Consider the following 72089-nt stretch of genomic DNA (forward strand, 5'->3'; position numbering starts at 1 on the left):
GAAAGCTTAAAGCACGAACCATCAACCCATAAGGTACCATTACACTCTGGAAGAGGAGTGTCCCTAAGGTCTATCCTCCCTTTCGTTTCTTCCTCATTCCTAAGGAAGCAATCATGCTGTTCAACAACATCTGTCTCAACTGAAATCGGCAACAACGTGGCTGGATTCAAAGTGTTGCATCTCTTTGTATGCACATGACTCGCTAACAGTGTTAATTCGTAACCCGCCAACCGAGCACTAGTTAAGTGCTGTGTCTTGGTGCGATTCAACAAGGTATCCACTGCATGTGGAACCATCACAATCAATGTATTATCCATCACCAAACCAGCAGACTGTCGAATCAAAACAGCCGCTGATGCTGTAGCTCTCAAACAACTCGGCAAAGCTCTAGCTACCGGATCCAAAGTCGACAAAAAATAAGCACATGGGCGTTGCTTATCGCCGAACTGTTGAGTCAAAACTGACAATGCACATCCCTCTCTCTCGTGGACATACAATGTAAAAGGCTTACTGTAGTCGGGAGTACCCAACACAGGAGCCGAACACAACGCATCACGTAGTTCTGAAAAGCTCTTCTGGCATTCGTCAGTCCAAGGAATAGGATTTGGAGTATCCTTAACAGTAAGAGCTATCAAAGGTTTCACAAGCAATGAAAAATTAGGGATCCACTGTCTACAGTACGACGTAATACCCAGAAAAGCACATACTTCTCTCTGTGTCGTAGGCACACTAATTTTCGCAATTCTGAATTCTTTCTGGGGTGAGTTTCCTTCCTTCCTTCGATAAGAGGTGACCTAAGTAGGTAACTTCTTGTCGACAATATTGCAACTTCGAAAGAGACACCTTATGATGGAAATCAGACAAATGAAGTAACAACGACAAAGTAGCCTCTTTACAAATCTCTTCATTGTCGGCAGCAACTAATAGATCGTCAACATACTGAATAAGAGCAGCACCATCAGGTAAAACAATCGAATCAAGTTGTGTTTTCAAAGTCTGACTATAGATCGATGGACTCTCACAGTAGCCTTGAGGAGCGCGCTTAAACCGGAAACTTCGGCCTCCTAAAGAGAAGCCGAAAATATCTCTACTTTCCACGGCAATCTGGATGCTGAAGAAAGCATTCTTCAAGTCAATCACCGAAAAACCACGTGGCTGTAACTGGAATCAAAGTCAGTAAAGCGGTGATATCAGGCACAATAGGAAATTGCGGAACTACAATCTTATTCACCTCGCGAAGATCGATCACAAACCTATATACAGGAGGCTGTGAAGAATCAGTTCTTTTCAGAACAGGCAAAACCGGAATATTGTACACATTACCTCTCGTTTCCTCAATCACACCTTTCTCAATCAGATCATAGATGATCGCCAAGAGTGCTCTTTCACCATCACTGGAAATCCGATATTGTGGAATACGTGGCAATCTAGCATTCGCCTTCAACGTCACAACATATGTTGGAATCTCCAAGAGACCCACATCATTAGGACCAGTAGCCCAAAGAGAATCAGGGAGAGAAGACAATTCAGCTGGAAGTTTATCTTTAGATAAATACATCGGAGAGATCACTCTCTTACACAATGTAAGCTGTACTCCTGAAGGAGAACAATATAATGTCGCATACAATCTCTTCAACAAGTCCAATCCCAACAAGTTCTCACCACATACTGTCGTCAGAATAAGGGGTGCTTCGAATTCACAAGGTCCAACAGAAATAGACAACGGACTAGAAATCAGATTTGTAACCGGGGCGCCAGAAAAACCTACTGAAACATTCGTTAAGCCAGACAAAGGTGCTCCAGGGAGTTTAGAGTGCATAATAGAACTCTTCGCAGCACCAGTATCCAACAGAAAAGGCTCTGACACACCTGATGCAATCACTTTAACATAAGGTCCACTCTGATCTACTGGAACTGAAACAACTCCCTCTCTTTGTCTATGGCTGTCCTAGCAATCATTACCATCCATATCCTCACCTTCGACATAGTAATCGTCCGTATAGTACTGAGCCGTCCTACCAGACGCATCATTCTGCTGATCAAAGCTATTCATAGAATTCTGTGGAGGCAAAGGATGCGCATTCTGACCACGACCTCTACCTCTAGGAGCTTGCTGAACACCTCGAACTCTCACACCAGAAGCACCATTCGTGCGCTGTAACAGCACCGGACAACTACTCTTGAAATGACCCTCTTCTTTGCAATACGCACACTGATTAGGGCCTCCAGGGAAACGCTGTTGTGAAGACTCGAACCTTTGCGAGTTTCTCTGATATTGCTGAGGTTACTGATAATCGCGCTGATTATTACGAGGCGGATACGCATGCTGCAAAGGAACCTTAGTCTTATTCTCTTTAGTCTTCTTGTTGGCTCTATCTTTCTCGTCCTTATCTCTATTTTTGTAGTACTGTGCAGTAGCCAAAATCTGCGCTGACGAAGAAACAGCCCAAGCACTCTTAGAATCCTTCAACTTATTGCACAAATCTGGCAGCAAATTATGCAGAAACTTGTCAACGAACAACCGTTGACCACCTTCCGTACTCATATCCTGACCACTATGGTCGATAAACGTCTCTTCGAACCTAGTGAAAAAGTCAGACACACTTTCGTCTTTCTTCTGCTTACACGCAGACAACTTGTCCCAATTGACACGCATAGCAGGCATCAAAGTCTTCATATAATTAATAATCCTAACAGGGAGGTCAGCAACTACATCCTCTGGTTTAGCACCACCAACTTGTCTAGCATCTGCGGCCCTAATAATATTCCATGTATCACCCAATTCCTGTGCATGATCCATATGACGAATCAATCCCCGTAAAGGCTGTGGAACTACATTTCCAAACAACATGTCTATATCAGCCAAATTCATAGTGCATGAATCTGCAGTCTGAGATAATTCCTTATACTACCCTGCAGGATTCTTACGTGGATCAGGCAAAGTCTGCTTAAGGGCTAAAACTTCAGCACGCTTCCATGGAACATGTACCCAAACACGCTGAAAATAAGGCGGAACAACTGGATTAGCATTTGGATCTCCCGCTCTCCAAACTGGGGGAACCTCTCGCATCGGGTATTGTCGCGCCTTTCTCCTAACTGAAGAATCAGGCTCAAACAGTCGCTGAGAAGGAGATTCACTCCTAAACGACAACAACGTCGCAACTGCTTTCTCAACCTCAATACCCACTAGAGTTCCCTTCGAGAACTCAGACCGAATACGGAACAACTCAGGTGGAGCTTGTTTTAACTCACCATCTTCCCATTCTTCACGAAGGAAAGAACACATCACCTCAAAAACATATCTCTGTGTCGGTGCTCCCCATTGACGGAAAACATCCATAACACACTCGAGACTATAGTGCAAAGGGTAAGTAATCAATTTGCGCGCTTAGTGATCCAACACTGTCTGCTCATCGGGACCAGGCAATTGGCTACGCAATTGCTTACGCTCTGCAACAGGAGACATACCCAATGACCCAAAAAGAGGAGAAAAGAGACCAGCAACAATATTGGTCATTCTCTGTCGAACAGAAGGAGAAGTTGACAAAAGAAAAGGAGACAAAGCAGAATGAGAGGAAACCAAAGTCGGAACAGTAACAGAAGGAGCAGGCAATACAGGCGTAGGAGTAGCAGACGAAGGAGGTAGAGAAGGCAGCGGCCCTTGAGGAGGCTGTGCTAAAGGAACAGGAGCCAACAGAAGAGGAGCTGGCTGTTGAGGAACCACAGGTGGCAAAGCAACCGGAGGTTGCGCTACTATAGGTTGCGAAGGTGCGGTAGCACTCTGCACATAAGGGGGTGGCGAACTCAATAGGTGCAACATTAAAGGATCTTTCACAAGATCTTTCTTTTCTTCCTGCTGTTGAGGTGGTAGAGCTGGATAGCACTTATCTATCACCATTTTACGTTGCCTAAGCAACTGTTCGCTTTCTTGTTCTTCTTCGTTGTCCCTAAACTGTATAGCAGCTTGCACCATTGACATACCTCGTTCTCGTTTATTTCGCTTCGCTAACTTAATTTCTTTCTGTTTGGCTTCCTTTCGCCATAAGCGGAAAGAGTCAAACATCGCCGGCCGGACTTTCTTCTTGAACAATTTAACTTCGAGATTGTCTAAAATCTCAGTTTCAAAGCTACCATGTCGGGGCCACTGTAGGACACCGTCTTTCCTGGTATACTTAATCCATACTTCATTATACGCGATAGGACCCACACCATGTTTTACATAGAGCTCATAGGTCGGAGTTCCAATCGGAGGAACCGGACACGAGTCCTCCAATCGGGAATCCCTATTACAACCACAACAAAATATCTTTCCAAGTCTGCTAAGACCAGGCATCTTCGCTCACTAGTCTAGCTTCAAACTTCAAGGGAATATCAAAAACGATAGTCTCGCGAATACACGAGTCCCTCGGCTTTGGGGCCTGCAGGTACCAAATCAAAGAATCCCAAGGGGATACCAAAACAAAACTAAGGACTGGGAGACGCTCCACTCATACTTAACTGAAATGTCGATGGCGTCGCCAGAAGACCCGTCTATCGTCTCGCTTTACAAATCGTCTAACGGCTCCAAGACAGGGCGACAGTCAGGGCAGCAGTCCTTCGTAGCCATCGGAAAGCGGGGAACCTCGCAGTAAAGACTTTCGAACCACGACGACATACAGGGGTCGATGAAGTGGCAGGCCTTCCTCCAGAATTTTCACACGAAGCTCCTCACGATCTTCAGGCTTGGACCGGTACCGCTGAAGTCGCCCCACTTTGGGCGCCAACTCAAGAACCGGGTTTTAGAACCCAGCGGCGCCAGGGGAAATGCCCAATGTCTTCGGATTCACCTGTCTTAGAATACAGAGACACAGGATACTTCTCGGTGATGTCAAAGACCAAATTTATTGGCTGCAACCAGGAACAGAGGTCTATGAAGCACAACACAGGTGGTTCGCTAGAGACTGCACAAATTCATAGAGCGGAGCATCGTCTTTTATGCTAAAAATCACATTCCTGGCTAGCATCGGTTACATACAAACTGACCAATCAGATGATGACATTTCAAACATATCGCATGACGACAAACCCACTTTCCGTTGTCCAGCCCACCAGAAATGACAAGGCAAAATCCAACATTCCTGCTCGGACAGGCCCGACGAACCCATAATAAAAGACTTCAACCCAAATCAGTAATTAAACCACAAAGGAAGGAACAGAAACAGATGAGAGGCAAGATAGAAGGGTGTGTGCATGTACCATAAACTCAGCAATGTCCTGCTCTTTGATCTCTATCTGACCAGCTGCCTAACAAGGAACTGGCTCAACGAGGTCAGCCTCAGGCAAGGGAGTCAGTTCGTTCAGGTCACACAAAAGTCAGCTAAAGGTGTACGTGTCCCAAGGACTCGTCCGGCCATAGTCATCGGCCTATGTGAGGGCAACCACAAAATGGCTGCCGTACACAAAATGGAACCCGAAGGTTCGAACGAAATCCATGAATACGTAGTGTTCCCATTGATCGATTATGACGAAAACACTTGTTCATGCCGCACTCGTCATTTGCGGTCCGCTGATACCAAAATCGTCTTTATCCGATGACCTTTATTGAACGGGTTCAGAATCACAGAACCTCAGAGGGGAGAGGTCACCAGCTATACCGCTCAGTCTAGGAAAAAATTGCAGGCTGGTAAGAACAAGCTTTTAGCGGATTTAGTTAAGGCAGAAGAACAGCACTGTCACGATTTAATGCATGGGAAGAAAGGCAAGGAGAGCCAAACTAGTATCTGCCTCATTAAAGCGGAATTACAAAAACAGTTGGCCGAGAAAGCGGCAACAGAATATTGGACGTATAGGAGGAAACTATATGAGACGGGGGAGAAGGCAGAGAAGGCACTGGCGCTGAGAATTAGACAAGATAACACCAAAAATGTAATAACTAATATCCATGCGAGCGGACGGGATTTTGTGGAGCCCCAAGACATCCTTTCGGTATTTGCAGAATTCTATCAAACCCTGTATAAGGAAGAAATAGGGGGTGAGCGTCCGCATGGCAGATATCCGGACACAGGGCCCAAATTGGGATCGTCTGAGATACAAAATCTAGAGCGGGATGTAACGGCCGGTGAGATTCGGAAGGCTCTACTTGATATGGCTGTCGGTAAAGCCGCACGGCCAGATAGCATACCTTTGGAGCTGTACAAGTGCCTATCGGTGGAGGTGGCTCCGATGCTGCTAGATTTATTTAACATAGACTGATCACAGTGTTTTTAAATAGGTGAACGAAACGAATGCCCCCGCGATCCGCTTTTGGTGCGCGAGGTAAAACGGAAATACAGGCAGAGCACCACTTTCAAAATGCAGGTATGACTCCTCTAATGTGAAAGAATGTTAGATGACAACAGTCAAATCGACCGATTTGACGGCGATTTGTTTATAATTTACAGATCGAAAGAAGACCATAGAACACTGGAGCACCATCTCCATTACGCAAAAGCGGAGTGCGCTGACGACACAGCAATACTTTAACAGGTATGCTCAATGAGTCCTCTCCCCCTAAAGAAAACAACAAAATGACGAATTGCACTTTAGGCTCGAGATATACTAAGACACCTCTATAAATTTCAGGTCGTCCTTATAAAGACTGAAAGAGCACCTTCCTACAAAGAGGATAAAATATAATCCAGGAGAATTCGAACTAACAAAAAAGGTATGTCTGGGGAGAGTAGGCGAGACAGTGTTGAACACAGACATCTTATACAAATAGTGATAAATTTATCTTTCACTTTGGGTGTAGGACCAAGACCGACAAAAGGATAATAAGGCCTAACCTGTAGACCGGCGGCTGCTGGAAAAACAGGTATAAATAGCGATATGTTAGATAAGATGGAGACAATAAATCATTAAAAAAGAAATTAAAATAAATCTGTTATTTTTGTACATATTTTCAGATACTTACTAAAAGACAGAGCCCTGATGAGAACCTAGGAATTCAAGTCAACTGGTTCAAAACGCGTAGGCATAAAAAACGCGACATCAATTGATTTATAGACCAATGAATTTAGATATGGTTATATTTTTTGAATACATTTTGATTGTTTGCATTTGATATGTACTGAATTAAGACTGATACTGAGTGTCACTTTGTCAAATTTAGGCAAGGATCTGTGTACATTAATCAGAATAAGTAAATATTGTACAGTGTGTATATATATGTGAATAATGTGTTGTATTTATGTATAAATGTCTTAAATGTTTTGTGTTCCTTTTTACACATAAAAATCTTTTCTTGAAAATTGAAAAATACAAATTAAAAGGGTGAGAAATACCCAACAGACCCAAGAGTAAAATTGGTTTGTTTTTCTTCCTTCAATAGAAGGATTGAAAAAAGTGTGGTTGGTACTTTCTCGTTTTTCCTAGATTTATTTAACGGCATCATCTGTACGGGTAAAATCCCGGAATCATGGAAAGACACTAATATAGTGGTCTTCCATAAAAAGGGAAAGCCAAGAGAATGCCCTGGGTCCTACATGCCAATATCTCTTATAAACTCGGATAATAAGCTATATGCGGGGAGGGTCATTGGTGGGCTCATCTCCCCCTTGCAGCATGGGTTTATCCCTGGACGAGGGACAACGGAACATATTAGAAGAGCAATTACGTTGTTCGAGGCTCATGCTGCGGGGGGGAGGGGGGGTGCTATGATCCTCCTCGACGCGGAAAAAGCGTTTGACCGCTTCAGATGGCAGTATTTGTGGGATGTCCTTGCTGGTAGAGGGTTCGGCCCAAAAATTCTGATGGCTATAAAGGCGATGTATTGCGATCCAGTGGCCAGAATTCAGATGATGGGTCAAAGTTCAGAAAAGATCACTATAAGCAGGGGTACCCACCAGGGGTACCCCTGCTCGCCCATCTTGTTCGCATTGTACATCGACCCGCTGGTTAGGCAAATACTGGGGAATCATGAAATCAAGCCAGTGATTACCAGCGGATTTGAGAGTAAAATCTTAGCATATGCTGACGATTTGGCAGTGATCACACCTGAGCCTGCTGAGACTATGCAAACCCTGGTGGAAGTTACTAGGGAATTTGGATGCCACTCTGGATATCGTCTCAATGAGGCAAAAAAACCCAGGTAATCTGTTCAAAGGATATTGTGAAAGTTGATCAAAGCTATGTCGATTCAGCGACAGATCTTGGGGTAATAATTGTCATGACCTGACAGAAAGACGACGGACAAGGCGACAGGACAGTAGGGACAGCAGACACTAGGACCCTGTGGGTCGTGAGGGAGGTGACCAGGTCACCGGACACCACATCCGGTCAGGGGACAGGAAGAGGACAGATTCGACCAGGGCGACCAAGAAAAAGAACGTGCATGTGACTAGCTGTATACAATATTGAAATAAAGAATCGTGATTGCACCTACCTGTGTCCGTGAGTGATTGTGCTGCGCAGTGCCAACCTCGTAGACACGACATCTGGCGACGAAGGGTGTGAAGGGAACCGACGTGCATTTTGGCGCCATCGACATCGGAAGAACCAGGTGCCCACCCTGGATGTGCCCAAAAGAAGAAGAGTGAAGAAGAAGAGCGAAAAGAAGCGACATCGGAGCCCACCCGACCGCCTCTGACGAACTATCCGGCAAAACTGGGGTAAGCGCGAAGGAACGCGCGAAATCTCAAAATAGGCGCGAGCTCTCACGAGAGTCTCGGCGGCCATTTTGAGATCAGGCGGCTAGGCCAATCAGAGGCGAGAACGGGGAAGCGGCCATTTTGGGGCCAGGCAAGCGAGATTTCGAACGCGAAATCTCGCGAGAAGAGCGGCGGCCATTTTAGGAAAAAGGACAAAAGCGGAAAAGGCATAGAAATAAGGAGAGTGGCCATCAAGGAGTCAGGCAATAAGGAAAAAGGAGCAGAAAACAATAAAGGAAAGAGAAGAAAAGCATAGAAAGGCTAAAAACGAAAAGAAAAGAACAGAAACAGAAGACAAAGAAGAAATAAACAAAGAAAGAGAAAAGAAGATAATAAAGAGACCAATAAGAAAAAGGAAAGTAGAGAGAGCAAAAATAGAAGACAAAGAAGAAATACACAAAGAAAGAGAGAAGAAAACAATAAAAGAGACACATAAGAAAAAAGGAAAGTAGAAAGATTACAATAAAACAAAGCAAAAGGAGAAGAAAGCAAAGAGAAGACAAGAGACAAAAGAGAAAGGAAGATAAAGCAAGAGAACAAAAGAAGAAGAAGAAAAAGAGGAAATAAAAGAGGAACGAACAGATAAAGAAAGAAGGAAAAATGGCAGATCCAAAGCCTAACGCACAATACAGGAGACCACTACCGTTTAACCTATCGGAGCCACAAATAGGAATAAGGTGGGAAAAGTGGATCAGACGATTCGAAAGATATGTAGACGACACAGATGTAGCAGCTGGAAAGAAACTGGGACTACTATTGAATTTGGCAGGGGACGACGTAGAAGAACTTCTGGTGACACTGCCGACTGATGAAACAAAAACATATGACCAACTAAAGAAATGTCTAACAGCCAAATTCGACCCGCAACGAAACATTAATTTCGAACGGTATACTTTTACCATCGCATGTCAACAAGTCGGCGAAACACTAGACGACTTCGCCACACGGCTGAGGAAATTGGTGACACATTGTGAATTTGATAAATTTGATAACGAGCAAGCAATCAGGCTACGGATCATAGAAGGCTGTCGTGACACAGGATTCAGAGCAAGGATACTTAAGGAACCAACGTCATTGGAGAACATCCTGTCACTAGCGAGAGCAGAGGCGAGAGCAGCGGAACATGCCAAGGAAATGGAAAGAGGAAAGAGCGTTGAAACAGAAAACGCACATTTTACGACAAGCAGATATCGCACAGACCAACGAAGAAATGACTGGAGGGAACAAAAAGAGAGGAGACGACCTGAAAGAACATGCTACAAGTGCGGAATGGAATTTCCACACAGAGGTCAATGCCCCGCCTTTGGCCAGACGTGCAGAAGATGTGGTGGAAGAAATCACTACGCCAGTATGTGCCAAAGTGCCCCATTAAGAGACGACAATGTGAGAACAGGAAGACCACAGGAATCGACGACAAGACATGTCAGGTATGTTGACAACGAAAGGAGGAGTTAATCACGAGTGTCAGGTGAAGAAGAGGAAACAGAGAAAGTAGAAAGACTATATCACATGTCGGAGGTGCACAGCGAGCAGAGCAAGGAAGAAGAAACAGGAGAAACAACACAGCCAGCAGACAGAAGCACCCGAGGAAAGACAGACCATGCAAAGATAAGAGTAGGAGTGTATGAAACAGACTTTGTACTGGACAGTGGTGCAACTTGCAATGTCATGTGTGCATCGGAGTATGAGAAAATGGAAGTAAAGCCGACCCTGAGAGCGTCCAAGGTAAAGATCTTTACCTGGGGGGCAAGGAAAGAAGTAACCAACTTGGGGAAGTTCACAGAGGAGCTGAGATACAATGACAAGATAAACACGGAGGACATTCATGTTCTACAAGGTGATGTACCAGGGCCATGCCTGATGAGCAGCAGCACCGCCCAAACGATGGGCCTTATAACAATGACATATAAAAAAGACAACAGCTCTGTTGAGAGCAAGCAAAGAGAAGACTCAGGTAACAAAGAAAGAGGAAGAGAACAAAAAAGAACAATGGAGAGAACAAATACAACAGAAGGCGGCTGTAGAAAGAGAGGAGCAAGAAACAAAACGGAGATAAAAGAACAACGATCAAAGCGACGAGAGACCGGCAAAAAGAGAGCAGAAGAAGGACAATGGAAGGACAGAAAGAAGAGCAAGAGGAGAGAACAACGACAAAGAGAAAGAGCGACTGGCAAACTGAGAAAAGACGGAGAACAACTGAAGAGCAGAAAGAAAGATGGCGGCAGAAAACGACGACCAAGAAAGGGATGCAAAGGGACAAAGAGACTACGTAGAAAGAAGTAGGAAACAGAGACTGGGGAGAAGAATTGACGAGACTGTCTCTCTCTCTCTCTCTCTCTCTCTCTCTCTCTCTCTCTCTCTCTCTCTCTCTCTCTCTCTCTCTCTCACTGCGAGGACGAGCAATAATGTAAATGGTGGTGACACGGAGTGATTAGTAGAACTGGGACACGAACTGTTGTTTGCAACAAGGGGGGAGATGTCATGACCTGACAGAAAGACGACGGACAAGGCGACGGGACAGTAGGGACAGCAGACACTAGGACCCTGTGGGTCGTGAGGGAGGTGACCAGGTCACCGGACACCACATCCGGTCAGGGGACAGGAAGAGGACAGATTCGACCAGGGCGACCAAGAAGAAGGACGTGCATGTGACTAGCTGTATACAATATTGAAATAAAGAATCGTGATTGCACCTACCTGTGTCCGTGAGTGATTGTGCTGCGCAGTGCCAACCTCGTAGACACGACAATAATTAATGCATCAATCGTCCAGGATAATTTTAACCCACTCCTTAAAAAAATAGAGACGGATTTGAAACGTATGGATGTATTACACTTGTCCCTTATAGGAAGGACAAATGTGCTAAAAATGACGATGCTGCCCAAGCTTCTCTATCTGTTTAGATCCATTCCCTATCTAATCGAGGAGGAGGTGATAAAAAAATGGAGTCTATTTCTAATAGCTTCTTGTGGCAGTATGGTAAGACCAGGCGATCAACAAGATTCATGACCCTCTCTCAGGAACGCGGAGGTTTAGGAGCCCCAAATATAAGGCTCTATCACTGGGCCTGTTTGCTGGCACAGATGCCCACTTTATTTGAACCAGCACCTAATGAAAGATATACTCAAGACCCATCCTCCGATCTATATGTTATCCCATCAATTTATGAACTATTGATGGGAAAGGAGGCCGTGGGTGTACTGCTGAGGAAAACTGGCCGCAGATTTTTTAAGAAAACCCGGTATAAGGCTCCTTTAAGCACCTGGGATTTGTGGAAAAAACTGCAGAAATGGCTACATGTTCCCAGAATTAACATGCACACGCCTTTATGGAAATCAGGTCACTTTCCAAATTTAAGTATGGACGGTGCATGGAAATTCTGGGAACAGCAGGGTATCCAGACGGTGGGTGACGTAATGCAGAACGGTAGCATCATGAGCTTCGCCGCCATACAACAGAAGTATGGTCTACCTAGCGGCCAAAGCTTTAAGTATCTCCAGGTTTCGCAAACACTTATAGCTGCTAGTTCTGATGCAGCTATCAGCGCCCATTGCCCTACAATGGAATATCTAGTAAAAGGTGGGAATAGGATCCGGGTTATATATCAGGACCTAATCGAAAGGGTGTCTGACGACCTCGAGAAGCATGAGGCCGCCTGGGCAGTTAAATTGCAAGACCCGGATGCGGATCTAGATAAAGCTCTATATCTGGATAAACAGTTACTGCGGTCCTCAAATCTGAAGGTGCAGCATTTTAAAACACTCTTCAATCTGTACTACACACCATCTAAGCTACATGATTGGGGTATGAGGACGGATAGTAACTGCCCCAGGTGTCAGAAAGGGCCGGGGGATCTCTTGCACATGTTCTTTTACTGTGAGAAAGCTCAGCATAATCAAAACCGAGATTGAGAAATTCCTGGAGGGGCTGCTAGCCTCCAAGATCAGTCTATCCCGACAGTGATGATTTTCGGCAGCGATAGTAAGCTCGGCCTTAATAATAGTGAAACAGAGGCATCAGTCTTTCTAGCTGTCGCTGTACTGGGTATCCTGCTGTCAGCGGCTTGGAAAGACTCAAATGCCCCAAACTTTCAAATGTGGCTGACTAGGCTTCTTGGAATCCATAATATTGAATCCACACTGTATTTGCACATGGGTAGGAAACTGCGTGATTTTGGTTGTAAAGTGTGGGCTCCCCTGAAAGCCTGGAGGGAGGGTCAGCTATAATTAATCAGGTTTGGGTTTGTGAGGACCCGATGTTTATGTTTTGTAAAATTCCCCCGGATATATTTTATGGATCCCCTGTAAATACTTAAAATACTTAAAAAGACCCCCCCCTCCCTAGTCAGTTATCTTTATACATATTTATATGGCTATTTATATGCTTTTTTATATATGTCTTTTTATGGATTATCTGCGGTGTTTTTTATGAACTGTTTTGTAATATGACGTAATTTTCTAACATTTTGAAGATTTGCTGTATTATTCATTTGATTCTTCTGTACATTGTTTCTCTCTTTTGTACCATATAAATTCTCAATTAAAAAAATGTTTTAAAAAAAATGAAATTCCGTACAGGAGGGCAAACAGCGCCATGCGCAAAATTCACGGAACAGAGGGGTTCCTGGATTGATCAGACTTGGCTGCTGCATGGATGTTTTGATGTGGATGGGGGTCCATTTGTCTAGTACGGGCTTGGACCTGTTTTGTTGGACCTGGGTGATGCCCTAGAATCAGCAGGGTGTAAGTAAGAATGCCTGCCTTGGTGGGGGGCCTTGGGTATGATGGGTGCCACATCCAGAGCTGTGACGAAGTTACTGGGTGATCCAGAGGCTGAATGGTACATAGGGATACCCTCTTCAGGAGCAGAAGAAGGGTGTAAATGCCAAATAGCCCCAGGAAGTCCTTACGGCATGACCCTGGAGGAATGACGGCAGCGCCCCATTAGTCCTTCGGGCAAATGTAAACCTGAGGAACCAGGGGCTTGCCTGGATACGCTCTGCCCGCTCAAGGGGCATGAGTAAATTGGTAGACTGGTGGTCCACAGGATGTAAGGGGTAATCCCCCAAAATGGTTAGCACTGATTGGTTATGCCACGGAGCAATTTGGCTCATCAGGTGGGCAGGCAGCATAAGGGCTATCTGCCCTTGGATCGCCCTTAAGTTGACCCACCATGGTGGCAAATTTCTTATGCAAAATAAAACTGCAACAAGGTTTTGCCCAACATCCAATGTGTCTTGTCTGTTCTTTATTATGGTATTGCTGTGTTTGCGGGTTGGGTGTGTTGCCGATATTGGCACTATGCATTTTGCGCTCATCTAAAATGCACCTTTTCTCCCTGAACGTATCTGCAGTGCTGCCATCTGAAGGGTACAAATGTAGAATAGGGCAGCTTTGCAAGTGAATAGCAGACACAAAATGCTTCAAGTTGTGCATTTTATAGAAAGGGGGTCACCAAATTTAAATCACCGAACCCAGCAACCTCTGGATCAATGCTTGAAATATTCAATCTAAGATTTGTTTGAAATTTCCACAGATGTAAATGTCAGCACTAAAAGATTAAACTAATCGGTAAAGAGTTTTAGAAGGGGAAGCCTGGGATGACAACAATACTCATCATTTGAAATCTCTAAAACTGTAAATATACTCAGAGAATATCTGGTGGATTTTATTCTGTGAAATGGGATGAGTAAAATGGACTACTAGACGGTGGGGGTTGGGAGGGGAATGAGGCACATGAGGTGGGATGGGGGAAGAAGGAAAGTGGACAACAGGGGGTTGGGGCAGGAGGGGTGGAGCAGCACAGACAGTGGAGCTGAGAGTGGAAGGGAGAAAACAAAAAGATGAAAGATAGTACCTCAAGCACAGCGTGATCAGTGGAAGGTCCTTGGTCAGTGCTCCAATCAAAAGAAGAAGTGAAGCCAGTACCCACTGCCCAATTAGGAGGCATCAGATCAGAGTGACAATGAAGCAAACGAATGGTAAGTAGCGGCCGGGCTTCTAACCCCTTGGTTGGTTGCATACAATCTCTCTCACAAGCCAGAGCACATGATCTATTGCAGGCGAGGCCTAAAAAGGAAAGCTAGACCTATTAGCTTTGGCAATATTTGTGTACAAGAGGTCTATTAAACATCTGAAGATGTGACACTAGACCTAAAATCTGGCTTCTGACCATTGCAGCCAAGTGTCCCCTGTGGATCTTCCACTGGAGTGGGCACAGCAGCCTGGATGTGCTCCTTGGCAACTATGATTTCTGACTTCTAAAGGGTTTTGTAAATCACTAAGCTGTAGGTTTTGGTGTTTAGTAAGGATCAGAGGGTAAGGCTTATATGAGACACCTAAAAAAGGCAGAGGATAGAGAACCAGAAATAGAGCATGGGAGATAGCAGAAGAAGGGAGAGAGAGAGAGAGAGAGAGAGAGAAAGAGAGAGAGAGAGAGAGAGAGAGAGAGAGAGAGAGAGAAAGAGAGAGAGAGAGAGAAAGCATGCAGAAAGAAAGGGGGAGCGGCTGCAAGAAACAGGATGAGAGAGACAGATGGGTCCTCTCAGGGGCTTTTATGGTTGGATCCCTCCTACCTCTGTTCCCGGTGCACTGCATCGGCTGCACCACCGGTAGCCACGTTGGCTTATAAAGGGATCGTTTAGAGATTCCCTGTTATACACTGGTCAGGACGACCGTCTCCTTCATTGAAATCCGAGCAGATGCGGGTAAAAGTAAGAGAAAAACTGAGAGGTGAAGAAAGAGAGTAAGGAGACAAACACGGAAAAACAGACGAGGACAGGTGGAAAGTCCAAGAAGCCAAATGTCAGACCCAGATGTCACTCATTAAGTGGCCTTTAGTGCTCTGTGTTGGAGAAAAGGTAAACCTGACAACCAAGGGCAAGAGACAGTAGCAAGAGAATGCCACACAAATGAAGCAAACCTGCATTAAACCCCTCCTTCGAGGCAGGTGCACAACTCCATAGACAGAAAAAAAAGGCGGCTTTTCCATCTTGTACCAGAAGCCCGGCTAGCTCAGTCGGTAGAGCATGAGACTCTTAATCTCAGGGGCGTGGGTTCGAGCCCCACGTTGGGCGTAATAAATTTTTGAAATTCATGTCTTCAATTTTGATAATTCTTGCTTTTGATCGCAAGTGCTTTTTATTGATTTTGTTTAAATATTTTTTCATTTTCCTATATTTCAATAATATACCAGGGAGACGAAGCAGAAAGGATTCCGCGTAACTCCTTTAACCCGCGTCACCCCTGCTTGCCGAATAGCAGATATGTACTTACTGTAACTCTTGGTCGTTCGGGCACCGAAGCACATTTTTTGTTTTTAAATGACTGAAATGAAAAAAAAAAAAAAACCTGCACACTTCTAGGAGAGGGGGGGGGCATAAAAACATTCAGCAAGAGGCGAATTGCTCCTTTAATTGGATAGTGCTTGAATTAGATAGTACTAGCACTTCGCAGCACTGCTCTAGCGCTTATAATGAGAGAGTGCAGCATTTCACAGCACTGCTGCAGTGGCTTTAATGGGAGAGTACAGCACTTCTCCGCACCATTCCTGCGCTTTTAATTGGACAGCACCAGCACTTCTCAGCACGTCTCGAGTACTTTAAATTGGAGAGTACAGCACTTTGCAGCATTGCTCCAGTGACTTCAATGGGAGAGTACTAGCACTCCTCGGTAGCAGACAGGTACTCTGGGAGAATGAGTGCTTATCTGCGCGTCTATATATTTACATTAACGCTCGAGTGAGATCTCTCGCTGGGTCAGTGTCTTGGGTCCTCTCTCAGCCTAAGCACGTTTGCGGAGTCATCCCGCGTTTACACAAACCTTCGAGATTTTGTTACTTTTCTTACAAAAATGAGTTCAGTCATCTCAGTAAGAGACGGGGTCTAGGGGAAGAAAAATCTGCGAGGTGCTGCGCTGTGCTTTACACATTGAAACCCGACACGTGGCTTGGAGAATGGACTTTCGCCCCGAAAGCTACTTTGAGGAGATTATTCCAAGCAGCTAAAACCCTTTCAAAGAAACGGGAACCTAGATGCAATATTTCCAAATCGTATAGCCCAACTGTACATTAAAGTTCTAAGACAATTCCCAATACTTTGTAATTAGTAAATAAATAGTTTCTCCTAAGCGCAATAAAAAAAAGTTAGCTGCATTGGCCGGGAATCGAACCCGGGCCTCCCGCGTGGCAGGCGAGAATTCTACCACTGAACCACCAATGCTTTGCTGTCCGACGTGCACTGCGTTTTGAACATGTACTCAACAATATGACAGTAGCCTCAATGAGATATTGTCCGTATTGAATTGGAGTCTGTGCATGAGGCTTATAAGAGCACAGTACAGCACCAATGCTTCACATGGAGAGAGCAGCTATGAATTCACATGTAGTATGACAGGTTCTGTTCTGTCTGTAAACCATTGATGCTTCGATAGTACATATAACATACAGAAGAGGATCAAACTTGACCATTTCAGGGCTGAATCTTTAGTTGTAGTCAACGCTAAACCACCCGGGCTGTACCTGACCCTGGCTTAAACAAAGATGCTGCACTGTACAGCCGATGCCGGAAATATTGAGAAGGGACAGCACTGACATCCGCAGGCGATGGAAAGACAATGCTTTCTGTGCTGAACAGAGACAAGCACCAATGAACAGGGTTGGAATGGGATCACAATTTGGCCTGGGCACTGAGGAAAAAAGTGGCCCACATTTGCGGGGCGTGGCCCACATTCACGGGGCGTGGCCCACATTCAAGACACGTGGCCCACATTCAAGGGGCGTGCCCTACATTCAAGGGGTGTGCCCTTCCATGAAATATCATTTAGTTACTCTTTGAGGTCTAATTTGTAGAGAAATATTTAATAAATTAAGCATTTTAAAGCTTTATAAGCCAGTAACATTTGTAAAGACTAGGAGCACTGTAGTTCTGAAATCCGAATACTTACTTGCAGTCTTAACGCCCTGCACAGTGTTGTTAGATACTCTTTCCCAACCAGCTTTGTCCTTGACTCTAATCACATAAATCAGAAATCCACAACATTAGAAAACCAGACCTGAGTTCTATTCATGAGCACCAATTACAGTACTCAAGATCTGATTTTTTATTTAAGGGCCTGGGTGATGAAGTGATCTGCCCAGAATCACAGGGTGTTGAGCAGACGCTGGGACTCAAACATGATTCCCCATCTCTGCAACTCGCATCAGGCCATATATGCCAATGCACACACAAGGAATGTAAGTGGGAGGATACTGTTCTTGTGAAGGACACAGGGCCAAGGTGATAATGGCCTGAAAGCTGAGCAACTAATAAAACAGGCAGGCCCCTTTCTATTGCAAAATTATTCTATCCCTCCAGCGCAGGAGCACCTGAAAAGCAGCGAGGACCCTGCTATTGCTAACCTACTCAGCCCTCCAGCGCAGGAGCACCTGAACAGCAGCGAGGACCTGCTATTAGTAAATTACGCAGCCCTCCCCAGCCCTCCAGGGACTCAGGGTAATGTCCTAGCAGGGTAACACAAAAAAGCTGCTATCACCAGGGTCATTCTACGACGAGACAGTCCACAGATTGTGGTCACAAATGCTTAACTTCTCAGCCTGTGCTGCACAATCTCATTTAAGGCCTGTAGGAAAGTGGTTAATCGTGCAGTAAGGATAGTAAAGCAGTAAAGCTGCTGGGTCATCCATGGTAGCCAGGGGGAGGCTGAGGTGAAGAGGTGCTCCTTCCAAACATCACCTGGCCCCCACTGCGAGACCCATTCTTGCTCTCCTCCTCGCCCACTATGCCCTGCATGTGAAGGGCTCCGGGCGAGGCGTTAAAACAAACACTGTTTATGTGCTGCGTGGACCGATGTGAAAATGGGTCAAAGGACTGAGCAACACCTGGCCCCCAGTGAGGCCGATTCTGGCCACACAATCACCCCTCCCCAGCCACCCTCAGCGTGATTGCTGTGCAGGGCAGGGGGTGAAGGAGGCCACAGCTGATAATCGCTGTATGGACGACCAGCGAAGCTGCTTTCCTTTGTGTCTTTGTCCTAGTGCCCTCTGTGGGCGTTTTTTTTCCTCCCCTTTCCCAGTCCACAGAGAGCACTGGGAAAGGGGAGAAAAAAACGGCCCACAGAGGGCACTGGGACACCGGCCCTTCGGCCCATGCCCGAGTGCCCGCAGTGCCAATCCGCCCCTGCCAATGAACCATCGGCCCTTCGTGTATGGTGAGAGGCGACACAGATCACACGCAGTAGACTGGGGGACATTAATACTCAAAATTTCACTTAGAATGATGACCGCAGGTATGAGATGGAGGTAACTGACTGACAACTTCCCCGGACTGACTGATTACTGATCTGGCATGAGCTGGACCCCCTCCCACAGTGCCCCCCTCCCAGCATCCACCCACTGCCACAAACCACCTCCTCCCATGGTCTGTGCACCCGACTGGTACAGCTCCTTTCAAGAAGAGAGGACAGACGCTTCTCAGGACTGACGCTTCCCTGCAGGACTGACGCTTCCCAGCAGGACTGACGCTTCCCAGGACTGACGCTTTCCTGCAGGACTGACGCTTCTCAGCAGGACTGACGCTTCTCAGGACTGACGCTTCCCAGCAGGACTGACGCTTCCCAGCAGGACTTACGCTTCCCAGCAGGACTGACGCTTCTCAGCAGGACTGGCACTTCCCAGCAGGACTGATGCTTCTCAGCAGGACTGACGCTTCCCAGCAGTACTGACGCTTCCCAGCAGGACTGACACTTCTCTGCAGGACTGACCCTTCTCAGAAGGACTGTCTCTTCCCAGCAGGACTGACGCTTCTCTGCAGGACTGAAGCTTCCCAGCAGGACTGCTGTACTTTTTACTAGTACGTTTCAAGCACTTCCTCGGGCACTGGGATGCACTTGAAGGGACGACCGTCTCTGTCCAGGCTATTAACAACGGGAAGCATATTTGAAAGATGAATGTTGACCTTTTTCGATTGGGACGTGTCATTGATTAGAGTTTAGCCTGAGCGCATAATAAAGCAACCTCACAGAAAAAGAAATCATTTTTACAAAAATGCATCTTAAAAAAAAGGTCTGCATTGTCCTGAAAAAGGTTTCTGTGCAAATACAAGCAGCATTTGTATACAGCAGTTCTACAGTATGAAACACTATACAAAATGCAAGATATCAATAGAAGTGTATTCAGTGCTTCAGATGTGGCTTCCAGAAATTGTTGCATTACTCCAGATGAGGCCCCAAAATTGGGCACAGACCCCATGAAGGGGCCACCAGAGATGCGCACAAGAAAACGCGGCCGCCATAATTGAACACAATGCCCTAGAGAGGCCTAGAGAAGGGGCTCAGTATGAAAGATGTGGTAGGTATGCCAACATTCAAAGAGTTGGATCAAAACTCTAAGTCAGGCATCGAGAAATGGACACAATATTGCAGACAAAGGCTTCAAAACAGAACACCCAGAGTGCAGCATCCAGAAATAGGGACAATCTCCAGGTTTGGGTCCAAAACTAAAAATAACACTCCTCATGTATTGACCACAACTAAACACAACACTGTAAATGTGGCCTCCTAAAGTAATTCAATGTACCAGGAGAGACATCGACGACTAGACGCCATCTTTCAGCCTGATTTTGGTAACAAGATTACATCTGCAGCTCTGGACGCTTTACGACAGTGATGGCCTAAAAACAAGAGAAAAAACTTCAGATGTTGCACTAGAACTTGATACAAAATGCAAGATGTGACTGTGATAACAGTCACAATACTCTCGATGAAGCCTCCAGACACCATATACTACAGACAGCCACTAGATCAGGAGACAGGGTGCCATCCGTGGTATTTCAAAGTAGCATTCTTGCTCCTGATGAGGTTTGGAACAATTTAGTAGAATTCCCGATGGAAGTTTGTGTACTTGGCACAATTCCCTGAGAGGAGTATTGAGGTTTTGTAAATTACAAATTTGTTTGTGCTCAGCCTCCATTTTGAGATCGCCACCATTTTGTGTTGCCCTCACTCAGGCAGCTCGGTGAACGCAATGTTGTTGTCGTTTCTGCCTTTGCGTGTCAGGTGGCTTCTTTACTTATGTTTACTAACGAGTGTCAGGGTCTGGCCGAGTACACTAATTCCTGCCTGAGCTGATTAATCCCCGTCCGGACTACATGTCATTTCACACCATTGTTTCCTTTACGTTATCTTATCTGCTGTCCTTCGCTACACATCTCATGCATTCTCCTGTTTCTCGACTGTCCTACGACACACAGCTGTGTTTTCTCTGCTAGTGAACTGAATTGTGTGGATTCACTTGTGATTTGCTTAAGGGGTCGAGTGACAAACATACTCGGGAACTTGAGTTGTTTTGGACTTAAAGTATTGTCTATAACATTTGCCTATAGCTCATGCTCGTGTGTGATTGCATTTTTGCATTGTGCTGTATGATATATAAACCTGTGCGCCACAGAGTTAAGTGGCAGTCTCTTTTGAACCTCGTTGTATTGACGACTTCTAAGACCACTGTACTAGCTGCAGCTAATAAATACCATCTTCTACGCCAGACAAAGAGTCTGTGTCTCTGTTTTGACAAGGCAGGTGAATCCCGGGGATTTAGGTGTACCCTGCGCCACCGGGCCTTAAGGCTGCGGTTCTCCAGTATGTAGAATAAGACACAACACTTCAGAGATACCGGTTGTAAAAGAGCTTCAGTTTTATGATGGTTTTATTACCACTGCCTCTGCACTGCACCCCAACATTCATTTTAACCTACCCACAGTCTCATCATGTAAGTAACTCTTACAATGCCGCTGCCTGTGCTGTGCCTGTTCTTGAAGCATTGAAGCTTGAAACGTGTAACAGTGTTCGTTATGGCATTTGACCATCAAATAGATCTTTAGCTTCTAAACAGTGTTATCCTGTGTTTGTGGATAATTATAACAAAAGCAACAACAGGCAGATAGTTAATCGTTTTTAATTTTAAGACAGCAGTCTTCTGCGCCTACGCTAGCCATATTGTTACATTCTGCCTACTGTGTGCTAACTATCCTGGTGTCACCAATACAAAGTACGCATTTCTTGGTATCAAACCGTGCTATTTTCCACCGGCTCTCCACAAGAAGAAGAAAGCCTGATATAAGAAAAGAAAAACTGCAAATGGGGTGATGGGAAACGTGTATCATCATTACACGTATACATTAGCATATATGTTCCGAGTATGAGCACCCTAGACTGGTGGACGAAGTGCTAAATAACGGTGATGGATTGAATCCAGATCTATGACTGGGTGTAAGTGTTTGATTGGTTCAGATGCTCCTTCCATCACCACCCCCTTTTGTACCGCTTTGTTCGCCACAAGTTGGCAGGGTATGCTCAGACATCAGTCCCTTGCTCACTTTGCCACTGGATTCAAGCAAGCATGCTGAAGACGGCTGTAATGCCAGAAACTGGTCCTAGGAAGCTTGAATCCGGTCCAGGGAAGACATGGCTTGGCAGTTCGGGCTGGACTGTTCCCATGAGGCACAGGGTCAGACTGATTTGCATATAGCCATGTCTGAACTGGGGTGGCAGAGTGGGCTAAAGAACGGTGAGGGATTAAACCCAGATCATTTGACTGGGTGTGAGTGTTTGATTGATTCAGATGCTCCGTCCATCACCACCCCCTTTTGTACCGCTTTTGGCCGCCACAAGTGTGGCAGAGTATGCTCAGACGTGAGTCCCTTGCTCACTTTGCCACTGGATTCAAGCAAGCCGGGCTGAAGACGGCTGGAATGCCAGAAACCGGTCCTCGGAAGCTTGTTTCCGGTCCAGGGAAGACATGGCTTGGCAGTTCGGGCTGGACTGTTCCCATGAGGCACAGGGTCAGACTGATTTGCATATAGCCATGTCTGAACTGGGGTGGCAGAGTGGGCTAAAGAACGGTGATGGATTAAACCCATATCATTTGACTGGGTGTGAGTGTTTGATTGATTCAGATGCTCCGTCCATCATAACCCCCTTTTGTAGAATACAGCTGTTACCCTTAAACTGGTATTACCATTCAAATACAGTTGTTAAATATGTTAAGCCATATATGAAATTAGATACTTAGTACAGCATTTTGTTTTTTATTTGTTTTTTCATTCTTATTTTAATGTTCTATTTTCATTCCAATACGTTCATTCATACTGTTATGTAAATGTATTTTACGTTCGCTTTGTCATCAGCACCTTCACCTGCATGGAAGTTCGATTCAGTAACCAACCAAAAGCAGATGTTACCCGCTCTTGCATACAATAGAGTGCAAGACACATTGTTACCAGCATCTTCACCTGTATGGAAGATCGTAACAGTAACCAACCACAAGTAGGTGTTACCCGCTCTTGCATACATTAGAGTGTTAAACACGCTAGAAGAATAAAGTTAGACAACACTGTCGTTTACATAAAAAAACGAGCCGGGCCCGTGGTCACGTTGCTTAGCAACCCCCTATCAGGAAGAGTCTCTCACCGACATTAGTCACATGACCCTGCAGGCACCAATCCCCTCCGGTAATATAGAAGGAAACACATGTATTCCGACAAACACTATGATCGGATCTTGAAAACGAACACGCTCCAATTTAACGCATAGAGCGGTGAGCCATTACGCTAAGCATATTTAGTTAAGTGAGCACGCCAGCTACGGAACACGAGCATAAACTAACGTCGTTATCTTTGTTCCAAACTCAGATTGAGAACCGACTAAGATTAGCAGAAACACGCGTTACACCAAGCGAACGCCACAGGTTAGATTTCATATCAGACACTTGCGGTGACAATGGCATGCCACACTTAGCCTTATTACTCACTAAAGGGTTAATCACTGCACTCTGAACGCATCCTGTGAACGGCACCAGTAATGGACTAAATAATTACGTTTCTCAGACTGGTTACTTATTCGCTAACACTTGTGAATATTTATCACAACCCACCTGCATGCAAGCACTCGAGAACATTATCTAATACGGTTATACACCCGATTTGTCACCAGCATTTACCAGAATCCACAGGTGCTGGAGAATATGTAGGTTACTTGAAGTACTGCCCTCCCAATCCCCCTTGTGCATGTTAATTTGTTTATGAAGTGAAGACATGTAATCAGAACTATAGCGCCTTGCTAGTTAATTGAACCTATGTCACTCTTGTATGATTTCACAGGACTAATAAGTCCTCTGATGAAGGGCACATGCCCGAAATGCATTGGGCACAATCGCAATGAATGCTTTGAAAGCTTTATGAAGGAATAACGCGCATCAAAGAAACATGAAATAAAACAGAATTAAGCATGTAATACACTGTTGAAGAAACTTTATTGAATGAATGAGATGAACATTTGACTTAAGTGTGCATCGAAGGGACGTCACTCCTGAGGGAACTGCCGCTTTTCGAAAGAGTACAGAACTTCTCAGCACCACCCCAGTACTTTTAATTGAATAGTACTAACACTTCTCTGCACTGCACCAGTAATTTTTAATGGGAGAGTGCAGCACTTTCTCAGCACTGCTCCAGTGCTTTTAAACAGAGAGTACAGCAATCCTCAGCACCACTACAGTGCTTTTAATGGGAGAGTACAGCACTTCTCAGCACTGCTCCAGTGCTTTTAATTGGATAGTACCTGCACTTCTCAGCACTATTCCAGTGATTTTAATGGGAGAGGCATAGCACTTATGCTCTAGTGCTTTCAATTGGACACTACTACCACTTCTCAGCACTCTTCCAGTGCTTGTAATGGGAGAGTACCAGCACTTCCCAGCACTGCTCCAGTGACTTTAATGGGAGCGTACAACTAGTCCTCAGTAGCAGACAGGTACTCTGGGAGAATGAGTAATTATCTGCGCGTCTATATTTTCATTTAAAGCTCGAGTGAGATCTCTCGCTGGGTCAGTGTCTTGGGTCTTCTCTAAGGCTAAGCACGTTTGCGGAGTCATCCCGCATTTACACAAACTTTCGTGATTTTGTTACTTTTCTTACAAAAAATGAGTTCAGTCATCTCACTAAGAGACGGGGTCTAGGGGAAGAAAAATCAGCGAAGTGCTGCACTGTGCTTCACACACATTAAAACCGACACGTGGCTTGGAGAATGGACTTTTCGAAACAGCTCCGAAAGCTGCTTTAGGGGGATTATTTCACACAGCTAGTAAGCCTTTCAAAGAAACAGCAAACCCAGATACAATATATCAAAATCGTATAGCTCAACTTTATACAAAGATTCTAAGACAATTCTCAATACTTAAGAAAAGAGTAGATAAATAAATAATCACTCCTAAATGCAATAAAAATAACTGCTGCATTGGCCGGGAATCGAACCCGGGCCTCCCGCGTGACAGGCGAGAATTCTACCACTGAACCACCAATGCTTCGCTTCCTGAAGTACGTGGAACTGCACACACATATGACACATTGTGAACGTGAACAATGTATGTATTGTTCCCTTGTAATCCTAATCTATGCATGAGACTGACAAAAGCACAGGGGGTTACTTTAGAGCACCGATGCTTCCCATGAAGATAGACAGTTTACATGTAGTATGTAAACATTTTCCATTTGTGAACCACCAATGCTTCCATAGTACATATGAACCTCAGAGACTCACAGAAGATGATAAAACTTGACCATCGCAGATGCTGAATCATTAGATGTAGTCAACGCTAAACCACCCGGGCTGTACCTGAACCTGACAGAAACAAAGATGCTGCACAGACCAACCCATGCCGGAAATGATGAAAAGTCACAGAACTGACATCCGCAGGCGATGAAAAGACAACGCTTTCTGTACTGAACAGAGACAAGCGCAGAAACAAATAAATATATCCAAATGGGCAAAGCAGAATACAAGGAAGGACTTGGAAGAAGAGAGTCCAGAGGACTGGCTGAGCAGAGCAGGACTGACACTTCTCAGGACCAACACTTCTCAGCAGGGCTGCTCTACTGGTTACTAGGACGTTACTAGCACTTCCTCTGTTCGTGGGATGCACTTAAACGGACGACCGTCTGTATCCAGGCTATTAAGAACGGGAAGCATATTTGAGAGAGGAATGTTTACCTTTCAAGTTGTACGCGTGATTAATTATAGCTTCGCCTGAGCACATAATAAAGAACCTCACAGAAAAATAAAGCTTACATAAATTGCATCTTAAAACGAACTATTTTTCTGCATTCCATAGAAAAAGGGTTTCTGCGCATATACACAGCACTTGTGCACGGAAGATCTACACTATGAAACAGTATACAAAAAGGAAGATATTAAATTTAAAAAATAATCTTCCCACTGCCGTACGTCATTAGGATACAATGACTTTGCTTGATAAAAGCTGGCAGTTTCATCAGTTGGATAATGTAGAAGTTCCGTATGGGCTCTATTTAAAAAAAAGACTATATATATTTAAAATCTATATTTACCCAAAAAATTCCCACCCAACTGCCGTGATATTGCCACCCACAACGCCGTGACTCAGATTCGAACCGAGGTTGCTGCAGCCACAACGCAGAGTACTAACCACTATAAGATCACGGCAGCTACTTGGGCGCTGTGCCTGCTTCTTTTTCTGGCTTTCAGAGTCTGGATCGCATCAAGCCCGTGTTTCTAGGTCTTACCTACGCACCTCGCAAGCGCTGCATAGAGGGACCTCTTGGAATCGCTCAGGACTTTTGTTAAAACTTGTGCATGTTTTGTACTGCTCTCTATGGGCACTTGTGCACATTTGGAGTTTCTCTTGCGGGAGCGAGCAGCAGCACCATCTATTTGCAATTATCGCAAAACAGATGGTGCCCCTGCTCGCTCTCTCAAGGGAAACGCTGTGCGAGTCTCGCCCCCGTTTGAAACCTGAGTGCTGTTCTGCTGCAGCTGGGACAAACGTGCAGCTCCCGGTATGTTGAGGGGATGGAGGTAAACAACTGTCTGTGCAGCTCAAAGGGGGAGTAAGGTCCATGATCCCTCGCTTTTCCGTGAGTGATAGATAGCTCCGGCTGTGAGAGCATTCGTGGTGGTGAACTATGGGAGTGAAGACCCCAGGGAGCTGAGTTAGTGTTTGTGGAAGGTGCAGGAACCGCTAAGGAGCATGGGCGCTGCTCCAGTGTAAGGAAGCAAGCGAGACCGCATGCTGTAGCGCTGCTCGTTCAGCGCTATCCTAATCCACCTCATCCTACCCTTTCTCTCCCTGGGCTCACCCGCTATTGCTGTCTGCTCCTGCCTCACTCTGGTCCTGGCCTTGATCCCTTGGGCTCACCCGTGCTAACCACCCTCCTGTCACATCTTGTCCTTGGTCATGCCTTGATCCCTCGGGCTGACCCTCCTACCACACCCCGTCTCTGGTCATCCTGCCATTGACCCCTCGGGCTCAACCATGCTGACCACCCTACTGCTGCAGTTTGTTCCTGGTCATACTGCCCTTGATCCCTCTGGCTCACCCACGCTGACCACCCGCCGTTGCTGCCTGCTCCCGCAGCACTTTTTCTCGTGTCATCTTGCCCTTGATCACTCGGGCTCACCCGTGCCAACCACCCACCATTGCTGCCTGCTCCTGCCATACTCTGGTCCTGGTCTTGATCCCTCGGGCTTACCCACGCTGACCATCCTCCTTCCACACTCTGTCTCTGGTCATCCTGCCCTTGATCCCTCGGGCTCACCTTGCTGACCACCCTCCCATTACTTGTGTCTGCCACCCGCACCCCCAAGCCCCCGGGTAAACCCATGGGTCAGTGACAAGCCACTCCGTCGAGCCAAGGACAAAAAAGTCAACATTCATTAAAGAGTTCGGAGATCCCCCAGGCCACGAGGGACTTTGGAAGGCAGATTGAGTGGTAAGAGAAGACACAAGGTTCAATCCACACAGGGCATTTTGCACAAGTGCATAAATAATACATCTCTGGGTTAAACAAGTTTACCTGCACGATGTGGGAGACACAAACTGCAAATATTAGATCGACAACACATAAAACATCAAATAAAATAATCAAAGAATGACAAGACCAATTGAACAAGGTACAAGTAGAGTAGGTCAGGACAAATAGATAATATTATAGTTGAATCGCAGAAGAAATTCCCAGACTCGATAGCTTGTTTGAAGTATTTTTATGCTGAAGAGAAAACTCCTGTGTAGGAGGTTTTTCAGAGAAGGTAGCCAACACGTGTTTCTCCCCCTTACATGGCCATCTGGCCTGGGGCTTCATCAGGGCTGTGTATTTACATATACAGAGGGTGCAGTGATTGTAATGTGAGGTTGCTAAAGAGACATTATAAAAATACATGAAAAAACAAACAAAATGTGCAGTGTGAAACAGAAAAAATCATCATTATGTACATATGTACAAGCAGAATTCGTAAGTATCGAAAAAAATAACAGTGTTTATATATAGTACACATAATTAATTGAATTGACATGGTTCCAACCAATATGGTCAACATATATGTATAGACAAATGGTTATAGGGTAGTCCATAGTATATATATTGTACGAGATTCAACAGCCGTTGGTAAAAATGCATGATAAAATCGCGATCAATGTTATTAAATGGACAAGAAGGTCAACATGTAGTTTATAGTTTGCAGACATTTAGAATTATGGAATACATTGCATATTTACAAATAAATTTGAAAGGAGAGATATTTACATGTTTTCATCCCCGTACAGTCCAAGGTCCTTGGGGAATAGGGAAAAAGAGAGAATGGACATAAGATGGGGTCCAGGGGTCGGGTTGGAGGTGGGAGGATTGGATGGACGCAGGTATAAAGTGTAACAAGGTTAGTGTAGTCATACCATGCATGTCCTTTGGATATGTGAATCAGGTGAGTGATAGGATCAAATAAAAAGAAGTGGCGACGCATGGGTCACAAATCTCTGGAAATCCATGGGGGATTGGAGAGTGAGGAATTATATTCTCAATAAGGGCGTGGTGATGCCCGTTTGTTCTAAAAAAAACGGCGTGACCAGGTGAAGCATCGGGGGGTACATGCGTGAAATAACGCTTACAGATAACAATTATAATAGGCCAAAGCCCGTCCTGGCAATTTGGGGTCAGTGTCCTACAGCATATACTCCTCACTCTCTAATCCCTCACAGATTTCCAGATATTTGTGACCCATGCGCCGCCACTTCCTTTTAATTGATCCTATCACTCACCTGATTCATATATCCATATATGGTACAGCGCAGGGTTGGATTGGGAGTAGAAATCTTCCCAGGCATGCTAAACTAGTTATACAGCACAATATCCTTGGTGCAACAACATCAACTGTTGCATGGCTAAACACTTATAAGGGCCCAAAGGCGAGACCTATTGGCTATGCCAATGCTTGTTTTAGATGGAGGTTCTATGTATATCAAAAAAGTTCATGTTGTCTTCTCTCGCCAAGTGCTCCTAATAAGCCCTACAGAGAATGACTGAGTAAACTGAAGCTTGCTTCTAAAACTAGGTACAATATTCCAGGTGGGAATTCAAGAAGTGTATTCAGCACTTTAGATGTGGCTTCCAGACAATGTTGCATTACTCCAGGTGAGGCCACCAAAACTTGGCACAGACCCCAGGAAGGGGCTACCAGAGATGCGCACAAAAAAACGTGGCCACCATAATTGAACACAATGCCCTAGTGAGGCGTAGAGACCTGGCTCAGTATGAAAGATATGGTATGCCAACATTCAAAGAGTTGGATCAAAACTCTAAGGCAGGCTTCGAGAACTGGACACAATACGGCAGATGGGGAGTGAGGCACTTGACACAATACTGCAGCTGAGGCTCCCAAGGTTGACACAATATTTGAATGAGGGCTGCGAAACTGAATACAAAACTTCAGGGGAAGCCTAAATAACTGAGCAGAGGCATCAAATACAAGGCCTTCACAGCTTGACGCAGTGCTACCGGTGAACTATTTTAACTGGACACAACACACCATCATTATGCTGCCTTCTTAAACCAAGCCCAGTCGAGTTTCTTCAAGAGTCTGTTTTTAATCCCCTGGCACATCTCTCAGGCACAATTTCGACTGGAATATGGACTTAATAACCAGAAACCAGCCAGACAAGGGGTGGTGGTCAAATATTACTGGCGGATGAGGCTAGCAGAAGTCAATACTTTAGCCCACTTTTGCTGGGAAGAAATTGAAAAGCAAGCAAGGCTAAACAATTCCATCGTCACAGTTCTAAAAGAATCACTTGCGGACCTACACCTCGAAGAGGCCTGGTATACAACTACCTCCTACTCCAGGTTCAAAAATGCGGTGAGTAGTGCAACTAAACTAACTAACTTGAGTGACTTTGATAAGACTGCTTGGACTCTCTTCATCTGCATAGGCACTATTTTCCGAACTCTCCTCATTGAACCACCTTGTAACTTTTAAGTATGCACTGATTACAAATGTAATATTTCTAATTTTAACAATTTATGACGTTCGAGTATATGACCGCACTGTGTTTTTATCTTTTGTACCTTTCAAATCCCCATTTTTAAACCATTTTGTATTATGAGCCTTATCCATTCTATTACAATGTTTAACTAAATCAAATAAAAGTATCATTGACTTGACCATGTCATTATCCACACATTACTACAGACAAGGGGCCCATTAGGATGGTGGGCGGACAACGTAGAAAGTGACCGCCCGCCATAAGGGCGGGGGTTCCGTGCCTGCAATTAGGATGCGCCCGCCACAGTGGCGGGTGCATCCAGAATTCCTGACATTGTGGAGGACGGTGCACCCAGCACCGCCCGCCACAATGCCAGGAAGGCATGCTGTGCACTTCCATGCACAACATAGCAGGCACCGCGCGGTGCCTGCCATGTTTTGCATGGAACTGCTGGGGGGTACCATAGGCACCTGCCAACCCCCAGGAGTCCCGGGAGCCGCCAACAGGCCCCCAAAGCAGACTCTGCATGCCTTTCTGTGGCGGCATAAAGGCATCGTAAAATGCCCATTCTAATATGGATGGCGGTGTCTGATAGACACCGCCACCATATAGAACCCTTTTCTGCCCGGTCGACATGTCAACTGGGCGGAAAAGCAAAGGACGGTCTTTCCGTCTGCCGTGGACCCCTCAGCCATAATAGTATGGCGTGGGGTCATTCCGGCACGGATGGCGGGCGGATCGCCCCCGCCAGGCCGGCGGTGGCTACCGCCGGCCTGGCGGGGGAGATCCGCCCGCCATCCTAATGGGGCCCAAATTCTCTAGAACTGAAAAAAAACCAGATGGAGCATCCAGAAACGGAAATAGTCCCCAAGATTGCTCCAAAATGAAAATCAATACTCCAAATGAATAGGCCAGAACTCAACACAGCACTGCAAAAGTGAACTTCTAAAGTAGTAAAAGATCCAGCTGAGACATCTAGAACTAGACACAATACTGCAGACAACGCCTTCAGAACAGAACAACACACTCCAGGTGCAGCATCCAGAAATGGGGACAGTTGCAAGGTTTGGGGCAAAATCTAAAAATAACACTCCACATGTATTGACCAGAACTAAACAAAGTACTGTAAATGTGGCCCCCTAAAGCAATTCAATGTATCGGGTGAGACATCTACAGCTAGACACAAGTTGACGGCCTGGCTTAGTAACACAATTATATCTGCAGCTCTGGACACATTATGACAGTGGTGGCCTCCAACCAGGGAAAAAAAAGCTTCCGATGTTGCCACTAGAACTTGATACAAAATATGAGATGTGACGCTGATAACAGATGCAGCACTCTAGATGAATCCTCCAGAACCAGACACCTTACACTACAGGCGGCCACCAGACCAGGAGGCAATGTGCCAGACGTGGTCCTTAGAAGTAGCATCCTTGCTCCTGGTGAGGTCTGGAAACATTTTGTGAAACTTCAGACAGAACAGTGTGTACTTGACACAATACCCTAAGTGATCCTTGCAGAACTAGACACAACTCTTCAGAGGGGCTCCAGGCGTGGGCCACAGTAGGTTGAATTGGTCTCGAAGGTGGGGAGATATTGTCCAGGCGAGACAGCACAGTATAGCCACATTACTCGTTTGGAAATGTACAAATTATTAGACATAAGGCCTTACTTGTGCTGTGCACAGTGCCCAGTTGCAAATGAGCTTCAGCTTCCACCTGGTTTTATTACCGCTCACTCTGCACCTCAACAGTTATATCGGACTACTCACCGTTTTATTATGTAAGTGAAGCTTGCAACGCCACTGCCTGTGCCTGTTCTGGAGGCACTGAAGCTCGAACCTCCTCTGCCTGTTCAGCAACAGTGTTGCGCAATCAACCATCAAATACATGTTTAGATTCTAAACAGTATTACCCTATATCTGTGGATTATAATTAATGTAGAGACAGTTCATCTTTGGTAATTTTAAGACAGTATGAAAAAGCTTAGGCACTGCTGAGAATCGAACTCAGGATCTCCTGTTTACTAGACAGGCGCTTTAACCAACTAAGCCACAGCGCCGACTTGTAGCACCATTCTGCACTGTGCCTACTGTGTTTCGACTGTCTCGGTGTCGCTGGAACCGGGTACACATTTTTTAGTAGACAACCCTGATTTTGTCCACCGACTCTCCACAAGGAGAACAAAACCTGATATAAGAATAGGAAAACTGCAAATGGGGTGATGAAAAACGTGTATCAATGAAGTGCTTTACATTCCTTCAACTAAACGAGAGTACACTCATTTAAATGTCACCAAAATATACAAGATAATTTAATAATGTCTACATAACCCATGTGCTCTTTCCTTCACCTCTCGTGACCTCTGGACACCCCACGGCGAAGCAGAGGAATCTTCACTCCTGGGGAGACAGGGTCACCTGTCCCCGGTTCAAAAGGGGCCTTTGAGAGAGTTGTGGAAAGGTGGAGGTGTGAGCCCGCAGTGTCGCAGCATGGCGTTAGCTGCATTTGTGCTCCTGGTACAAACAACCGACTCCAGACATTTACTAGATTAAACAACCTTACGAGGTGTTATCTGAAGCTCCTAATATATGCTAGTTTTTTTTCAAACATAAATGTTAAAAGGATTTGCGAACCCGCGACCTTGGCGTTATTAGCACCACGCTCTAACCAACTGAGCTCACCGGCCACTACGGTCCAACGTCGAAGATGTTGCTCCTCCTGCAGGTGAGGGGGGGCACTTTCAATTCCAGTGCGTGTTTCAACCGTATAATATTTTGTATTATTATTCACATCCTGTCCCAAGAAAGAAACGTGGACTTTCCACATTTCTAGCTCAGCCTTTCAATGAATTCACAGCCCACTCTTACCTCTCGCTGTGACATCCATTGAGGTCACAACGTGACTCCAAGTCATGAGGGCTGCAGTGCTCCACTACCGGGATTTCGGTTGTATTTAAGAGTTGTAGTCCTGGTTCCCTAACTGCAGTTCTTCCAATTGAAATAACACACCTGAAGAAAAAATATATAAAGGAAACACTTTGAACATGAGCAATGTGTCCGTCGTGAGGTGGAGTTATTCTGTCGTTTTGGATGCGGCAGAGAAAGAAAAAGTTTCTGGCTTGTGTTGTGACCCATGGATGTAGTTATGGTCAGGGTGAACCCATAAAGGTCCGGCGAAGGGCTCCTAGGCTGTGTTTCCAATGTCTGTTCCGGCTGTGTCTTTATCAATGCTTGTATTCTCGATTCAGACCTATTTCCTCGTGAGAAGTGCTGGTACTCTTCCTTTAAATGTATTGCAGTACAGCTGAAAAGTGCAGGCACTCTCCCTCTCAAATTAAGTACAGTTACTCAGAACCGGCATTTTACGTGATGACTTGTGATTTTCATAGTTTTCCAGAAATGTTCATAACCACGCAAAAGTCTATTACCCATATTTCGCAAACCCTTAGTCCAAGTTCTGGTTCCATTCTTTCCATCTAACTGTGCTCAACCTTTATCCCTTGCATTATATCTTTTATAGAAAGCTTTCTTTTGTTGTAAATTCCCCGAGGGTCTTTATTTTAACATCTGTGTCCGCCCTCTATCACACCTGATCAGATTCATTGGACTATAAGCTTGATCATATGTTGATGACATCCAAATCATTACTAGATTAGAATGGATTGCCCCAAAGTCATCAATCAGACTGAAAGGCGATGAACTCCAAAAACTTCAATGTTTGAAGTCCAACTTGTTAAAAATCAATGCAGGTAAAACCAAACTTCTCCCAATGGGGAAAAAAATCCCATTTGACAGAGTAACATTCTTTGACCCATGGAACAGCGGTCCCTCCACAGCCATACTCGAAGAAGAAATATTGGGTGTCACCATCGATAGTGACTTCCCCATGTCCACACAAGTTAAATCATATGCCTCCTGCTTAGAAAGCTTCTGCCTTTCAGACCCAAAGAAGCTGGGGGGGGAGGGGGGGGGGCGGGCAGCTGACTCACCCTCACTTTCAGCTCCCTCAGGCGCGTGAATCTTTGCACAATAAAGACACTCCACACATTTCTGTTCAAAGCATAAAAGGTCACTTTATTACTAGGACAGCCAAAGACAGACTCCGCAATTAAAACACCAACCTTTGTACCTTTTTCCCATAACTTTTCCAGAACTGTTTTTCCATCACATTCCCCAATGATTTCCTCATTTTTCCAAAACTCCAAAACTGTATATATGTATCCCAACCAAAGTTTTTCTTCCAATTTTCTTTAACCGTAACCACCTACCCTCCCCCCACCCCCCAGAGAGAAAGGATATGTCCGCTCTAGACTCTCCTATCCCCCAAAACACGCCTACCAACATATAACAAAACAGGAGCGCTATCCTTGCTGCCCTAAAGTGACATATCCTTGTCTTCTTATATATATTTTTTTAAAACACAAAAAATTGACATATATACACAGAACAGACCCGACCAACCTACCAACCTAGGGTGGGCAATAACGACACGCCGCCCTCCTCACTTGCAGCGAGTGAAGTCTTGTTCCCGCTCCCGCCCGAGCGCGGCTAAGCCCCTCCCACAACCCCAACCAACCAATCACCTCCCGTGAGAGGTCGCATTGTGCGAACCATCCCAGGGGGAATACAGACACAGCACTCATTTTTCCCCTCCTGAGGCGGAAGCCGGGAGGTCTCCTATCTTTCCTTTGTTTTTAAAAGCCGATTTTAACTTGTTTTGCACTTCGTCCACACCTGAGCTAAATAGGTGTGCTGAGACTCCCTGCGCTTAGCAGCGCCTTAGACTCCTTCTCACCCCCTCCCTCTAGCTCCGGACCTGCTCTCGGCTGAGTGTTGACGCCGAGGGCAGGGCTCCCGTTTTGGCGGCCATCTTGGGTCGGGTTGGGCTGGTGACGCGATTGACAGCGCTATAAAAGGGGCTTGTGTTAGTGAGCAGGTAATACTGACACAGCACTCATTTTTCCCCTCCTGAGGCGGAAGCCGGGAGGTCTCCTATCTTTCCTTTGTTTTTAAAAGCCGATTTTAACTTGTTTTGCACTTCGTCCACACCTGAGCTAAATAGGTGTGCTGAGACTCCCTGCGCTTAGCAGCGCCTTAGACTCCTTCTCACCCCCTCCCTCTAGCTCCGGACCTGCTCTCGGCTGAGTGTTGACGCCGAGGGCAGGGCTCCGGTTTTGGCGGCCATCTTGGGTCGGGTTGGGCTGGTGACGCGATTGACAGCGCTATAAAAGGGGCTTGTGTTAGTGAGCAGGTAATACTGACACAGCACTCATTTTTCCCCTCCTGAGGCGGAAGCCGGGAGGTCTCCTATCTTTCCTTTGTTTTTAAAAGCCGATTTTAACTTGTTTTGCACTTCGTCCACACCTGAGCTAAATAGGTGTGCTGAGACTCCCTGCGCTTAGCAGCGCCTTAGACTCCTTCTCACCCCCTCCCTCTAGCTCCGGACCTGCTCTCGGCTGAGTCTTGATGCCGAGGGCATTACTCCGGTTTTGGCGGCCATCTTGGGTCGGGTTGGGCTGGTGACGCGATTGACAGCGTTATAAAAACAGACAGGCAGGGCCGGACTGGCATTTGCGGGCACCGGGCATTTCCCCGGTGGGCTGGAGGGGTGGGGGCCGGTTTTGTGGCCGCAGGGGGCCACTTTTCTTACAGAGTGCCGGTTTTGTAGCAGCGCTGCAAAATCGTCCCTCTGTAAGAAAAGCGGTAGCAGTGCTTTGCGGGTAACAACCCCCTCCCCTCCGGTTACCAGGGCCGGTGGAGAAGCTACCTGCCAGGGCTGGTTTCTGGTCTCAGTTCGGCCCTGCAGACAGGGATGGCTCCGCGCAGCGGACGCGAACAGCGGACGCGCCGGACCTGCGCCGGAGTCGTGCCAGAGTCCTGCCCGTCTGCGCCCGTCCGCGCACGATCGGGCTCAGGGCTCAGGAACTCTGGCACATGCATCACCTACACTGCAAATGATCTCCTAGCACTGAACTCTGACAGGTACAGTCTGACTCCCATCACGTGTTCCGTCCTCAAGGAAAATAATATCCTTCGTCTCCCCAGCTATAAGAATACTAGCCTTTCACCCCCTTTAAAGCTAGCCACCCTAAATACTAGGTCACTACAGAAACATCACCTGGAAATCTTCACCCTTTTACAGGACGAGACCATTGACATACTGACACTCACCGAAACCTGGTTGAGTGATACCTCCTCCCCGGACATCATAGCCGCCCTCCCTAGAGGGTATGATATGATCTGGCATAACCGGCCAGACGGTGCCCGAGGCGGTGGCGTAGCAACGATCTTTAAAAAACAGCTTACGGTGACCAAAATCCTAACTGAGACCATAAATGTCGTTGACCTATTGGGGATAAAAATAACCATGAACAATTCCTGTCTTATCATCTTGACGGTCTATTGCCCACCCCAATGTACTTCAATGTTTAACGATCTCTTTTTCCCCATAATATCGGATCTATGCACACGCTACAAAAATATTTTGGTGACAGGTGACTTTAATGTTCACTGGGATAAAATGGATAAAGATCTACCAGCTCGGAAATTGCAGATTTCCATGACCGCTCTAGGACTGGTACAATTAGTGGAAGCCCCAACCCACATAAAAGGTCACATTCTTGACCTCATTTGGTCCTCCATGCCAAAGGCGGCTCTCACAAATATCACACATTGCATCTGGTTGGACCACCACCTAATTCTGTGTGACATACCACAAAACAATCCTCAGGCTAAACTTCCATTAAAAACCAAAAAAGTGCGCCAATGGAAAAAAGTTGACCCAGAAACCCTGACTAATGTCCTGTCCAAATGTATACAGAAACACATGACCCCATCAGATGGCGTAGACTTAGATCTAAACTACGATACTATAGTAGCCACCCTCAGGCAATCAATTGATGAGATAGCCCCTGAAAAGACACAAAAAATAAAGGGTGCAGAAAAAGGAGCCCCCTGGTTCACTCAAAGCCTAAGAGATCAAAAGAGAAAGCTCTGCCATCTTGAAAGATGCTGGAGGAAATCTAAAAAGGATATTGACCGGGAACTATACAGAACATCTTTTCAACTGTATAAAAAGCTTATCGTATCAGCCAAGAAGGACCATTATGAAACACGTATGAACAACGCCGTAAACGTCCAGAAAGAAACCTTCCAAATACTGAAAGAACTAAGCAAAAAGGAGGAAAAGGTAGATACACTGATTGACTGTGACACCTTCCAAGGATACTTTCTTGAAAAAGTAGCGACTATCCTGTCAGATATCAAGAAAGACAACCCAACTATACACACCATGCCATCGCCCCCTCAAAACCCCTCAACCCCTATCATTACTAGATTTCCTAAAATCGACTCCACTACCCTTAGACAACTAGCAGCATCAACCAAGTCAGGTTCCCCTGCCGACCCCTGCTCTCCCGATATTTTTCGGTTAGCAATTCCGATCTTGGAGGACCAGATCCTAGACCTCCTAAATAATTCATTAGCTACTGGATCATTACCAACCACCTTTAAAGAGGCACGAGTCAGACCCATGATAAAAAAACCTAGGGCGGATCCAACTAGCCTGAAGAACTACAGGCCAATCTCCCAGTTGCCGTTTTTATCAAAAGGTTTAGAACAGCATGTGTTAAAATCATTGTCACCCCTCCTGGAATCTCACCATCTACTCCAGGAGCGGCAAACTGGTTTTCGTGCCCACCATAGCACGGAACTAGTAATGCTGTCAGTACTGGATGAGCTCAGATGCATGGCTGACAGTAAAAAGCCAAGCGCCCTGATATTACTAGGCCTTTCAGCGGCGTTTGATACTGTCAGCATTGCACTGCTCCTGGACAGACTAGCCAGGTCCGGGATAAAAGAACAAGCTCTCCAATGGCTAACGTTCTCTTTACTAGGGAGGACGCAGAGGATCCAGTTAGCAGATCAGGTCTCTGACGTGGGCGCCTTGGTTTGTGGAGTCCCTCAAGGGTCTGCACTCTCACCACTTTTATTTAATTTATACCCTCAGCCACTGATAGACTCCTTGGCAAACATGGGCTGTAAAGTCTTTAACTACGCCGATGACACTCAGCTGTTGCTGAGTATCGACAACACAACATCGGCTCAGTCCATGGCCCAAAATATACTACGGTTCACAGTAAACTGGATGACGTCCAACCTAATAAAAATTAATCCAGACAAAACGGAGGTCCTTGTAGTTTCAACCTCTACTTCTCCCTGGAACGATTTGTTCTGGCCACAAGAACTCGGACCTACCCCAAAGCCGTGTCCTAGTGTAAAGAGCCTCGGTATGAAAATCGATCAGGAACTCTCGATGACCAACCAAGTGTCCGCTGTGGTTGGCTCCTGTACTAACCTGATCAGGTAGCTACGTAAACTTGTCCCTTTACTCTCAACGAACATGCTTCGAACCATTGTTTCAGCCACAATAGAGTCCAGAATCGACTACGGAAACGCGTTATACCTAGGCCTTCCAAAGAATTCTATTAACCGTCTACAGGTCATCTTGAACGACGCAGCCCGACTAATCTTCGGATTACCCAGGCGGACCCATGCCTCCCCTCTGCTCTATAGGTTACACTGGCTCCCTATGAAGCAGAGGGTTGAATTTAAGAGCATGTGTATTTGCCATAAAGCAATTCATGGACAGGCGCCAGCCTATATAAAAGATAGGCTTGAAGTGTATGAACCCAAGCGCGCTCTGCGATCCTCCGACTCCTTTCTGCTATCCTGCCCACGCTTTAAACGGGCAACCAAAGGTGGCAGATCCTTTTCAGTCCAAGCCCCCACCATCTGGAACAAGCTACCGGAGGTGCTTCGTAGAGAATCCAATCTTCTCCGCTTTAGGAAATCCCTGAAGACCTTACTCTTCAAGGACGCGTTTACATCCCCGTAAGATAGGTCGGTATTTCCACACTCTTCCACCTTGTTTCTTGTTGCTGTACTTGGTCAGAAGCGCTTTGAGACTGTCGGTGAGTTGGCGCGATATAAAACCCAGATACAAATAAAAATACAAATACAAATACATCGGCGCATGCCAAGTCCCCCCGGGACCCATCGCACAATAAAGACACTCCACACATTTCTGTTCAAAGCATAAAAGGTCACTTTATTACTAGGACAGCCAAAGACAGACTCCGCAATTAAAACACCAACCTTTGTACCTTTTTTCCATAACTTTTCCAGAACTGTTTTTCCATCACATTCCCCAATGATTTCCTCATTTTTCCAAAACTCAAAAACTGTATATATATATATATCCCAACCAAAGTTTTTCTTCCAATTTTCTTTACCCTTAACCACCTACCCTCCCCCCACCCCCCCAGAGAGAAAGGATATGTCCGCTCTAGACTCTCCTATCCCCCAAAACACGTCACCCAGGAAAACCTCCAGTGTTTTCCTGCCCCACCCAAAAAACCCGCCCTCAAAACCAAACACAAAATGCTTTTTTTTTTAAACTGCTTTGTGAGAACACCACAAATCAACCCCCCAGAGTTTTGCCAGGACATCCCGCAGTTCCATTAAGTAATAACTTTGACCCATCTGCGACAGGTGTACCCCATCACACCTAAATAAATGGAGCATCTCGCTCGAAAAATGCTCATGTACCAATACCGTGATACCCATTGCCTTGCAGAACACTGACATCGCTCTGTTCAATTTCCGACGGGCTTTTTCCACCACTGAGTGTAGCCTCGCCCCTCTCCATTGGTGCCTGTAAACAAAACCAGTCCTCGCAACCCTTGTTCCAACCCAGTTTTGTTTCAGCACAGCCAGGTCCAACTTCATTTGTTTTATCAAGGTAAGGCCTGACATTTCCACTAAATCGTTCTCACCTAGATGTATAATGAGAAGATCCGGAATACCCCACTCAGCAGGCAATTTTGACAATAACGGGAAAAGGTCTTTCCACCTCATACCTCCCACACCCTTCCACAGAACTTCGTGATCTTTACCATACAAACCCAAACCTCTTCCACAGATTTGCTGTTCTGCAAAAACTGATGCCCATTTAATCAATGAATGTCCCACAATCTATGTCTGTTTTTTCAGCGGAAATTCCAGAACTCGACCTACGATGCAAAAACCCACCATTACTAAAATACGAGACAAAAATGCATTTTATAAACGAACATATCTGTAACAACAATTGGACATCCACCTCCCAATGCACTGTATCTCCTCCCTCCCCAGCCCAATCTGGCCGCTTCTGTAGCCTCACCTATCCTGAAGGAATGTGTCCCAAAAAGTTGAGGATTAACTCCCAACAATGCAAGCCCTTTTCTTAAAACTGCTAAAAACTGAAAACTAGATAACTGTCCCCCTTGTTCGTGGCAAAATATAACCCCATCACGGAACACTTCAGACGTAGAAAAGGAATCCCACTCCCCCACCGGGCAACAACCCACAACACCACTTGTTTTCAAATTGATCCAAGTTCCCACTCCTCTTTGGTCTGTCTTTGACTGTCTCAACCTGATCTGCAAAATTTCCCCATTCCCCACCCGAATGTCTGATGTTTGAATCCCAAGTTGATACCTTAAACCCAACATTTCCGAAATCCGAAACCTGAACCTGGCTAGCTCCCATTTATCATAGCAGCAGCTAGGCAAAACACTTAAGATTCTACGTAACAAATCAAAAGTAATAGGTTCTCTCAGAGAATTAACAGTACCCTTAGTACGCCCAAACCCCTTCAGCACCCTCCTCAACAAAAATCCAATCTGAACTTCCTTACCCAGCAATAATTGACTATAAAAGGAAATTCCAGCTAACTTGCCGGAAATCGTGGTATGCGACAAACCTTTGTCGTACAAATACAATGCAAATTTTAAAAGAAACTGTTCATTTCCAACTGCTGAGCCATCCTGTTCATGTGCCAAAGCATAATTGGCAAATTCCGACCACGCTTGCTGGTAATTCCTGCACGTGGATATAGCAATAGACTGCTCCACCAGTGTCAAAATCCTTACTCCCCTGGTCCCAGATGGTCGTAGGAACCGCCGTCTTGCTTCTGTCTGCTTTGCGCCAAAGACCGGAACGTCTGCCAATTGCAACGAGACAGAGCATCGGCGATTGAGTTGTTCACCCCAGGGATATGCCTGGCTCTAAAAACAATATTCAGCTTGAGGATTTGCAACATAAAAGCTCTCAGTAATTGAAGCACTCTCACATCTCTCACTACATGCCCATTAATCAAACTTACCACTGCCATGTTGTCTATGTGAAACAACACGCAACGGTCCTTGAATTCCTCTCCCCACACCTGCAATGCCACTAGAAGCGGGAAAAATTCCAAGAAGGCGATACTGCGCCCCTATTCCAACCAATATTGCGGCCAACTCTCGGCGCACCAACACCCTTCCCAAAACAGCCCAAAACCTTGAGCCCCTGCCGCGTCCGAAAAAATCTGGACTTGCCACACAGTGTTGTCTTCCACAAAATTAATTGACACACCATTGAATTCGTCTAAGAATCTCAGCCAAATGATCAAATCCTCTTTCACCGTGTTAGATAATCTTACATGGTGATGCGGCAAAGAAGCCCCCGACATAGCTAGACCAAGACGTCTACAAAAGGTTCTCCCTGCTCTCACCACCCTGCATGCGAAATTGAGGTACCCCAGAAGCCGCTGAACCTGTCTGACTTGCAATTTCTTTTCACCCAGAACTTCTCTCAAAAACGACCTGATCTCCTGCACTTTGGCCAAGGGCAGCCTAGCCACCGTAGCCACTGTATCAATCTCGATGCCTAAGAAAACTAATTGCGACACAGGGCCTTCCGTTTTGTCTGGGGCCAATGGCACACCAAAATCACCTGTCATTTCTTGAAAGCATGCCAACACTCTAGCACATTGCCCACTCCCAGCCTGACCGATAAACAGACAATCATCCAGATAGTGGCAAACAGCTTCATGCCCAGACTTGCGTCTCACACACCATTCCAGAAAGGTGCTGAACATCTCAAAAAGTGAACAAGAGATGGAACATCCCATGGGTGGGCAATACTCGATCCACATAGAATTTCTCCTCAAAATACATACCCAGCAGCTCAAAGTCCAACGGGTGTATGGGCAACAACCTAAAAGCTGCCTGAATGTCACAATTGGCTAGTTGGGCACCCACACCCGCCAAACATACCAAATGCAAGGCGTCATCTACTGAAGCATATGACACTGCCATGTCATCTGCAGAGATGAAATCATTTACAGAATGTCCTTCAGGCCAGGAGAGATGGTGAATGAGCCAGAACTCACCTTGGGCTTTCTTTGGTATGACTCCCAAAGGGGAGACCATCAGATTGGACAATGGACAGCTACAAAAGGGGCCTGCTATTCTGCCCAACTCCAACTCCTTAGCCAATTTGGCTCTAACTACCTGGGGTAAATCCTTTGCAGATTTTAGATTTTTGGCCCAACGCTGCCACCGAGGACCTTGGTATCCAATCCTGAAACCCACCCGAAATCCCCAAAGTAGTTTAACTGCTGCTGTCCTATCCAGATATTCCTCCAACCACTCCCTCATAGCCCGAAGTTTAACTGGAGTATGCGCCTTTCGGTATAAGAGGTTGAATGGATCCCCTGCCTCTCTGCCCTCTTCCTTGATCCCCTTGATGGTGGTTTGGGAAACACTGGAAAATGGCATGACGACCTCCACATTGGGCGCACTCGTGTTTGAATCTACAATATTGACGGACACAGGTACCCCTGTTAAATCCCCAACAGGCTCCTGTGGCAGGCAACTGACCCCGCCCCGACCCACCCACCCCCAATGCAGCGGGACGCTGGAGAAAGGGCCGATATTGAATGGGCAGACCACTAGCTGTGTGTATTGTAGCCAATACCCGATGGCCCGACATCCATTGGAGCCACAGCTCCTGATCCACTGTCGTAATTTGACGATGGCCGGGTTAGCGCTTAGCTGTGCTACACGTTTTCCCGCTTAACTTGGCCATACTTGGAATCGCCATCTTGTTTGTTACGGCGGCCATCCTAGATCATGAGCAGCCTCGTGGCCAGCGTGGCCTTTAGTCCGTTGTCCGTGCCACTGACCACTCGAGTTTGCCCAGCAACAGGCTATTTTTAGTAACGGTCAAGCCTGTACATGCGTAGTCCCAACTGACCAGTCACCCCTTAGGAATGTGCTGCCAAACTGACCAGCGGGGTTGTAACCCCTCCAATGAGCTGGCTGTGTTCCAAAAATGACCATATATGTACATAACGCTCTGTAATTCTGTACCGCCTATCGTTTTATTACCTGCAAATTGTATAAAAGAACGGGTCACACCGATGTTCGGGGTGATACTTCTTGCATTACCGAAGGGTGCTGTAGGAATGTACCACCACCCCATGGGGTCTTAATAAACTTGTTCTTTGAATTTTTCAGTTTCCGTGCCAACAGTTCTTTCAATGTAAGTGGGTTATCTTCGGAGCATGTAGGCCTTGGGAACCCGATACAACAAATTGGCGACCACGAAGGGACTCATCGGCGACTCGGATGCCCAAAGGAGAGGTCGTGACGAAGGTTTGGAAACTCGCCATGGACGCGTACGCTGCCACCGAGTGACCCGAGTCTTGGCACCCGCGGTGTTTCTTCCTTTCCTTCTGATCTGACCTTCCAGGTGGCGCCAGTCTCCGACTGAGTTCTTGATCGTCTGCGTTGCTGGATAAAGTGCCGTTTGGCTGATTCGATTAAAAAAAAGACCTTGGCAGTTGGAATCTGGACCTTTGAGACTTTGGGTAAGATTTGTGATCGGTAAGGTAGTCTGCGGACGCTTACTGAAGTTCTATGATTTTGTGATCGGTGAGGTAGTCCCCGGACGCTCGCCGAAGTTCTATGACTTGTGATTTTGATTTGAGTTAGCTAGCATTTGTGAATTTGTGAACTTTGAATCTATATGTGTAGTGCACTTCACATAGGCAGGCATGTAGAGATGTTTCTCTAATTTTGTTTTTTTCCTCTGAGCGGCACGCTTGTGTGAAGTACTGTAAGTGCCATTTTATACGGTATCACGCTTTCGTGATACCTTTTGAACATGCCTGTTTTAAGCACACTCCGAGGGATGTGCTGTCTTGGGAATGGTACCTCAATTAGGTTAACGGAATCACAGCCGGCTCCCCCAGAAGGTACACCAAACCGTGAGATGTACATTAAATTCGGCCTTCCCCCTATAATGTATAGTAAACTATGGCATAAATACACGAAATCAGATCCTGAATTGCAATGGCCACTACATGGGTCGTATGAATTGCGTAAGGTTCAGTTTGTGGAGCAATGTTTGTTTCAACGAAGGTCTAGACAAAATATGTTGATTGTGTGCGAATGTGGGAGAAAGCGGTGCAGGAGCGAATGAAACGTGAGGTTGCCTTGGCGGACAAAGAGCAGCGCAAGGCTGCTCGCGATAAGACTTTACAGCTTGAGGAAAAGGAGGCTCAGGAGAAGAAAGAGAGGGAGGAACGGGAACGTAAATTGCAAACGACTGGTCAATTTCCTATTCGCCGACCACTTTATCCTGTCCTTAATAATGAAATTGATGATTTTTCATTGTTAGATCGATCACCGCCTCCGTACGCCTCGTCTACGGCTCCAACTGCAGACTCTGATGACGAAGGACAGGATAAGCCAGGAAAAAGGGATACGTCTGGTGTCAGGTTTTCTGCGGAGAAATCCGCGAATTTGCGTAGTTGGGCATGTAAAGTGAATACGAATTTTGTTACTCAGGCCGAGGTTGTTACTGAAAGGGGTCAATGGACAGAACAAGAATTGCTGTATTTTTTGGCTACTTTGGCAGATGAAGTTGTTACTACGTACCGTAAATTTTCGGATACGTTAGAATCTAAGGCTGTGTCAGTTCACCGTGAGAATTTGGAAAAAGGTGTATTTGATCTTTCAGATGTTGATGCCTTTTACAAGCAACTGATCCAGCTGCGGGATGAGACGTCCAGATTGCGGGACGAGCGGAAAAAGAATAAGGAGTCCGGGCCGGAGTCTACTGGGCAATCTAAGGAGTGTTCTCTCCGGGGTTCAGATAAGAATTCTAACGTGCATGTTATGCCTATGCGTGAAGCCGCACCTTTGTATGTTCCGCCTAAAGGGGAGGGTACAGATGATGATAAAATGTCAAAGGATGCGAAGGGATATTTTATATATAATTGGGTGTATACGCCTTGGAATAGAGCGGATGTTATGGCGTTGAAAAATTCTTTGCCTGACCTTCGTAAAAATCCGGCAGCATTTTATGAAGGGGTTGAGGGGGCTATTTCGTCTTGTGTTATGACTTTGGTTGATATAGATTTGTTTTTTGGGTTAATTCTTCCGCCTGATATGTGGAGACTAATTCGTAAAAATAATGATGAAACAATACTTGGAGGAACATGGAAAGAAATAAATGCAGCTGATTTAGATAGGGAACCGGCATGTAAGCCATGCCAGTTGATTTTAGACCTCCCGGCGGCTATTTTGATTAAATTAAAAACGCTGGTCCCATCTAAAAAGATCGATTGGACCATGTTAGCTTCGTGCAAACAGAAGCCAGATGAAACGGTCTCAGATTTCTTTACACGCTTCGAAGAGGCGTTTCATGATTACAGTGGTCAATCGTTAACAGACGATATGGGTAGGCATTTGTTTGTAGATAAGTATGTGGCTAATCTCCTACCGGAGATTGCAAAACGATTGAAATCGAGTGAAAGTTCCTGGGCCACGGCGACCCCTGCTTCTTTGCTAACTATGGCTCAGTATTATGAGCGACAGGAATTGGAGGCTAAGGAAAGTGTTGATAAGAAAGTGAAGGAATTGAAAACAAAGGTGATGTTGGCACAGGTTCGGGGAACGCACTCTAGAGGGTATGATAGAGGCAGACGAGGAGGGGGTAATGTGTCGTATGGGCGTACGGATATAGCGGAGGATCAATGTGCCTATTGTAAGGAGTTTGGGCATTGGGCTGATGATTGCCCGGTACTTCGTGAGCAGCGTAGTCAGCGTAGTCGTGGAGGGGGACGGTCGAGGGGAAGTTATTCGGGGGCGAGAGGTAGTGGAGGTGATCGTGGCAGGTTTGAGGACAGGGGCCGTGGCCAGGATGAGCGTAACACCTTTGATAGACGGAATCAGTACCAGATATCGGAAGGCGAGAATGTGGAGCATCAGGATTATGTACATGCATAGGATTGCGTAGGATGGGGTAAGGAATCAGTTGAAGTACCAGTAGATCAGAGTGGTCCATACGTATCAGCGGGCATCTTGGGTTCTACTGATCAGTTTCTAGTCGACACAGGGGCTACTCGTAGCGCTTTGTCAAAAACTTGGTTCCGAGGGCTCCCCTGTCTGGCGATATGATTACATTTATTGGGTTTGATGGCACACCCACTCCCAGCCCATTATCGAAGCCTCTTGCACTTTGTCTCGATAAATTTTTCAGTTTTGGTCAATTTTTGCTATCCCCCCATACACCAGATAACATCTTGGGCATTGACCTGCTTAAATACTTCCGAGCAACTATACGCTGCGCTCCCGAGGGAGTGCGGGTTATCCTGAATGATAATCATCCTGAATTAGATAGGTTTTGCACTATACTAGATATTCCAGCTTTGGCATCTCTCCTGCACACGTTATGAGCGACCTCAGATACGGATGTGGGAGAGATGCGTATTCCGCCTATTCGAATTACTGTAAAGGAGGGAGCCTCTCTGCCACGTGTGCCACAGTATAAGATTTCCAGGGAAGGTGAAATTGCCCTGACACACATTGTCCAAGATTTGATAACTGCAGGAGTGGTGGAGGAGGTTCCCTACAATGTTTGCAACAGCCCTATTCTTCCGATCCTTAAGAGAGATACTGACGACAAAGTCTATCGGTTTATCATTGATTTGAGAGAAATAAACAAAATTGTCATTCCCCAATACCCGGTGGTGTCCGACATTACGACTTTGCTTACACTGGTGCCACCAACGGCAACGACCTTTAGTGTTATTGATTTGAAAAATGCGTTCTTTTCTATCCCTGTCCATCCTGATAGCAGATATTTGTTTGGCTTTACGTTAAATAATAAATCGTATAGATTTTGTCGTGTTCCTCAAGGTTACACTGAGAGCCCTAGTATTTACAGCCAGGCTCTGAAAAGACAGCTTGATTCCTTTGAGCTGCAGTCTGGGGTTGTCCTTATCCAGTACGTGGATGACCGTTTGCTTGCTGCAGACTCTTATGCACAATGTGAGGAGAGTACAATTGCTTTGCTTTCCTTTTTGGCACAGAACAATCACAAGGTTTCTAAGAAAAAGCTTCAATACTGTAGACCTAAGGTGACCTACCTCGGTCATCTTTTGTCTAAGGAGGGGCGTGCATTAACATCAGATCGAATTCAGGCGATTTTAGATACACCAGTCCCCCGCACGTGCCTTTATAGGTTTAACGTCCTTTTGTAGACAGTGGATCATGGGGTTTTCACACATTATAAAACCGTTGTTAACGTTACTGTCCAAAACTACACCAATGCCCCTTGATTGGACAGATGAATGTCAAAATGCCTTTGAACAATTGAGACAAGCCCTTTGTTCTGCACCTGTGTTAGGTACACCAGATTATACAAAGATTTTCACGTTGTACGTGCACGAGAAAGATGGGTGCGCGTTATCAGTGTTAGTGCAGTAACACGGGGACAAACAAAGGCCATGTGCATACTTTTCGGCGGTTCTTGACCCTGTAGCACGAGGGTTACCTGGGTGTTTTCGAGCAGTTGCAGCAACAGCGGTAGCTATACGACAGAGTGAGGGAATAGTGTTATTGCACAAACTGTTGGTGTTAGTTCCCCATGCAGTAGATGCCCTGTTGAATCAAACAAAGACCCAATATCTTACGAGCGCACGGTTGACAGGATATGAGCTCACACTTCTGGCGCCACATATCGCACTGAAAAGATGTGCTACCCTGAACCCTGCCACTTTATTGCCCTATCCGGTTGAGGAGGGTCAGGAGGAAAAACATCATGACTGTGTTTTCCTGACTGAGGAACAGACAAAGGGTCGTGTTGACTTACGGGATATGCCACTTCCAGATGTGGATGGGGAACTGTGGGTTGATGGATCGTGTGTGAGGTTGCCAGATGGTACGACTTCCGCAGCCTATGCGATCACGACACTTAAGACAGTGGTAGAAACAGCTAGAATACCACAGAAATCAGCTCAAGCAGCAGAGCTGATAGCCTTGACAAGAGCCTGTGAATTGAGTGCTGGCCTATGTGTGAACATATACACAGACAGTCGGTATGCCTTCGGAGTAGCCCATGACTTCGGACTACTCTGGAGAGAACGTGGGTTTTTGACCTCTCATGAAGAACATATTATGCACGGAGAACTAGTGCGTGATCTCCTAAACGCGTTGCTTTGTCCAAAGAAAGTAGCGATAATCAAATGTAGTGCCCATAAAAAGATCACTGATAAAGTGGGTCAGGGAAATGCTTTTGCGGATAGCATAGCGAGACAAACAGCTATGTCCCGAACTGACTCCCCCATGTACGTAACACAATCACAAGTTGAGCGATGGTATGATGCTAGAGCAGAGATACTAGATATTCAGAAATCAGCTACTGAATCAGAACTTGCGGCATGGGCAGTAGAAGGGGTGCTAGATGATGAAGGCTGTTGGAGAAGTAAGGACATGGAGAGATGGAAATTGCCTGCAGCTTACTTGCAAGCGATGGTTCAGATGACACATGGGTTGGCGCACGTGGGGGCTCTTGCAATCACTCGATTGTTAACACGAGTTTGGGAGCATCCCGAGATTGCCAATACTGCTAAGAGAGTAGTGCAGACCTGCCTGATATGTTTGCAGCACAATCCTGCAAAAGGGGCCCATACTCCTAAAGGAGGGTTCGTTCCACCTTCTGCACCATTCGAGGTACTCCAAATGGATTATATCCAGCTTGAGCGTTGCAACAACCTGAAGTATGTTTTAGTGGTGGTATGTGCTTTTAGCAAATGGGTTGAGGCTTTCCCCACAAAAGACAATACCGCTTTGACAACAGCTAAGGTGTTGCTTAAGGAGTACTTCCCTCGATTTGGAGTTTGCAAATTTTTGTGGAGCGATAATGGGCCTCATTTTGTTGGGAAAATTGTGGAGTATGTGCTGAAAGGCTTGGGGATTCAGCAGAAGTTTCATGCTGTGTTCCACCCTCAGTCGGCAGGTCTTGTTGAGCGGTATAATGCCACGTTGAAACTAAAACTGGCTAAGATTGTGGCGTCTACGACATTGAAGTGGCCGGATGCCCTACCGCTAGCATTGCTCTCTCTCAGATCAGTGCCCCACTCTCGAACAGGCCTCACACCATATGAAGTGGTGCTTGGAAGGCCTATGAATATTTGGGGAGTGCCTAAGCCGCGATTGATACATGATGTGCCTTGTATAATGATGAACGATTATTTGGCACGATTAACAAATGATTTGCTTTCTATTCATCAACAGGTTCGAGAAGCGCTCCCTGACAACTCTACTGGAGAGGGCCACAATCTTCACCCTGGTGACTTTGTCATGATAAAGTCGTTTGAGAGGGCGAACAGCTTGGAACCGAGGTGGCGTGGCCCCGAGTAGGTCCTCCTGGCGACTCGAACAGCTGTACGAGTGACCAACAGAAAGCGGTGGGTGCACTCAACCCACTGCCGTCGTGTTTCGCCTGATCTAGTGAATCCTGCTGTGTTGACCGATTACAAGGAGATTTTGGAGAAAGAAAAGAGCCCAGCTGTGACGTCGGCCGAAGTTGAGGGAGCCTTCCCGGACCACACTGTTTCTGGACGAGAGCGCTATAATCTGCGGCCACGATAAGAAGATTTTTTTGGTTTTCGAGACTGGTTGGTTACCGCTCTGGGGTTTGTGAAACGGAAGCCGGGAATCTCAAGGGGGGGGGGGTCAGTTCTGCCAAGAGTAGCGACACCCGTCTTGACCCCGGAGAAGAAAACAACAGCTACCTCGGAGCTCAGCACCGTATTTTTTCCTTTTTTAGGTGTAAATATACACATATGTACATTTGAGACTTTGTGAACTTTTCTAACCATTTAAGACATTGAGAACTCAGTGAACTATGGCGCCTTCTGCATCGCGAGACAAAAGAATACTTGGTGCCATCCTTTTCGTCTTGACCATTATGGTAATAGCAGTGATAGCTTGGGTAGTTGAACTTGTGGTGCCTGCACGTGAACATTTGCTACCGACTACCCCAGCCCCATCTGAACATTTTCACTTCACTTTGCCTTACCATGAAGAACGTCACCGACAGACTTATTTGAACAATAGCTTTATTCAGATCCTGCATCATACGCATAATATGACAAATACGTCTAATTGTTGGGTGTGTGGGATGTTGCCCGGGCACCAGAAGAAAGGGGGCACTCCACTCATTCCACTTCCGTTCTCACATAATGGATCTTGTAATGCCTGGTACACTCTTCTCTTCACTTTGAGATGGCCAACAAAAGGGGGGGTGCTTTTCCGTTTGAATAAAATTTGCTACCATGACCGGGATGGGTATCCACGAGCTGAGGGTACTCGATTTGAATGGGAGGAATACCGCCCCGATAATGCATCTGCCCCACGTGTTTACAGCAACCAACGGAACATCAATGTATCCAGTCCACATGTTATTAATGTTATTGCTACTAAAGCTGATTTGTGTATACGCAATAAAGGTACAATCCCGGTTGGGAAAAGTGAATGCAACACTACACTTACGTTTGACAGCCCAAATGGTATATCGTTTGTAGCATCTCGCAATACTTATTTTATTTGTGGAACAAAGGGTTATCATCAGCTTCCGTTGGGATGGTTAGGCACTTGTTATGTATCTTTTGTATTGCCCCCTGTATTCATTGCCCCACCAATGTATCATAATGACTATGTACTTTATCACGACTTCGTGTTGAATCGTGTTAAGCGTGCTGTTGTTCTGGACGACATCGACCAGACTGATACTGCTTTGCAACAATATGTGGATTTCAATTTGGGATTGTTTTCCTTTGTGGGGGCTGTTTTGAATAGTCGGAAAATACGACGATTGACCCGTGTTGTTGAGGCTGTAGCCAATGATACTGCTATTGCACTAGGGAATATTACTGAAGAACTCCAGATTTCCAGGATTGTTACGCTCCAGAATAGAATGGTTCTAGATGTAGTTCTAGCTGACCGTGGGGGGGCATGTAGAATCATCGGAAGTAGCTGCTGCGTGTATGTGCCTGATAACTCACCATCTGTTTATGATGCTATTTCGAAATTGCATAAGATTGCTGCTGAAATACACCCGGACAATGGAACTTGGACTCTTTCAGGATGGTTCTGGTCAATGCTTACCACTTGGGGTTGGAAACTGCTAACGATTCTATGCATCATTGTCGGGATATTGTTTTTTGTATGTTTATGTATACAATGTGGTCCAGCTTTATGTTCCATGTGCTTATCGGCTTGCATACCATCAAACGAGTTCTTGCTCACAACAGAATGATGCTTCATAAAGAAGTAGCTCAAATAATGCTAATTGATATTGAAGATGAACACCCTGATTATGTCCACTATGAGGTAGCTTCAGCTAAACGCTAAAAGGGTCGTCTGTCGTAATTTGACGATGGCCGGGTTAGCGCTTAGCTGTGCTACACGTTTTCCCGCTTAACTTGCCCATACTTGGAATCGCCATCTTGTTTGTTACGGCGGCCATCCTAGATCATGAGCAGCCTCGTGGCCAGCGTGGCCTTTAGTCCGTTGTCCGTGCCACTGACCACTCGAGTTTGCCCAGCAACAGGCTATTTTTAGTAACGGTCAAGCCTGTACATGCGTAGTCCCAACTGACCAGTCACCCCTTAGGAATGTGCTGCCAAACTGACCAGCGGGGTTGTAACCCCTCCAATGAGCTGGCTGTGTTCCAAAAATGACCATATATGTACATAACGCTCTGTAATTCTGTACCGCCTATCGTTTTATTACCTGCAAATTGTATAAAAGAACGGGTCACACCGATGTTCGGGGTGATACTTCTTGCATTACCGAAGGGTGCTGTAGGAATGTACCACCACCCCATGGGGTCTTAATAAACTTGTTCTTTGAATTTTTCAGTTTCCGTGCCAACAGTTCTTTCAATGTAAGTGGGTTATCTTCGGAGCATGTAGGCCTTGGGAACCCGATACAACACCACCTCACCCCATGGTTTATCGTTGAACAAACTCACTCTAGCCCTGAATTCCTCCTCCTTTGATCCCTCCCTAGCCTGTAAGTCCCTATGCAATAGACGAAAAACGTCTATGTAGCAGTGACTCCAAATTCTCTGTCTTGTCCTCTGTGACAGATGCATGCCCAGAGGCATGGCCACCCCCATATAAGGTAACTTGGTGTGACCACACCCCTAAACCTCACCCGACACAGATGTACCTATGGAGGAGGCAGGACTTGCACCCCCAACCCGCTCCGATTGACCCCCAGACTCCCTTGAATTTGACTGTGCTGTTTCTTTTGAGGTTGTACCCCCACCACCTTGCACCGACACCCCCTCGCCAGACCCACACTCCCTTGGCTCCACCACAGGCCGCGTCCACGCAGACCACTAGTCTTCCTTACCTGATGGCAGCTGTGAAGCCCTTTGATAAAACTCCTTCAGACCATCACGCTGATGATGACCGCCACGTCGACACCGATCCGCAGAGAAAACCGCACCAGTTCTCTGAAACACACTAGAAGATGTGAGATGACCCCCCCTGACTCCCAACTCCTGCCCGCTCCACCCAGAAGACACCCCTACCACCCATTCCCTGGAGTTATCCCCATTTTCTTTGTCATGTTCATCAAACTCAATATAATCATCATGAACCATATTTAAAACTTCACTTGTGCTAGGCATTGGGCCATCGCCAATGCCGCCATCATAATTTACCCAACTGGACACAGGCCTCTGACATGAGCGCCCGGACGATGAAGCCCCAAAATCTGCACCAGATTCGCTACGGAGCTGATGTACAGTATCAAAAGCCGCATTGTGCTTCGCCAAACCAGAAACAGAACTCTGACCAGCAGACCTGTGATCAGCATCCGCTGACAAGTTCCCGCCGCTCCAGCGAGGAACCGCCTTTAACTTACCATGTACCTGGGACCCTTGAGCTCTGGATAAAACCTTCTTGTGCAAGTCTACATGTTTGACCCACACCCATTGCCCTTGATGAGGACCTGTATCCGAATCAAACTGCACCTGAGGGCGACGCGGAGGTGGCCTGGACTCCGGATAGACCACCACCACATCACTGTCCTTGAGTACAGCAACCTTCTCCCTCAGCCCCTCCCCCCAATAAGAATTGTCACCAGCCCTAGCCCCTCATGCCCAATTCACCCTGTTGATCCTCATCGTGCTGAAAGTCCTCCATGTCCTCCTCATGCCAGGGCTCCATGCCTCCAACTACCTTTGGGGACCTCTAGCTTGAGGCACCAATACCCTTTGAAATCCTAATCTCTCCTGTGTCTGACCGCCGATAGCAGGTGGCGCCGTCTCACACCTTTCAACAACTGCATCCCTCAACGAGACCTCCTGACAACTTCCTTCGTCGCTATCACTGGAATAGTCCACCAGCGCAGTAACCGGCTCCCCCACCCAGACATCAGGTGCGATATCCACATGAGTGTCCATAGCACCCACAGCATATGACCCTGTGGTAATTCTTTCAGGGCAAACCGCTTCCTGCCTTAAAGTAACGCCTGACACCTGCGGGGCCACACTGTCCTCCTGGCAAAATTCGCCCCTCATGGGATCCACTAAGAATGCCATCTGCTGCTGCTTATTTACCACTGGCATGCCAGCCCTTCCACCACGCTTTCCTGCTCTCTTCCTGCCCTGAGGTACAGCAACCATTTGACTCTGCCTCACAAAAACCGGGGCTGAGGAAGAGCGAAGCGTCGCTCTCTTCCCCCTAGAATTCCTGCCTGCGGATCGCGCTCTGCGTGGTCTAAAGGGGGCCACAGGGGCATCACCAACAATGTCTGAGGGGTGGCTCACCCCTGTCATGCATGCCGCCACCGCACGACTCACCCCCTTAGCCGCCAAGCGACGTGGCCGTTTCTCTGGAAAGACTCCTTCCTCCAGAGCTCCAGGGCATAATAAGTCAGTGCGCCCCACAGCCACCAGAGCTCGTATTGCCTCCTTGACAATTTCGTCCGCCGACACCCTCGAGCTTCTTCACAGGAAATTGTCTTTCCTCACAAAATGTCAGAATGTACACCACCTGACTTGAGGCCACACTCCAGCCGACAAAACAACTTCCGCCACTCGTTTCCGCTGCCAAGCTGCTTCCCGTCAAATTCTGACAGGAGTTTGCCAGCTGACTGCAAAACCGACACGCCACCCTCCTCACTCGCAGCGAGGGACGTCTTGTTCCCGCTCCCGCCCCGAGCGTGGGGGGAGGTATAAGTGCCCTAGCCCGACGTCTGTGTGCCGGAAGTGACGTGCCTAGCGCGCCAAGCGAAGGACTCCTTACCAAGTCCAACCCTTAGCCAGTAGGGTGGCGTTTGTGCCCAAATGGCACTAAAGGGCCGCCCGTTTTAATTGGCTCCCTGCTGGGGACGCAGACAGCCGCATTCCACAGTGGTATCCGCCATAATCTTTTCATGACTACATTACTACAGAAGCGTTTATGTGAAGAAACTGAAAATCGTTATGAATTTCACAATTCTGATTGTGTGTGTGTTACCAGAGGTGGGCGAGTCTGCTGAAAGATTGACCCAGGATCGAGCCTGAAGCCTGGGTGTGGCCCAGCTCGAGGTCCTGTTGGAAAACAAGCCTATAATGAGCTGAGCTTTCATGTGGCTTCTGCCTGCCATGCTTGGTCTACCCTCCTGCCAAAGAGGGAAAAACAAAGCATTGACATTTTAGGTAAAAGAGAGAGACAAACAGATGCCCACTTAGTGGTTCATTTTTTCAAGTTAAAACCAAAAAACATGGATTAATATTAAGTTCCCTTCCGTAATCTTTTGGGCAAATATTTTATTTTACAGATCTTCCTTTTTCTTCACTATCGCACATGAAAGCACCTTCAAATATGTGAGTTGAGAATAACAACTGTACAAAAACAGATTGTGTTTCATTTCATAGACTATAATGTTGTTCATCTACAGTGGGAATCTAGGACACAGACGTGGTATACATGACAACTTTGTTGGCTTATAGGTCATTAATGACACTGATGCCAATGTGGGGTGGGCAATGCGGCCAGGAATTTTTCTAAGTTCATGTTTAAAAACTATCACTTTGAAAAGTACTTCTCAGCAGAGTGCTACGATGTGACGTATTAAATTATGTCAAAGCATCTATGTGTTAAATGAAGTAATTTTTTTTACACCCAAGTGACGCCATCCAACAGAGCCTTCTTACCTGGACCCCACTCACGACAGTTGACACCCTAAAGACCATGAAGAGTATCCACTCCAGAGCACCTTCTGACTCCTGCCTGCTGCAAATCATCCAAAGGGCCGCCACTACCGTCGCACCTGAACTTCGTCGAACCATCAAATGCTCCCTCGAGACTGCCACATTCCCTGACAACTGGAAGCACATTAAAGTCAACCCCTCCTAAAGAAGCCCTCTGCAGACCAGATGGACCTCAAGAACTTCAGGGCCATCCCACTGCTCCCTTTTGCAGCCAAAGTAATTGAAAGGGCTGACATCCAGCTAGCACACTTCATCGAAACCAACAACACCGTACACACCTTTCAATCTGAATTCCGCTGCAACCAAAGCACCAATAATGTCCTCCTTACCGCCAAGGATGACATCCGTGCCCTCCTGGGCCAAGGCCAAAAAACAGCCCTCCGGGACCTATCAGCAACCTTCGACACCACACACTAGCCACCAGACTCCATGACGCTGGCATCCAAGGAAAGGCCTTAGACTGGCTACAATCATTCCTGACAGGCAAAACACAGAATATAAGACTCCCACCCTTCCTCTCAGAACCGACAGAGATCAGATGTGGAGTACCCCAAGGATCCTCCCTCAGCCCCACCCTCTTCAACATCTACATGGCCCCCTTGCAACTATTCTCAGAACCCATGGGCTCAACATCATCTGCTAGGCCAGTGACACCCAGCTCATCCTCACCCTTACCAAGGAACCAAACATCATCAGGCATAATTTCCAAGAAAGGATGAAAGCTGTCACAACCTGGATGATGAACAGCTGCCTGAAACTCAACTTGGAGAAAACAGAAGTCCTCATCCTTGGCTCAACGCCTTCCGCATGGGACGACACCTGATGGCCCCCCACCCTCAGAAAACCACCCTCCCCAATGGACCTCACTTGTAACCTCGGCATCATACTAGACTCATTACTCACCATGAATCGCCAGATCAAGGCAGTCTCCTCTGCATGCTTCAACACCCTCCACATACTATGGCTAGACAGACGATATTCCGGATACGAAGGGAGGTGATGCCAGCATGAATATAAGGTAGGGTTTGCTTTCAGGGAATTTGTTTGACCAAAAATAGAAAATTTATATAGAACAAATCTTAGGCCCTAGCGTTTTTGGCCCAGGCTAAACAATAGACAATCACTATAGAAATTTGCAGTGACTTTTTGATTTAAATGAAGCACTAAACATTACAACAGAAAAATATTTGACAAATATTTGACAAACGAAAAGAGCACAGAAACCGGTGTATATAAAAATATTTTTCTTTATATTTGTATCTTAAAGAGGGTACTAAGGTGTATATAAACAATGTAACAAGAACGGAAACAATATCCAATATTGACACCTTTACTGTAACATTATGTGACGTTTTTCTTCCTTTGGTAAAATTAAATACAAACAAATGATGCAGGAAGAGGCGTAGGTCGACGTTTTGGTCTCTACCGTTTCTATACAGAGACCATATTCATGACTATATACATATACAGAGGTTGACCCCTGATATCAGGTGCAGGCCACCGTATTTAACCCCTTCCATGCTCATGACGAGCTCAGCTCATCATGAGGCACAGTGGAGCAGTGCTTATGACGAGCTGAGCTTGTCATGAACAATGGTATTCATAGGAGGGCAGCACAGGAGGGGAAAAGCCACAGCAGCCAAGGTGTTAAGAACGTCATACGGATGCATACGAGTACTTTTGGAGTGGATCTCAAAGGTTTTCTTCTGTAGTCCACTTATTAGTTTAGTTCGGTTGATGTTTAAAATCAGGAGAGTAGCGTGCAATTTGGTTCTTAATGGCCAAGCATGAGAGTGAGTATCTATGCCAATGTCTTTTTATATTCTATCGAAGCATTCTAGATTCGGGTCAGTTTAGTTGACAATCTTAATGGCAGCTGAAAGCTTCCTGAATTCAGACGGCAATGATTTGCCAAATAGGGCTTCTATTTGGCCATGTACTGCGGAACAGGTGGGGCTTCTTGAAGAAATGAGCCAGTGAGGAGCGTGAGTTTCATTGATGCTCGGAACAGATGAGGGCAGAGTTGTGCGGCTAAACCTTGTAGCTTGCCTTACCTTCTGCTTCATCATCGAAGGTAATATGGGGGTTCCCGTGAGGGTGAAAGATGGGAAGGCGACTCACACTCCCGGGGGACCCCTACCAGCCCTTTGGCCAGAGTGTTGGTCTTCACTCCATCCTAGGTATTTCTAATTTTGTGAATTTGTGGATGCTCTTCTCTCTCTGTCCTCTCCTTTCTGAGCATGTCATTGCAAGTCTGAAGTATATGTTCATGATTTGATTAATTGAATCTTCTCTCTTATGAGTGATGGTGGCTGTACTGTACTTTGAAGTGGTACACATGCAATTAATTTAGATAAAGACTTAAAACTTACCCGGGTCTGTGGCTATTTACTTTAAGAGATAAAAGTTAAACTTAAGTAGATTTTCACCATCAACTAGTTCAACTAATGGTCCATCGACAGGAGGAAAGAAGTTTTTGATCAGTGAAAGGTTGACTAAGAGTAAGGAATAATCAATCTGAAAGAGTGGAAAAATAATAACCTTGACTCCAGCAGTATACTCAATTGTGAGTGTTTATGGGCCCAGGTGAGTATATGGTATTGGGTTATCTGTTTTTGGTATACCACTGGATCACAGGGATCCCCGATCTGCCCATCTGACCCGATGTGGCCCCGTCCTCCACACCCTTTTGCGGGAACAGATGGGTCACCCAAAGGAGTCCCTGTTTGGGTGCCAACTGAAGGAAGTGACCCGATTAGGGCCACCGGGGCACTTGTGACCACCTTTCAGCATTCCAGACAACGGACGAGTTGGTCAGACAGTAGAAAATACAAACCAAGTTATTTATTAGTATTGAGCTGCAGCGGAGCCCAGTCTGACCAGCCTCTTACAATGACTACTGAGGGACTCACTCTCACAAGCATAAATGTAACAATTATACATTCCACAACTAGACATGAACACACCCACCCAGTACCTTTACACAGGGAAACAGCTTACACAAAGGGTGCACACAGAGATAAGCTAAGAGTCAAAGACTGGGCACACACTATCTCGCTGGCAAGGTCATCCTGTCTTTACCCACAGCTCGAGTAGTGACTTTCTCATGCTTTCAGTGAGGCCTAACTTTGGAGACATAAATGCTTTGGCACAGCTTTTACAAACGGAAGCAGCAACAAGTTACGATCATGATACAAAATGGTGACTGAAAAAAAAATGGTGCCATGAATGCTAGCAACACAGAACGAAGCATAGGCAATATGGCAGTAATATTTCAATTCTAACAGAGCTTCCCCTATGATTTGCAGAGATCTTCCTACTGAAGTGTGGGAGGAGATTACTCTGGATATTATTGTACCCTTTAATGTGGGTAGTCATTCCAAGTATGTATTAGTTGCCATTGACATGCTTGTGAAAATGTCACAAGAGAGAGAGTGGCATATTCAAAATGGTTTATGATGATTGCCATGCTGTGAAGCCGTTTCGAGTAAACGTTGGCGATCAGGTAAAAATCAAATTAACTAAAAGAATTCAAGATATTTCCAAGTTTAGCAGAACACTTGTGATGACCAAAGTGTTTCGGGGGGCTGCTAAATTAGAAGATGGTTGCATTTGGATTTTCAATTGTTTGGTATATGTAAAGAAAGAGTAGTGTCCCTTTGGGGTGGTAAACTATGTGGGTAAGATCTATGATATGCTTAATCTCCCAATCTCTATGTTGCACCTCTCTTGTTCTCAATCTGTTCGAACAGTTGTGCCCTTTGCTCATTTCTACTTTGTTCTCTGCTGCTGGAGAGAATTCCATGTAGAATGTATATAGTTAAAAGTATTGTCAGAGTGGCAGTTTGTTCTGATTGCTATCTGCACTGGTGGCTGGAGTTTCCTTAGTGAATTAAACTTGTTTCTTATCCACATCACCTCTTCTCTTGGATTTACTGATGAAGAACTTCACACCATGACACATGAGTTTGTTCCCAGCCATATACAAATTAGTATTGACCCTGTGAAACATTATTTAAATTATTCTCTCCCTATTCTCTCCAGATTGTTCTTTCTCTTATTCACTCTGCACATGAGCAATCTTATATGTACCCTTTCAAGGCAACCTTCGATTGTAATGTTGTTTGTATTTATATGAATTATTGATTTAATATTCAAAAATAAAAGATAAAGGTGATTGCTCGCCCCCCCTCAAAAAAGTGTTTTGTTTTCTCTCTGGTTTATATGAAAATATATATTTACTCTTTTCTCTTGTGTATAAGAATTAATTTGTCTAAATTGAGTAGTAACAGACCCAATACATTTCAGGTGCACAGCATTTGTTATTAATTAAGAAGCACCATTTGGACCACTCTATTTTTGTATCACATTATACCCAGGTCCTTTGGCCTATCATTGGTTACCCCATTAGTTTGTAATTGATAATTAGAACATAAGCGTATTTGACAATCCGCATATTCCTATGTGACCCACAATGAACCTCTCAAGCAGGTTTGTTGTGAGTGCATGAAAATACTTATGGTTATAAGTGCTGGCTGAAGCATAGCCACCAAATCCCTCTATCAAGTCAAAAACCAAAGAGGCAAGTCTCCAAAGAGTGCTGAAGTAGGCCTTTTGTTGCCTGTTGCTGAAAACAGCAGCAAACCTTCATATGGAAGACAGAATAGAAAACAGCAAGTGCTTGGGGCTGATGGGGTTTTACTTCCTGACTCCTAATGTTGCTGGAACAATTCATATTTCACTTTGCACAATCTCACAAGACTGCAATGAGAAAAAGATAAGTAAACAGCAACCTCCATTGTAAAAGAACAAGCAGCAATTTGTCAGAAGACACAGCCTTACGTTTGACTTAGGACTTTGAACGCATCACAAATGTGACAAGATAAAAACCAAAATTAAAGTCATCTTCATTGATCATTCGAATTCTGTACTCCAATATTGATATTTTGAGTTTGGTGCTGAAAGAAAGTCATGTTGCTCCCCCCTCCCCTTACTTTCAGGCCCTATGGACGGATAGAGATGTGGAAAAAAGACACTAAATGACTGAGAGCTAGGGGTATAGGACACGAATCTGAGAGTAGTGGGGTAGGTAGACAGATAGGTGAAAAGATTGAAGCTAGACTGATGGATAGGAAAGTATGTTCTATCAAGGTGCGTGCAGCATGAGGGGGAGACGTAAATCTTGACAGCAAGATCCAGTGCTTAAAGTGGGGAGTTACTATTGGGTTCTTAGTACCAGCACTTCTTTAATTTGGAAGGGATAGTTCCAGCACTACTCGGCACTGCTCTAGTGCTTTTAATTGGGTGGTACCAGCATACTCAGCACTGCTTCAGTGCTTTTAATTGGGGATTACTGGCACTACTCATCACTGCTCCAGTGCTTTTAATAGGAAAGTACAGCACTTCTTAGTACTGCTTCAGTGCTTTTAATGTGAGAGTACAGCACTTCTCAGCACCACTCAAGTGCTTTTAGTACGAAAGTACAGCAAAGTGCTTTTAATTGAATAGTACAGCACTTCTCAGCACCACTCAAGTGCTTTTATTTGGATAATACTAACATTTCTCAGTACTGCGTTGGTGCTTTAAATGGGAGAGTACCAGCACTTCTTAGTACTGCTTCAGTGCTTTAAAGGGAGAGTACCAGCACCTCCCAGCACTGCTCTGGTGCTTTAAATGGGATATAACATCACTTCTCATCACCACCCCGGTGCTTTCAATTGGATAGTACCAGCACTTCCCGGCTCTGCTCCAGTGACTTTAATGGGAAAGTACAGCACTTCTCACCAGTGCTCCAGTGAATACCAGCACTTCCCGGCTCTGCTCCAGTGACTTTAATGGGAAAGTACAGCACTTCTCACCACTGCTCTAGTGACTTTAGTTAGAGAGTACCAGCACTTTCCAGCACTGCTCCAGTGACTTCAATGGGAGAGTACAAGCACTCCTCGGCAGTAGGCAGGTGCTCTGGGAGAATGAGTACTTATCTGCGCGTCTATATTTACATTAACGCTCGAGTGAGATCTGTCGCTGGGTCAGTGTTTTGGGTCCTCTGTAAGTCTAAGCACGTTTGCGGAGTCATCCCGCGTTTACACAAACTTTCCTAGTTTTCTTACTAAAATGAGTTTAGTCATCTCAGTAAGAGAAATAAGCGATGTGCTGCACGGTGCTTTGTACGCATTAAAACCAGACACGTGGCGTGGAGGGAGCTTGAATTTTGGAAACAGCTACGAAAGCTGCTTTGAGGGGATTATTCCTGGCAGCTGATAACCCTTCCAAAGAAACAGCAAACCTCGATACAATATTTCAAAACCGTATAGCCCAACTTTATCTTAAAGTTCTAAGACAATTCCAAATACTTAAGAAATTTATAAATAAATATTTACCCCAAAATGGAAGAAAAGTCTTGCTGCATTGGCCGGGAATCGAACCCGGGGCTCCCGCGTGGCAGGCGAGAATTCTACCACTGAACCACCAATGCTTCGCTGACTATTCCTCTTGGAATTGCAGTCACATGGTCGACAACGTGTGAGTGGACACAGTATGTATTGTTTGTTTTTAATCGAAGTCTATGCTTGAGGCTGACAAGAGCACCGGCAGTTAACATAGAGCACCCATGCATACGAGCAGCTATGAAGCTCACATGTAGTATGTAACAGGTTCAGTCTGTGATCCACTGATGCTTCACAGACACACAGAAGATGATAAACCTTGACCATTGCAGATGCTGAATCATTAGATGTAGTCAACACTAAACCACCCGGACTGTACCTGAACCTGGCAGAAACAAAGATGCTGCACAATACATACAACCCATGCCTGGAATGATGAGACGTCACAGAACTGACATCCGCAGGCGATGAAAAGACAATGATTTCTGCACTGAACAGAGACAAGCGCCAAAACCAATAAATATATCCAAATGGGCAGAGCAGAATACAGGAACTTGGAAGAAGGGAGTCCAGAGGACTGGCTGAGGGTTAAAGCTCATGAAAGGGGCGTCAATGATGAAATCTGGAGCAATAAACTCACCATTGAGGGTGGGGGAGGCGCGGCCGGTGGTCAGGGCGAGCAGGAAATTAAATCACAAACTCCTCATATCACCAGCAGAGCAGGACTAATGCCTCCCAGCAGAACTGACGCTTCTCAGCACGACTGATGCTTCTCAGCAGGACTGATGCTTCTCAGCAGGACTGACGCTTCTCACCAGGACTGACGGTTCTCAGCAGGACTGACGCGTCTCAGCAGGACTGGCATTTCTCAGCAGGACTGACGCTTCTCAGCAGGACTGACGCGTCTCAGCAGGACAGACGCTTCTCAGCAGGACTGACGCTTCTCAGCAGTACTGGCATTTCTCAGCAGGACTGACGCTTCTCAGCAGGACTGACGCTTCTCAGCAGGACTGACGCGTCTCAGCAGGACTGACGCTTCTCAGCAGGACTGACGCTTCTCAGCAGGACTGACACTTCTCAGCAGGACTGACACTTCTCAGCAGGACTGACGCTTCTCAGCTGGACTGGCGCGTCTCAGCAGGACAGACGCTTCTCAGCAGGACTGATGCTTCTCAGCAGTACTGTCATTTCTCAGCAGGACTGACGCTTCTAAGTAGGACTGGCACTTCTCTGCAGGACTGGCACTTCTCAGCAGGACTGACCTTTCTCAGCTGGACTGGCATTTCTCAGCAGGACTGACACTTCTCAGCAGGACTGGCACTTCTCAGCAGGACTGGCACTTCTCAGCAGGACTGGCACTTTGTCCGCAGGACCAACGCTTTTTAAAAGGACTGCTGTACTGTCTACTAGGACATTTCTAGCACTTCTTCGTGGTGCTGGGATGCACTTAATGGGACGACCGTCTCTGTCCAGGCTATTAACAACGGGAAGCATATTTGAGAGATGAATGTTTACCTTTCAATGGGGATGTGTCATTAGTTACAGTTTAGCCTGAGCGCATAATAAAGCTTAGAAAAAGGTTTCTGTGCATATATGTGCAGCATTTGTACAGGGCAGATCTACAGTATGAAACATTATAAAACAAGCATTGGCATATCCAATAGGTCTCGCCTTTGGGGCCTTATAAGTGTTTATTCAGAGCTATTGGCTTTTGTTAATGTCTTTAATCTGTGCTGTAGAGCATTGTGAATGCTGTGCAACACGTTAAAAAGTTATAATTAAAAAAGTGTTATAATTATTTTTGTCACCCTATATCAGAGGTCTTCAAACTTTTGTAGGTTGAGCCCACCCAGCTGAATTTTTTTAGATGTTGGGCTCCCCCCCTCACTACCTGACAGAAATTTCTGGAATCTGGTACACTACATAATCGACCACCATGCGCATATCCCGTGCCATATCCGTCAAATAATGTACAACACAATAAAAGTGTTTAGTAAACTGCAGGTTTTTGAGCGGGTGTGGTGAAATGACAGAGGTGTATTACACAGCTCAAAACTTAATTTTCCAAGATAAAATGTGCGCAAATTATTTTTATTAGGATGCCAACCTAGGCGACACGCAGCTACCCCCCTACTAAGGAAACTACACTGGCTCCCAGTAACCCAGCGCTGTGCCTTTAAAACTGGTTGCATAATCTTCAAGTCCCTCTATTGTAAAAGTCCCTCATTCATTAACCAACTGATTTCCAGATATACTCCATCCCGCAACCTACGCTCACTCCATTTGAGCCTCCTGCAGACGCCCTCCTTCAAACTTAAGCGCGCAGGAGGCCGTAGGTTTGCGACCCTTGCTTCCTGCTTGTGGAATTCCTTCCCCCTGGAGATCCGGAATTGTCAAGACCTCCTCTCTTTCCGGAAAACCTTGAAGACCTGGCTCTTCAGACAAGCATTTCAATAACGCAACTCCCCCCTTTGTTCATGTCACTGCTGATCACAGCGCCAAGAAACCAATCGGTGAAAGCGCGCTTTAGAAATATTTTAATAACATAACATAACATAACATGCTTTACACATGGCATAGATTGATAATAACACCAGCAACATAAATGTGACGGGTGTGCCTGTTTTGTGCCACAGAGACAGTCAATCTGTGGATGGATTTTTGCTACAGCCATCCTCAGGTTGTGCTCCACATCCAGTCTTGAACGGTACTTAGTCTTTAATACCACAAGTACTGAGAACCCAATCTCACATAAATAGGACGAGCTGAAAGGCAAGAGAATTTTGATCGCAGTTTCTCTCAAAGCTGAATATTCTGCAGACATTTTCAGCCAAAACAGTAACTGTAAGGGAGACAGTGTTATCAGATTTTTCAAGCACTCCCTAGCTCATAGCCCGTACACGAGAAACAATTCTTCAATAGAAATCATTAACAAACATTTTAGGCAGCATTATAATCGGATAATTGCCCACCAACGAGTTATGGATCCAAAGACAAAGGTGAAAATTCACAGAGAGGGTGCTGAAAGAACACCTAATTAAGAATTCCTTAGAGGTACGATAAGTTGCTTGCCCGAAGCAGTGGCAATTTAGTACACGTCGGGCTTATGTTTAAAAATAAAATAGAACTAATAATAAATCAATGTTGTTGCCTATTTTACTTCAGAACAATGTTGCCTGACAGACTTTGTGGTGGCAGGGACATGTAACGGATTTTGGGTGACCTGAGCCAAAACTATTTTGGGGGCCCCTGTTCAGAACAGCTTTGAGTTTAAATGATTCACTTTCAGCTCCGCCATACCCTCTTTAGCCAGGCTACTAACGGTGCACAGGCACTATGGTCAACATTCTAAAAGTGTTTACATCTAATATTCATAGATAGTGATGTTTGTTTTCACTGTTGTAACAAAGCAGCAGCCTACTCATTTTACAGCGAATAATATCTGTGATATCCTCCAATTTCTCATATGTAAGGACCCGTTTTGATCTATAAGAACGTTTTTTATGGTTGTTGCATGAAACAAACACAATTCTATGCAAATAGTAATAGACTCTCTCACATTAATCACATAAAAATAAAATGAAACAAAACGGTATTTGCAAGAATCAGTTTAAGAATTCTTCTAGGCCATCAGGGCAAAAAACTGAGCTGTCTCTTACAAGGGGCTCCCTGAAAGGCTGAATTGCAGAGCATGTAAATATGTACTTTTGTAATTTAGGACAAAAACCTTGATGGGGCAGAACATGCCCCTACTTGTGTACAGGGGCGCAACTAGACCCGAACTTCAGGTGGGGGCTAACACTCCCAGCCAGGGCTGGTCTTAGCACTGGTCGCACACAGTGCAAGTCTTTTTTGGTACCCACTCCCCTATTTCCTCCTTTTCCACGAATATCCTCACTACCACTCACCAACAATGTATTTATTTATGTACTTATTTTTTTATTTAATGTGATTTTATATAGCGCAAACATTACCCAAAGGTGTCAGAGCGCTGTACAAAAGAACCAGCTGCATTACATAAGGACTTTGGATTGCATGAGTTACATAAGAGATACAAACAGAAAAAAATGCGAATGTACACATTTTAAAGTAATTCAAGGAAAACATACAAACAGAAGAACATTGCAAATGTACAAGTTGTAAAGTCACTCAAGGAAGAGATACAAATGGAAAAACTCAAAATCACATAGAAATGGTAGTAAGTACAAAGGTCTACTACATATACTAGTGGTTAGAGTTCTATATATACAAATAGTAAATTCACGCAGGATTACATCTTAAGACCGATTAGACTTGGACAATTGTATCTTACATATTTACATATATATATTTATGAGTTACAGAAGCATGGCTCAGGCTTAGGGAAAAAGCAGGCAAGGGGAGAGAAATTCAGGAGAGAGAGGAAAAGAATAGGGGAGGTAGAAAGAGAGTGAGGAAGGGTAGAGCGAGGGGGTGATGAGTGATGGGATCAGGGCCATCAGCAATATTCACAAATGAGGAGTAGATCTGAGGAGATGATAGACGATCGAAAGGTCGTCCAGCTAGAGACCGGGGGACCGGTGGTACGGACCAAGGTCGCTAAGATGGCGTATAGGACAAGAGTGTCTTTAGGAGATGGTCCCAAAATGGCGGGGTGCTACATGGTCCGAGTGCAAAAGTTGCGCACAAGGGTGAAAGTGGTGGGCGCCATGTTTAAGGATTCTCTCTGCTCCCCTTGCTTCCCACGGGTATTGAGGGTAATCCTGGCTGCCCCTTCACTCACCGTCTCCAGGCTCCCACAGAACGTCATGAAGTGCCTCCGGAACACACCTCGCCACCCATGCGGCTCCCGAGGGCCCCCTGTGGTATTGCAAATAGTCCTCAGTCACAGAGAAGGGGAGAGGGTCTAGAGATAAGTTCCACCACCCGACGAACCCCCAAAAATATATAGTATACACACCAAAGGGGGGTGGGGAACAACAGGCAAAGTGACACCAAGACAAAACTCAAAAGTCAAAATTAATTGAAAAAACTGCCCTCACTCACACACAATGTGCGTGACATGCTCCATCATTGGGTCTGCTTACAATACGCCCCCGCGTAGCCACGCAGGGGGCGGATCATAGGGGGGGGGGACATAAAAACAGACACTACTCAAAATCAACAAATACAAACAACATATAAGTGACATACAGTGATCACATAGATTGGTGTTGTCCATCCGGACTGGGTAAGTGATGGACTTAATGTGCAGATTGACAGGTGCTCATTAAAACTGGCTCATGGGTACCCACCAGTGCTTTATTCCAGGGTCCCAAGGTCAGGATTAAAATTCAAAGTGAAGGATGTGTATGTTTTCAGGCAGGAAGTCGAGATCCATAAACACTACTCCTTATACTACGGTGGTCAACATGTTTCGACCGTTAATCCATGCCCTCGATTAAATGAGTCACACCGGTCTTCGTCAGGACTGTCCCAGTCCTTGTATGCCTCTTACCTCAATGCAGTGATGGGTAGAGGAAACCACGTGGAGGATACTTCCACAACCGTGGATCGTTATTATGAGTCTACTGATTCTTAAGGCTCGAAATGGCATTAGCGGGTGAAGCTCCAAAGAACACAACTGTTCTGTAGGATAGCTCCAGCACCATTTGTGTCCGCTACACATAGACGCCGCGAAGATCGGCAAATAGTCACTCTCTCAGCTCTCCACCGATCTTGCTGAAAGGAGAGTCTGCCTCCAGTCACCTCAGTTTCCCCGTGGGTGACACTGGAGGCATGCCGCAAATTACAGCTCTCATCCGCCAACCTCGAGAGTCCGCAGCACCATCTTGAGGAAACTCTGTTGCTCTTGGGTCCCGTCATCTCGAGCTGGAGTTTCCCACAGACCTATGTCCGATTTTGTCCCAATCGGCAGTCCAAGGTATCAGGACCAGAAAGCGGCTCACAGCAGCCACTCCTGTCTGCAGGATAGAGCGGGGTTCGGTGGCATCGTGGTGCACCTACTTTGGCACCGGGCACATTCTCACAGCTCCTTGGGTGCCATCCCAGTATCACAACAGCCGAGGACGTCACCGCTGAGATCTCAACGATGCTCAATTGGAGCAGGGCGAAATCCAACTCCAGGTGATCCACCCGCACTCCAGTGGTGGAAACGCTGCCCTAGGTGGAAAAACAGTGCGGCGGAACGCCGCTCAGGAGGATGGAAAGAGGGTTAGCCACGGAGCAATAGCTCAGAGCAGCCATGATGGAGCTGGCTTCTCCTCCTAACAATACACCTCATCATTCTCTGTGCTGATAAATAGCTGCAAGCTCCAAGTTGAAGTACCCATCTTTATGGTGGAAGGAATACCGATTTATTTACCTGTTACCACCTTCCCGGACAGCTATAAGTGATAAGCTCCACAGCTTCGGGGGAAAACTTTCTTTCTTGTCCTGCAGCCTCAGGCTCCCTGCTCCTGGTCCCAGTCTCCTCCCGCCACCGCAAGCCTCCTGACATCTCAGCGCGTCCGCGGATAGGGAGGACTACACGTCCCAGGAGCCTTAGCGGCAGGAAGCCGCATACGCCCGGAATTGCGCTCCAAGGATCTTAGACTCCAGGAAGCCAGGTACGTGTTAACAAACAACAGTTCCGCCAGAAATATATTACTTTAAGAACCCTGCCCCACTGTCTAACTTTAAGCAGCAATGGACATTACCGCTAAAATTAGTAAATGGACGGGGGTAGTTGGAACATTAGATGACTTCCTTACAAGAGCAGAATGAGTGATAATACACAAAATACAGGCAACTGAGAGACACCTGTCATTAGATCTTGTGCGCTACGTCCCCGTCTGTCAACTGGGGGTACTCCGGACTTAATGACAACCGGCCGTCTAATACTCTCCTCTGTGCCTCTAAGACCCGTAATTGTTGTATCAAACAATCATTCTTCACCTGCCCCTACTAACCAGGACCTAAGTGCACCTGCCAATAACACCAGAGGGACCTTGAGTAAGATGGCCAGAGGACAGTCATTGGTTGCTACAGCCGTCGGGGGAAAGAAAAATGCAGTTAAACCAAACCAACTAAAGCCTAGACAAAAGCATATAGATTTTAACACTGGCACTCCATGCAACGGTGATGTTATTGGAGGCAATGGTATAACTGCAGCCCGGCGGTGTAATTCTATCTCCACCCAGACTGAAGAAACGTGGGCTACTAACCCTAATACCACTGACATGGGAATTTAAATTTTAAACACTATGATGGAAGCTTTTGAGTCTAGACTGGACGATGTGATGGACATTTTTGTTAAGAAACTTGATGTCCTTTGGTTGACCATGTCTAAGAAACACACTGCAACAGCTAATATAAATAAGGGTGGGGCCGGGGAAATTTCTTCTCAACCAGTGCCCAAGGATCAGTTAATTGGTCGAATTACCTGCAACGGCGTCTCACAACCCCAAAGTAGAGCAGACCCTATAGTTCCAATCCAAGCAACCATCTGTCACCGATGTGGGACAGAATGAGACTTCGTGGCAATATTATTATTATTAAACGATGGTCATCTAGATGGAAGTAGTAGGCCAATGCTACAGGATGGGATGGGCACTCTCAAGGGGGTTACCAGCCAGGGCAGGGAGTTGAAGCAGGGCCTAAGGCCAGTCAATGCCATGAATACTGGGAACAGAGACCCTAGAAAGTCTGGCTCCCATCCCATCTCACATACCAATCCTAACCCAGACGTCCTACACCTCCCCCCAGCCTCTGCCCCATATGTACTCGTCCTTACAGGTGTCCCTGCACTTAGTGAGGGACAGACAGAGTCTTGGTGTTATCTGCAAAATAAGTCGGTAGACTGGCTTCATAAAAATAAAAAGCTTGACCCGCACAGGATGGACGAAATAATTATGGCCAGACGAGTAGGTTGGGTTGGTCCTTCAAATAAATCTATAGAAGGGGACTGCATTGTTTTAAATTTCAGAAGACCTCAGTTGGTCCGTCACCTTCTGTCCACCATAGATGAATCATTTAACCCCCCTACTAATATCAGCACATTTCCACTGGGCTATTTTTATAAGCCATCTTTAATTCCAAATAGTAGCCCTGAAACAGTTATACCCCTTTCTAATGGATACCACGCTCTGTCTACTCTGGACACACAAGATTGACTACTAGACATGGTCCCCAACGCAGATGTAAATGTTAAGCCACCCATAAATATCCCAACCAGAGCCAATTGCCCCGAAAAAAGGTCATACCCAGTAATAAGTGACAAAGATATTAGCCTGAGTGTCTTGAGCTGGAACGTGGCAGGCCTACGCTCAAAACTAGATAAAGTAGATTGGGTAAATATGATAAGGTCCTATGACATTGTGATGTTTCAAGAAACGTGGGCTACAGAAGAATTATTTACCGAGGGTTTTCATTGTTTCAGCGTACTATCCCGAGTTCCCAGGATGGGGAGACCCTCGGGAGGTCTCTTCATGGGAATTAATGTGGCCGCCGGTGGTAGAGTTAAGGTAATCCCATTGGATAATTTAGATTACCAAGTAGTTTTGTTTAAAAGAGGGATTCAGTTCCACTTGAATTTTTTTTTTATAATAAAGACTTATAGTCAGTTCCAAATAAGAGCTTCATAAAGCTCTTTGATTTTATATCGGAACTGGATAACCATTCTAATAAAGGGGATTCACTGGGCATTATAATAGGGGGGGGATTTTAATGCCAAACTTTCGGATACACACTCTGAAAACGAATCAGCCTATTATAGACAATCTTTATGTAGAGGCAGAGAATTGTCCAGGTTCCTAAGATCATACCATCTGTCTAATGTTATGGACCTGGTTAGGGGGTCATACAGGAACAACTGTCCGACCTATAGGGGAAGGGGCTGTAGTACCACCATAGATTTTATATTTGTATGCCCACTGATAGAAAATCAATTGGCAGCTGCTGAGGTGGTACCTTCTGATTTCGGAGATCATAACCCCATCATGATAGTGATATACACTGCTCAAAGGCCAACTTTTCAAATTGACTGTGGGGCCTCAAATTTAACAGTGTCATCCGACAATTTAAGATTATGCTGGAGGGGGGTCGATAATTCCGAACTTTTTAGTAAATTGGCAGGGAACAACATGCCATTGATTGAGTTCTGTCTCTCACTTGATCAATCACCGGGGCAGATAGTCGGGAACTTTGGGAAGATCTGTCAGATGACTTAAACTCTCCTTTCCAAACCCCGTCCCGAAGCAGCACCTAATCCTAGATGGTTTAACAAGGACTGTTCATCAGCTAACAGGAAGTTGCATACTACCCTCTCAGCCACTCCAAGGTGCCCAATAGAAGTTAAACTGGCCAGGAAAATCTATACGAAGGAGATTAACGATAGGAAGAAGGATCTTCTTATCGATCAATGGGACGGACTATCTGAGGCCGCTGCCCAGAACAAGGGCAGTATTTTTTGGGCAGCGGTCCGGCATGTCCGTTCTATAGGTCAATCTTCATCACCTATCTGTTGTAACATAGCCAGTGAGGCATGGGTGGGACACTTTTCGGGTATCTATACCCCCCACCCCCATGCGCCGCAATTTTTAAACCAGGTAGCCCAGTCCTCATAGACATAAATATTTCTGAAGTCACAGAAGCTATCAATCAGAGCTTAGGCAATAAGGCTCCGGGACCCGACGGGCTCCCAATTGACTTAATTAAGTGGAAACCGGAATTTTGGGCCCCTTTACTCCTGAACGTTTTTAACAATTTAACCTTGACCAATATACCTGCAACCTGGGAACGAAGCATTATAGTCCCCATTTTTAAGAAGGGAGATAGATCGCTTCCATGTAACTACAGGCCGATCTCCCTCATAGACAACACCTTCAAAATTTTAGGAAGAGTTTTATATAATAAAATCCTGGAATGGACAGAGGAAATGCTATTCTGGACCCATGCCAGCTGGGGTTTAGGGCTAAGGTAGGCACAGTTGAACAATGCCTCAATTTAAATGTAATTCTGGGAAAATATACCATCGCAAGGAGGACCCCATCTATATGTCTTTTATGGACTTGTCCGCAGCTTTTGACCTAGTTAATAGGTCGAAGCTGTGGGCCATCCTTTCGGCAGGTGTGCTGGATGAAACATTGTTAAACTTCCTAGCCTACCTACATAGAGACCTTCAGGTTCAAGTAAGGATAGGGATGGGTGGTGAGGTCTCGGGGACCATTGATATCGGCAGGGGTACCAGACAAGGGTGCGTGTTGACACCCCTGCTTTTTATTATATATATAAATGGTCTTAATTCCTCCTTGA

At 45.8% G+C, this 72089-nt stretch overlaps 4 non-coding genes across 4 annotated transcripts; all 4 read right to left on the reverse strand.

Annotated features, from left to right (window-relative positions):
- Positions 1-16813: 16813 nt before the first annotated feature.
- On the reverse strand, positions 16814-16884 carry TRNAG-GCC (transfer RNA glycine (anticodon GCC)). Its single transcript has one exon. It is a non-coding gene; the product is annotated as a tRNA-Gly (tRNA).
- An 8058-nt stretch (positions 16885-24942) lies between these two features.
- Positions 24943-25013, reverse strand: TRNAD-GUC (transfer RNA aspartic acid (anticodon GUC)). The gene has a single exon. It is a non-coding gene; the product is annotated as a tRNA-Asp (tRNA).
- A 6970-nt stretch (positions 25014-31983) lies between these two features.
- TRNAT-AGU (transfer RNA threonine (anticodon AGU)) lies at positions 31984-32057 on the reverse strand. Its single transcript has one exon. It is a non-coding gene; the product is annotated as a tRNA-Thr (tRNA).
- A 29778-nt stretch (positions 32058-61835) lies between these two features.
- On the reverse strand, positions 61836-61906 carry TRNAG-GCC (transfer RNA glycine (anticodon GCC)). The gene has a single exon. It is a non-coding gene; the product is annotated as a tRNA-Gly (tRNA).
- Between the last annotated feature and the right edge of the window lie 10183 nt (positions 61907-72089).

This window comes from Lissotriton vulgaris, chromosome 12 (assembly GCF_964263255.1).
Source record: "Lissotriton vulgaris chromosome 12, aLisVul1.2, whole genome shotgun sequence".
NCBI lineage: Eukaryota > Metazoa > Chordata > Amphibia > Caudata > Salamandridae > Lissotriton > Lissotriton vulgaris.